We start from the raw sequence: 70234 nt of genomic DNA, 5'->3' as shown, positions 1-70234 counted from the left end.
CTTTTCCTTAAATAAAGTTAGTGCCTAATAAACCGCACCCTGTTACAGAGAGTGTTGTAATCGTTGAGAATAGAGTTCAACCCCAGACTGTGGAGACATTGGATTGATACTGATTCCAGAATCTCATCTCCATATCTCTCTGCGTTGAGATTACCTCCGTTGATGACCGTGGTGAAAAAGCCTTGTTTTTACAGTGAGGGAGTTGTCACCACACACCATCACACAGCCTCCACAAAAAGCTGTTAGCCTGTCAGTGAAACAGTCAGCTTAGCATTCTCTGCATTTTTTCCATACTTTGACCCTATGATCTAACTTCCATAGACAGAATCTGGACTCATCGCTGGACATAACATTCCTCCGTATGTTCAGTGTAAAGGTATCTGATGGTGAATGGCACTGATGGCAGACCTCTTGACAGCCCTATGAGACTGGAGATTGACATGGAACTTGGCCTTTAGTTTGGAGATGGTGCTAGGGCTCATTCAAATTTTTCTGCAACGTGGTTTTGCTAAACAGCTTGAAGTTCTCCAGTATCACAGACGCTATCCAGATCAGTCAAGTATTGCATGCTTGGAGCAGGCACCAACAGATTGTTGTAGCTGGGTCTATGCTAATCACCTGTTAATCAAGCACCAGATTATCAGCACCTGGGTTACCAGCAGCTCAAAACATGAGTAAATAACAGAATGAGTTGGTCGGCACTGACAGAGAACATTTGGCATGTTTTTAGTGTGCACAACCCACAAATGCATTTTCCTTACAAATGTGGCACCGTTTAAAGGGAAATAAAATGGCTTTCCAACAGTACGAGTTTTATGGTATGCGCCAATGAAATAATCATTCAAACACAAATTTACTTACTTTTGTTTATTCAAGTTTCTTTGCTACCTAATTTAAGGTATGGTTAACAATGTGTTTATATATACTGTTTCGTTGTTCATTATTATTCTAATTATTATTGTTGTTCTTGTTGTTGTTTGAAACAAACTATTAGTTACTCTTCTTTTAAGCCAACTTTTTTCTGATTGGCTGCTCACTCCCAGAGTTGTATGGTTAACCATATTAGAGATCTGTATCTGGAGGTCGCACAGGATCTTACCATGGTCATTCTCGACCACCCTAGGGGGCATCTCCCATTTTGTCCTCGGGACTTCCAGGCCATACGTGGCACAGATCTTCCATTATACAATCCTGGCAATTTGGTTTTGGCATTTCATACATGCCATGTACACTGACTTCATTTAATTGCCCATGTTTAATCACCGCTGTAACAGTATATCACAGAATACTGAAAAGCATAATAGGTCACCTTTAAAAAAACTATACTCAAAATGCTGCAATCATAAAGGAACTGTTTTTTTATTTTTTGTTTGTTTTTTTGCTTCATCTATTAATGTGATGGGTGTTTTTATTTACCCAAATACATATCTGATGTTTGGGTGTAATATTTGATGTCTAGTTCTAGTTGAAAAACAGTTTGGAAATGAAACCTCAAGGTGCAATGTACTCTATGAACATTATCTGAAAGTCATTGTAAAGCTTTCAATCAAGAGGAAGCTGTTCAAGGAAATTGTTGTGCTTTGTCACCCGTTTTATCTCTGCAGATCTCCCATGAAGGAATGGGAGATCTTTTTCTTACTATGTTATTGGTACAGCTACTGTTTTATATCAATATTTTAACAATACGAGCTGAGCTTCCAGATAAATGTAATGTGTTATTAAGATTAGTTTAAATTCAGGTTTTTATTTATTGAAAGCTGGTATTTGTCTGTATGTGCTAATCAAGATGAGAATTTGCTAATTAGTGAGCCAACACCACACACCACAATACACATGTGCCAAAGTTATTTTGACAATATAATCTGATAAATGTAGCTATGTGATTGACTGGCATGATTGACATGAACCTAAACCAGAATTGTCAAATTAGTTTTATATCATGGGTCACGTATAGGATACTTTGATCTTATGGGCCGGACTAGTGAAAATAAATAGTAGTGATGTACATACTTCATTAGAATATACTTTAATACACTTTAATATTTCATATATTTTATTAAAATAGCAGCCAATCACCATTATTGATACTATCAGGAAAGTGCACATATTATTTAAACAATACACTTTTAAACAGTCTTGTAATATTATTTGGTAACACTGTTATTTGTTGTATGCAGAATTACTGCTTTGATTGGTGCTGTTTCTCTTGGTTTTATTGGTTTTTAAAGCATTTAGTTATGTTGGAAAAAATGGTTTGTGTTAAAATACATCAGCTACGACTGAGATGTGGCAGGCAGCTGTTCATTTCAAACAGCAATTGTTCCATAACTTTAATGTCTTTATTGTTGTCCACGTGATACTGAAAGTTTTCTCTTTTTAAACAGAACTATTTTTCCTACATCTAATCTGAGAGAATGGATTGTATTCACAAAGATAAGACGTGTTGTGGACTTACTCATTCGAAAATGACAATTAGCACTTATTTTTATTGTTGATTGTCCTCATAGGTGGACAAAAGAATGCTAAAGTCCTAAAGATGATTACAGTAACCTCACATATCAGCTCTGAAGGTGTTATTTTGTGATCAGTGATGTATTACACTATTACTCCACCCCCACTGCCTTTTGATTTTTGTGAAAAAGCAATAAGTATTTAAGTCCACCAAATTCTTCCATAGCTGTTTTCACGTGCACCGTAGCCCTTAAGTTTTCTCAGTATTACCTTGCAGAGTTGTGTGTGAGAATGAAAAAAATGCACATGCCCAACTTACTGGATTTTATTTTATTTATTTAAAGTTAACCTGATGGCCGATGTGAAAATAATGTAGGTAATAGTGTTATGTGTTCTGCCTGTTATGCAGTTTTATGGAAAAAGGCCAGAGAGGGATGAGGAGGAGTCTGTCTGAGGGATGATGCAGAGGCTGACAAAGCAGCATCTTTGCCCTGAGCAGACAAACTGTGTGCATGAGTTACACACATAACCCATGTTAAAATGGGTTATGTGTGTAAAATATCCATCCATTGATCCATCCATCCATCTTCTCCCACTCAGGGTCCTGGTCACAGGGGCAGCAGTCTGCACAGACACCAAGACTTCTTTCTCCCCAGCCATCTCATTCATCTTTTTCAGAGGGAACACCAAGCCAGTTGAGAAATGTAATCCCAACGTCCCGACTCTGCCCTGAGGCTTCCTCCTAGTAGGACATGCTCAAAACACTTCAGCTAGGAGGCACCTGGGAGGCATCCAGGTCAGATGCTGTAACTGGCTCCTTTTGATGAGGAGAAGCAACTCTACTCTGAAACCCCATTGAAGGACCAAGCTCCTCACCCTGTCCCTAAGGGGGAGTCAAGACATCTGTTGGATTTTTTTTTTTTTAACTGTTGATTTATCAGTCAATCTTTGTTGTTATGTCCCTATGATCACAATCTCTGGGTAACTTAAGACTTTAACAATCTAATGGGTGCTGAAATTAAAACTAAAAACTAAAGCTGGAGTCTCTGTCATGACAGCCTAAACACGAAAAACATCACACATTCACACATTTCTCTTGACTCACTAGTGTAATGGTTGGATATCTTATACAGTTTTATTTTAAACAGGAAAATTGTTGTTGTTGTTGTTGTTGTTGTTGTTGTTGTTGTAACAACTAATGAGCTCTAGATGAAGAATAAAAAGCACAGCTTGATGTTATCTTATTTAACCACAACCTAAAGCAAATACACTACTGTTAGTCTGAGGACATGAATCTGACTCAGCTACATCTTTGGGTTCACCAGCACTGGACTCAAGAAGGCTGCAAAGAAACGTCCTCCTGAGATGGTAAATCAACTGGTTCTTTTCTACTGGAACACTCAAAGCTTTTTATACTACATGTTTCATTCACCTATACTCAAACAAGTGCTTTCTAACATTCACACCCATTCATCCTCCGATGGACAAATCAGAGAGCAACTTGGGGTTGAATATCATGCCCAAGGATATTTTGACACACTTCTTACATGTTTGCATCACAGCATGTGGCATTTGTAATTCAAAGCAGCTGAATGAAAATTAAATGCTTTTCCCATGCATTAAATTTGAAGGTAAAAGAAGGTGCTGGGTGAAATTAGCCTTACCACTAGTTGCACTTGCAGTCCATTGACCTGTCTCTTTAAGAAAGAACTGAAACTAAAAACTGACAGAGAAATTGGAAAAGGTGTCCACAGAAGAGACAGACGAGTCAATGAAAGGCATGGATGTTGCATTTAAATATAGTCCTATTGTATCATTTTACTGTTAAGATGTACTGACACAAATTTGATCCCGATCCTTTTCTCAGATTCTGTTCAATAATCCAAACACCAAAAGGTTTGCAAAAAACCCCCACATAAAATAACATTTAATATAACTTCTTTTGACTTTTAATACCAATTATGTTCAATATTTCATTCTAAAGTTTTATCTTCAGATCTTTTCAGTCCTGTGTTCTTTAGTTAAATAGTACGTAAAACAGGGACAGAGAAGAAGACAGAGGGAGGGGAAAAAAAGAAAAAACTGACCCAGAACCTCTGGGCATGTCACGAAGCCATTAAAATTAATTTGAGACTCAAATACGTCTCCAAGCCCATCATTTAACTCTCATTGCCATTTATGTTCTTTTCAATTACATGAAGGAGTTTTAAACTGTTATTAATCTAGAACCTCTTCTCCTAAAAGTTTTTTTTTCTCTCTTTCAGTGAGAGGAAAGCTCCCCCAGAAGATTTCACCCTCAGAGGGCCAGTACCAAAGATAGTGAGGGTGTTTTTAAGCGTGTACCTCCCATCTGATCTGATCTAGCAGGTTTGCAGTGGTGAAATTGATCCCAGTGGTAGATGCGCTGACAGGCCTGAGGAGCCAGTGTTCAAATGAATTAAGAAAAGGAGAAGAAGATGGCGAAAGGCTTTCTGTTGTTCGTCCTCTAAATAATACAGCGCAATGATAGCCAGCAAACAAAAGCATTTGTGCTGTGAAGGAGCGATACTGGGGATAGGATAGAGGCAGAGGAATGCTTGAATTACAGACGAGAATGGAAACATCTTTTTTTATACGTTTTGTTGTCTGTTAAACATTAATGAGAGAGGATGGCGACAGCGTTCCAGTGTCTGACCATCCAAAAGAAAAGCTAGTGAAAAGACTGGAAGCCACTAGGGTGCGTTCCCAAATGGCCACTTTTTTAATATTTGCAGCATAAAATATATATATTTTTATACTTAATTTTATAGCTTGAGGGTGAACAAAATAAATGAAAGGCGAGCGATTGTATCCAAATTCCCTAAAGGTGATTAAACTTAAATGTGTAAAGTCTCGGCAGGGAGATTTAGCCCTAAATAATTAACAATGCCGTATTATATTGCTATAAGAATAATTCTGCCTCAAAAATGCTGCATGTGTTTTATAACATTCATGCATCTTAAAAATAATTGAAGGGCCTGTGCGCTACTTAATATTTCATCCCCCTCTGCCTTTTTCCAAATTTTCACAGGCTGAACGATGGCTTTTGCACCCCCAAAAAAGGATATGAATTTTTCAGGCTTTTTAAATAATTAAGCTCAAAGTGTTTGGGGGGGCAGCAAAGCCCTGATAAACTAATCTGAGATGGAGGAGCAGGAATAAGGTCTGAGAGGGACATTAGAAATTTATTATTTTATCAGCAGCTATTTATTATTAACATAGAGAGATCCCATTAGCATTCATAGACAAAGGGACTCCTGGGAGGATGCCCTGTGGATTTCAAGGTGAAAAGTTTAAGGAGGGGAAAGTGTCTGCTCCAGCCCCTGATCTGCATATTAGCCAACATCTTTCAGTCAGTGAAGTCAGCAGGATTTCTCTTGGTGGATTTTGTGAGTGGATGGCAGATTTAAGATGTGGAAATGAATCGTTCTGACTTCACAAAGTCAGCTACTGAATACTTGATGGTAGAAACTCAGAAGAAGTAAAGAAACAGGGCACAGAGCCCTTTCAGATCACTGCCATCACAGTGTGTACAGATGTTTTTGTTACTATGATGATAAACCTTAAAGACTGTAGTGAATTTACACCACCACTACCAACAGGTCTCCATTTTTCTTGTTAACATTTTAGCATGTATGTATGCCAGTGTTGGGACTAACGCGTTATTAAGTAACGCGTTACAGTAACTACGTTATTATTGTGGTAAGAGCACAGTAACTAGTTATTATGCCAAAACCGGGAACGCGTTACTCGTTACTGGGATTTAGATAGGCTCGTTATTCGTTACTTCCTGTGGTGGCTATCGCGGAGCTTCCACAGATTCAATAACATTAGCAAGTGGTGGAGGCCAGCAGGTGGATGAAGGAAAAGGGAGGCAAGAGGAGAGACCCGAAGCAGCCGCCGGTCCGAGAGTGTCAGTTGAACTGAACTTCAGGTAAGAAGTTATGACCTGCAGTCCATCTGGGTCAGATATAAACCAAGTTTAGGTGGAGTTTATTTTTGTTATGCTGAATTTTTCGTACTGCGTGCTAGCTAGCATGACGGAGTTTCTATACAGCTGGGCGGGTGCTATGTTACTGATGTTGAACTTTATTTTGTTCATAAGGTTAATTATTACAGTTGCCAGCTGTCCTGTAAAAAACGGAATCGTCTCGTATTCAGAGAAAATATTACGCGTTTCGTATTGAGGTGAAAAGGAACAGTTTGTCCCGGACTTCAGCTACAATGAAAAAGACACAAAGCTGGAGTTATTCTGTGTTTACGCTGCACAGCTGCCTCTTCTTCTCTCATCCTCTCACCCTCCCTCTCCTGTTTCTACTTCAATCATGAAACTGATCAATGATCAGCTGATCGGCTTTTCTCTCTTGTTTGTTTATCGCCCACTTTGCGCCAGAAAGAGGAAACCAGCGGATGTCGCGCTAAACAACAGCAGCACGTTTAAGCTTGATCAGCTGTTGTTAGAATTTATTTAATATTAATTTCTAGTATCAGCTGATGTTTGCTGGAGCCACAGCTGTAAACCTGCTGGTCATGATATCGGTTTGGTTATCTGGTGAGAGGGAAACATGAAGATGAAACCAGGAGATGTCCTTACTGGATCATCAGAGCTGTGATGGAGAAACAGGTTTACCTTTTAGGTCACATGAATGAGTTGAAGGGAAGTTATGAACTGTTTCTGAGAGACAAATAACACCAGGATCCTTTTTTAGGTAGCTGACAGCTGGTAACTGTGCAGGGGCGGGTCTAGCAAAGTGTTGCCAGGGGTCCATGTAGGGCATTAAAAGGGAGAGGGGGGCACAAGGAAATACTTTCTTATTCTCATTTAAAATGTCTCACTTTTAAAAAAATAATTATCTGAGTCTTACAACAAACGACTGATAGATTGATACATATATACCATCAGAACAGTGTACATCACTGTCACAGCAGTGTTTGTTTTCATTCAAAGGCTTTATGATTTTTCCTATAATGGTGGGCCGGCCTCTAGTCAAAATGCCCAGGACGATTTTTTTGTCCCAGTCCAGCTCTGTATGCAGCTCATCTGCAGTCTGGTGTTACCTACATCTTCCTATTCAGAAGGCAGAATTTCCGAGTTCTGAGTACAATCGAAAGCACCACGACTGCAGTTTTTGTGTTGGATGTAAAAAGCAGGCTAGGATAAAATCAGGCGTGGGATTTCTCTCGTGGAAATGTGCACATTATTTTTTCCTTTCTATTGGTAGGTGGCACAGTGCACTTGTGGCAAGTAAGCAAGCTAGAAGACTGGCAATCTTGCTGGGTATCCAGTTACGGAAGCAACACATTAACAAGAGAATTCTGAGTTAAACCAAAGTTACTTTCCCTAGTAACTAGTTACTCTGAAAGTAACGAGTAACTTGAAGTAACTGAGTTACTTTTGATAGAAGTAACTAGTAATGTAACTAAGTTACTAATTTAAAGTAACTTAGCCAACACTGATGTATGCTAACGTTCAGAGTAGATCTAGAAGACACATTTCACCTTCTCTTAATCCTGTTACACCCAACATTGATTGCAGTTCAACTGGGGTTGCAATACAGGCCCTCAAGGTATGAATGGAGTCAAATGACTAAAATTATTATTTACACCTGCATCTAGACGAAAAACCCCTTTCTTTGTCTTTTGCACATATATTATTAATAATATATGCAAATTTCTGATAAAATAACAATTATGTCCTTCAGTTTTTTTCTTACAGGGAAACTGATTTTGCGCATTGCATTAAGCATTTAAGACAGAACACACTAACATGATGGTTCAGATACAATAACTAGATGTTGGAAGCCTGATTGTTTATAATGTTTTGTACAGTCACTATGCATTGTACTTGTATGACTACGCATCTGACAAAAAAAGAACCTTGGATCTGATTAAATCAAAATACTCATTTTATTGAATACACCTGTTCAACTCCTGGTTAACACAAATATCTGTCAGCCAATCAATCAGCCAGGAAAGGTGATTTAAGTGACTTTGAATATGACGTGGTTGTTGGTGCAAGATGAGCTGGTTTGAGTGTGGGCCATTGTGGCTCAAGAGTTGGCAGTTCGCCTTGTAACCAGAAAGTTGCTGGTTCAAGCCCCGGCTCTGACAGTCTCGGTCGTTGTGTCTTTGGGCACTTCACCCGTTGCCTACTGGTGGTGGTCAGAGGGCCCGGTGGCGCTGGTGTCCAGCAGCCTTGCTTCTGTCAGTGCACCCCAGGGTAGCTGTGGCTGCAATGCTTGCCATCACCAGTGTGTGTGGATGACTGAATGTAAAATGTTTTGGGGCTATATAAATACAGGCCATTTACCATTGAAGAAACTACTACTACTGATCTAGGATCAAACCTTTAGGAAGGGCTCAGCCTTTAATCATAATATGCATATATTGTCTTGCTATTAATATTAATGGAATATGCTGCTTGCAAACACATTCAGTCCCTTTCACCTTTGCAAACCTAAATTCAACTGGGTACACATTAAAATGTTGCAAATATTCAAAAGCAATCTAATTAGTTGACCTACAGTAGTGTATAAGAATGTTTCAGAATAAATAATGACAGTTTTCAATATAGCATTAATTTATTAATTTAATTAAAAAATACACACACATACATTGCCACTCCATCTGGACAAAATGCAAACTAGTAATAGAATTTCTTTCACATTAAAGTTTTCTAACACATATAAATCCTCCCTTTAATGTACAGAATTAACTCGGCATATCAGATATGCAGATATGGGGTGAAGAATAGATTTGTGGTCTGTCACTTCAACATAATGGAAACTATCCTGTTCAAGTCAATGTATAATGAAATGGATCCTGTTAAATGGTACCGTTCATATCAATTCATATGTTTGGTTTAGAGTGTGAAAATATTACATCTTTATAATTTTGTTGACTTTTATTCCACTCGTACCTGTTTCTTTTTGCTCTCTCTCCTTTTGCTGTCATCCAGCTCTCTTCTAACCTTTTCGATCCTCCTCTTTCAAGCTTTGTGCTGAAACCAAAAAGTAAATGTAACAGTGAAACAAAATTTACCACCCAATAAAAGGCTCATTTATAATCACTTCACTAAAAATATTCTTACTGAACTAGACTGCTGCTGGCCACTGACAGGTAACATCACTCTGACTTAATCTCTAGAGCTCTGCTGTAATATAAACAAAAACTGAAGCTCAATTCGAGCAGAACAGGAAGCTAACAAAGTACACCTGCTCCTTGGTTTGCAACTAGTGATATACCAACAGACTTATAACTTAGAAAGCTTAATTAGCTAATAATCTCTAACAATCTGGCCTACATTACATTTTTGGTGCTATTTATAGAATAAATATATATAACCAAGACTGGACTTATTTTCATTGTAACCTGTTTCCAGTGGACAAGTTGGGAAAAGATAATATTAGAAGACAATGTTATTTTTCAGGATGCTATATATCTAATTTTGGGATGATTGAGCACTCACCAATGTCCACTGGGATTTTTCCATACAGCCACCTCTATGGTTGACAGACAATGTTTGGTAAAAGAGGAAATATCCAGTAAGTTCTCTGGGATCTTGTTGATACCAGTCATTACAACCAAAGTATCCAGAACAGTATCTGTGAATGCACTACACATCAAAGCTTGACGCAGCAGAAGACTAAATCATCCGTTCTTAAACTTAGAATTTACAAAACGGATTCAATATGACTTGAGATGAGTGGCAGAGCTCATAAACTCAACAGGAAAATCTTTACAGGAGAGAGGTGAAGAAGAAAGCGCAGGAAGAGCGGAGTGGGTGGTGACGAGCGTCAGGGGTGACTTGTGAGATAAGGATAGCAGCAAGTGTGAAAGGGAAGGTTTACAAGATGGTAGTCAGACCTGTTATGATGTATGGTTCAGAGATGGTGGCAGTGACAAAAAGACAGGAGGTGGAGCTGAAGATGCTAAGATTTTTGTTTGTACTAATCAGAATGAACATGATTAGAGAGGAGTATATTAGTGGTACCACTCAGTTCAAGCTGAAGAAGAAGGTGATAATATTGGCAGCGATGGCAAAAAGTACAATCTTCACTTACACAGAAATATATATACTGTGTGAAAAATACTCAAGTACTTATTCAGTGAATCAATTTCCTATTCCCGACATTTTAGTTGAATGGCTTTGCCTCCCTAAACATACAAATGAGCACAGTTAGGTGTTAAAATTGGATTTGTCAGATGGAATCCAAAGTTTAGCTGCAGTGGGTCAGGCAGGTAAAAAAAAAACAAATAGAAATAACTCACAATCATTTCTATTTTGAGCTCCAGCAGCGTTTCTTTGTGTGCAGGTTGTCATCAGCTGACGTGTGCTGCTACCATTCTGAGATTTACTGCTCTTTTGTGGATTTAGCCAACTGAATTTAACAATCTATAAGCTGGCAATACATGAGCTATATCATGACTGCTTTCCAAACCCTAGTATAAAGCTAGTGCAAAGGTGGAATTCAGTGAGTGACTCTAACCAACATCATCAGCTTACATTCAAATTATATGTCTGCTACTCCTAATGTAAGCTAACATTGATTATGAATACCACATCTTCTCTGTACTAGACCAGCATAATGCAACCAAAGTACAAAGTACAATGCAGTCCAAACCAACCTGTTTGGCCTGCACTAAACTGCCTAGTATATTCATGCAACCTATGAATAACACAGAGTCCAAATACTTCGATTTGTTTTGCAAAACATTTCACAATATGAAAAAAAAACCCTTCAGCAACACATCATGTGTAGATATACGTTCAAAAACCTTTAAAATCAATGAGGACATGTAAGCTTTAAATTCCTAGTTTATCAAATGTTACTGAAGGGTGTTTACCTTTAAAAATAATTTCCTCTTTTCTTCTCCTCTTCTGTCTTTCTTTATATTTAGAAACCTCGGATTCTTTTTTCTCCCTGGGAAACAACAGCAGCCATAACTTTAGCTAGCAGACATGATGTGTGACAAACTGCACACATTGTGTTTGTGTAGTGTGTTTGCTGAAATTTGCTGATCAATTAGACATTTTGCATTTGAAATTACCTTTCAACTTTAAAAATGTTACTCCCTGTATGCTTGCACTTCTTCTGTAGTGCTATTTAAGTGCTTCTCTGACTATTAGACATAAACTACTGCAAGTATAAAAATACAATTATTTGCTAAGATGTTTACCTTAATAAAGTGGTATTAACAATTATCTCTTAATCAATGTTATGTTTACAGGGTTTTTCTGTTGTATTTTGTTTGTTTGGGGGGGGGGGGGGGGGGGGTGGTGATATTTGGCTGGCTTTGCAATAAATTTGCCACAATGTTAACTTTTAAACTTATATTTTCATTTTGTGAGCTACTGTGGTGGTATTTGGATACTGGAACTCATGGCTTCCTGGCTTCTATAGAATCCTACTAGAGCCCTGTGTGGTCAATTAAGCAAATTCACACTCGTAGAAAAGCCTCTGGCGTCTTGTCACAATGTGCAAAGACCAAGTAAAGTCAAGTATAACCAGACAGAGGGGTCTTTAAAAAAAAATATACAAAATCTGTGTGTCTGCTTAATGTGTGTGAGAGAGAGATGGATGGAGAAGTCTTCCCATCCTTTTGAAAATCCTATAAGAGACCAGCTGAGAAAGAAATCCAGCTCAGCTTAAACCGGTCCACATATGCCAACACACACACACACACACACACACACACACACACACACACACACACACACACACACACACACACACACACGCACCATACACATGGATGGCCTCTATGAAAATATCCTACAGTCAATCAGGATCTGCAAATTTCATGAGCTGTAGCGGTCCTTCTCCTGAATATCTTAGCAGGTTGTCAAAACAATCAAAGAGCTCTGAGCTCTGAATCAGAAAATCAGCTATTCCAGACTGAAACCGTCTCGTCTCTTCTATCACCAAGCCAATCTGTTCTTATCTCACACCCTCACAGCTGCTGTCCTTATACTGTAACCTTGCTGTGTGCCCAGTCCGAAAAATCTCATTACACTTGAAATTTGAGGGGAAAATGTAGCACCATAGGATTACCTCTTATCATCTGCTACTTGGAGGGAAATCGAAAAAGAAGGGAAGAGAGAGAGAGAGAGTCTACAGCCATGCTAAGTTTTCTGCAAAACTCAAAACATACCTCTGTGCTGAATGCAAATGTTAGTATTAGTGGGGCTGGAATTAAAAATTACTACTATTATGAATTCAGTAACGCAAAACCGAATGCTGAAAAGCATTTAACTTTTGTTATAACCACTAAGCGAGACTCAGCTTATTCAAGGGGAAACTGCAAAGCTGAAAGATTAAACCAAGGCAGAAGTACTGTGAAAAGCTGCAGTTCCTCTGGGTGCCACTTGAGGCTGCTTCAAAAGTCAGTCAAACCCAGTAGAGCGTCATATTAAAATGCAGTCTATAGTTCAAAAACGGAAGCTCAAAATCCTGTGCGGGATGCTATAACGGCTATGTCTGTTTTTAGATAAAACACGGTGAGGAGGTCCAGCTCCTGGTCATTATTGACCAATTTAAAGAACACAAAGTGACTATCTGGAGAAACCACAGCCAGGCCTCAAACCACTGCCTATGCAACAGAGACACAAATTTTGTTATTTAAAAAAAAAAATAATAATAATAGCAGGTCATCTTGTAGATGCTGAGCAATCATTGAGCATGAGCTTAAAGGAAATGGTAACTATGACAACATATATGTCCTTCATTGGAGGAAAATATCCAGAACATTTTATAAAAATAAATAAATAATGAATTCTAATTCTGAGAAGATATCGAGAAACACTGAATGATTTTCTTAAGCTCTTCTGGGCCTGTTCCCAGAAAGACTTAATTTTCTGAATAATTATTTTCAAGGAAAAACAATCTGCAGATAGTAGCAGTGTTGAGTGACCTGGACCTGAAGGCAAGGAGAACTTAGCCTTCGGGGTTTTAAAATATATTTTATATTTCAGTTTAGTTAGGGTTAGAAAATGACAACAGCTCAGGTTAAAAAAACAACAACAACTTTTTAACATAATTAATCACGTCTTACAGAACCTGTCTGATAGAAAGAATTTAAGGCAAACTTCTCCCATGTGCTGCCTGGAGTGGTGTAGCTCCTCTGTGACCAAATACTCATCTCCTCTTTCACCCCGAAATAACCCATTAATATTCCAAATTAATGCAAATAACCTTAAATGATGAATAATTGCCCCCATATCAAAATTCAATTACTGTTAAACACTGACGAACTGCTGATTGAAAACTATGAATAATTTCTTTGACAGAGTAAGTCTCACACAAATGTGTCTCTCTTGTTAAGAAGGACGGAGTGGTAAAATGTGATAACGAAGGTGAGATTTCATAATAAAAGCACAGTGTAGGTCTTTCTTTTTAAAATACATTATCTTCAGCTGCTGCAAAAATGAAATGCGTTTGTTCCATTTCATTTGTTCATGCGTTTGAGAAATGCCTGGAAAATATGTGAAGTGTGTGGAAGCTGATTTATACAGAAAGCAGTCTGAAATTACAACTTAAAGGATGTTCATAGAATCAGTGGCATTAATAAGTGTTGACATGATCTTGATTAGAAATGTAAGCTCTTTGTATACTCACTATATAAGGTATACTTGTTCAGCTCCTTGTTAATGCAAATATTAATGACTCAATCATATGAAAGCAACACATTCAGGTATGCAACCATGGTCAAGTTCTAATCAAACAGCAGAATGAGGAAGAATGGTGATTTAAGTGACTCTGAACACAGCATGGCTGATCCACTGGCACAATCTGCAGCAAATGAGTGATGTTATCATGTCAACATGGACCAACATCAGATGGCCACCTCTAAAAATAAAAAGCGTATTAGAGTAAAAGAGTATTAGCAAGATGTGCCAAATAAAGTGTCAGTAATATTCAAGTGCTGTGGATACAAATTAGATGTTATTGCTATGAAATTAAATGAAAAATGCTATAAGGTGTTATAGGTGCATAAAGGCTAAAGTCGGTCGTTTTAACACCTCTGAAATATATCAAAGGGAAATCACAAGAATTCTTTTGCACATGTGAGTGTAACCTTTACCAATATAGTACTTCCACTATTAAGGTTTAGACTAAAAACCATTTACAGTATAATACAAAATACAATAAATGTTTTTTATATACTGAATAGGATTTTTGTTAGTGATTTAACAGAAATAAAATGATTTAAGCATATACCACTGAACTAAACTCAATAGTAAAAAATCTTGTGACAAAATAATACCACAAATGCTAAATACAGTCATATTACCAATACCTGTTAGTTTAATGTTTCAACACAGCTAAAAACTGAGTGCAAAAGATTAATTATAAATTTTTAGTATAAAAAGAAAAGTTAAACACTGTATTTAGAGTGTGTTATGCAAAATTCTCATGTTGCAATGAGGTAGAATCAGCTATTTACACAATGCATAAAACCTGGCTTATTGCAACTGTTAGTGTTTTTATGTCCTTCTGTCTAACAAAAAACTACTAAATAAATAAATCCAATATATGTAAATCTAGATTTCAGCAAATTAATTTAGCTCCATGATTATAAATATTGTATAATTTTGTATTGACGATATAAAGATAAAGATGTCCTTTTCAGATAAATTGTTTTACAAGAGGACATATTTCTGTGATTTTTAAGCTAACATTTACAGAATATTAAGATTGTGATTTATGTTCCTTTAAATATGATAGTCTAATTGTTTTAAAAGGTTTAATATAACGAGTTACCCAGTATCCTCCTGTTCTCTCCATTAGCATGGATGACACATTAGATAAACAAGGCTGTACTTGAGGACAGAGTGGCTGCTTCATGCCTCTGCACACCTCGCTGGACTGATTTCCTTTCACATACTTTTTGGCACAGTGATCATAAAAAACACAAGTTTCAGCTTTTACACTTCCCAACCATTAAATTCATCCAGTTTGCTGCAAACTGGCTGTTCTTTAGCTGCATGGTAAAATGTAGGGCGTTTTGCATGAACTTAAAAGTCAGTATCACTAAATGAATGTATTTCTCTTTTCCCCACATTTCCAACTCACTCCCCCTCTGGACTGAAATCTGACAACATGGTGGTATTATTCATCTCTCTGTGCGCTGCACTTTCATGGAAACACCCGATGTAAGTGTTCACTCTGTGGGTGTATGTCATGTTTTTGCATCAACAAGAAGAATGTCCTCTGGGGGACATTACTCACCAAGCAGAGTGGCTACAAGGCCAAAGGGTCAATCCACCACACACATGATGCAACAGCGCCATCTCCAGGCATGGCATCTGCAGAACATCACTATCAGTCCATTCGTGGAATTTAGCAACGGGTATAATAAACGTCTCCTTGCCAGTGTACTGTTTGTTCTCACCATGCATCTCAAAACGATTGTTTGACTGTTCATAACCAGGACAGCTCGGCAGTTGGTACTGTGGACTAAGTAAGAAGTAAGAAGGTTCTGGTTTGACTCCAGGAGCCAGCTGGGGCCTTCCTGTGTAGAGTTTGCATGTTCACCCTCTTCCCTGCATGCTTTCTCGAGCTTCCTCTTACAGTCCAAAGACGTGCACATAGGTGTTAATGGGACTGTGAATGGCTGTCTCCCTATGTCGGGGATAAGTTCACCTGGAGTTGGGTAAGTGGAAAAAGTAGATGGATGTTCATGTCCACTTGGTAGAGCCAAAGCAATATTTTTTTAGAGTGAATATGTAGACTGGTTAGTATCTGTATATATTTGTGGGTGGTTACATGATACAGATCATACTTTATTGGTCACTCCATCTTTGAAGTATTTCAAATTAGTGTATTAGTGTTACATGATATTATAATAAAAGTCTGTTTTTATTGCAGCCTTTTAATCAATAAATGTATAGTACAGATATAGATTCTGAATTTTGACAGTGTGTATAAAAGTGACACTTATCTTCAGATGTTTTACAGTAACCATCATACAACAATACATCAATGTGTTGCTTTTTTCTAATTAAAAAAATAGTAATTAATCTTTGTTATAAAAGGTGGTGGCCACGGCTTTTGCAGTTTGAAGCCAGAAATGAGGAGACACTTAAACAGAGAGAAGACATTTAAACAGGTGAATTTAGACATTATTGATTATGTGACACTAAGCGGACTTTACTAGGACACAACTAGAAAACACTCAACACTAAACTCAAAACACCAGAGTCTTCGGCTTTTCCCAAGGGAACTCCTTCCTGCCAAAATGACCGTAGCAGGCAGTGGCCTGGTAAATTGGCTTCTTCAGTCCCAGCTCTCTGTAAAAGCGAAGTGCTACACTGTTAATAAAAGAATCTCTTATCTTTATCAGATGCAACTAGGACAAACTGCACATACTTCACAATCACTCCAGGCCTCAGATCAAAGTTCTTCTGTACGATCTGCAGCAGCTCGTCTTCGTCTCTGTTAGATGTGCCGTAGTGAAACACTGAGATGGAGAGTGGATGGCTCACACCAATAGCATAGGAGATCTTAAGAGCATGGCAGAGTGGACACCAATTATCACACGTTAGACACAAAAACAGTGATGCGAATAAAGAGTGAAATACTTTCTTTACACGTTGATCCCCTTAATGCCATTCGATTGTCACCTGAACGAGAGCTCGCCTGCACAGTCCAGCCTTGACAAGTGACTTGGCTACCCAACGTGCTGCATAAGCTCCAGACCGATCTACTTTGGAATAGTCCTTTCCAGAGAAAGCCCCTCCTCCGTGCCCACCCCATCCTCCGTAGGTATCCACTATGATTTTACGTCCTGTGAGTCCCGCATCTCCCTGTTGATGTATAAAAAATGTCAAAGGCATATCATTCATGCCCTCACATCGGATGAAAATCACAATTTACTACAGGCTTTAGTCATTCCTAACCTGTGGACCCCCAAAAAGGAATTTCCCACTCGGCAGCAGATGGTAGATGGTGTTATCATCCAGGTACTTGGCAGGAATGACAGCCTTCACCACCTTCTCCATTAGGTTGCATCTGATCTCCTCCAGGGTGATGTCAGGACTGTGCTGTACTGAGATCACCACAGTGTGGACACGCAGGGGCTCCATGGCTCCCATGTTGTCTCGATACTCCACGGTGACCTACAGAAGAGAAACCAAAAAGCAGAGAGGGTATAGTTTCATCCATAATATTAAAGGAAAAACACAAAAAAGATGAAGTGTGCAAGATTTTCCTTGTGAAAAAGCTTACCTGTGATTTGGAGTCTGGCTGTATCCAAGGACACTCTCCATTCCGCGACAGCTCCTTCATCCTGTAGTTTAGTTTATGAGCCAGAAGCAGGGTCAACGGCATGCACTCCTCAGTCTCATCCGTGGCATAGCCAAACATCAAGCCCTTAAGGGTGAAAGGCCAGTTACATAACGGTTTGTATTTAAATCTTTAATTGCAAATATTTACAAATTATGTCTCTGAAAAATATGAAGTGTTTTGCAAATAAGTTGTTGCTTGGTTTGCCACTTGAATATCTCAACAAATAAGCTTACACAGTCATTCCAAGTAAATGAAACCCTGTAGTGAAGGTAATGCCTTGACCCCCTTTTCCCATATTTTTTATTTAGTGCTAAAAATCAAGTTTTTCAAACAGTCCTTCGGTGAATACACCATTTAAAAATTCTAAAGGGAGGCGAGGGAGTAGCGCCAATCATCAGTTTATTCACGATTTCTGAAAAACTGGAAATTCCTTGTGGTTACATGATATACACACACACACACACACACATTAATCTTTTATGAATATTATAGCAAAAAAATGTAAATAATAATTTACTTGGGAAGAAATAGTTCTACTTCATTAAAGAGATCAGAGACAGTAAGAGTTACACAAAAATATGTATGAAAGTTGTGACGTCGTTTCTTATGGGTAGTTTTCAGTATTTGAATGTCAAAAGAGTTAAAATCAGAATTATGACTTTTTTCAATATTTTCATCTTTAAATTACAAAATTGTTGATTTATGAATTTCCTATGCCTTTGCTGCTGAACCAAAAACATAAAAAAAGGATTAATGTGTTTATTATTGGCCTCCTAATCCTAGCCCCAACTCCAAAATACTTATTCAAACATGGTGGCTGAAAATCAAATACTGAACTTGGTCCCCTGCACCGATATCCTCCTGATCCCTGCCTTCGAACACACAGTCTGAGATCTCCGCACACTGCGGCTCCAGAGCCACTAGTACATTGCAGGTCTTGTAGTCAAAGCCTGCACATCACAGTTGAAAAAATATCAGCAACACTCTTTGACTCTGACTTTCTGTAAAACCACGTAATCAAAAGAATACCAATTTCATCCATAGTTTACCTTTTGAGGAGTCATCATAGCCAATCTTCTTAACGGTGTTTCGCACGACTGTCTGGAGGTCTACCGTGGCTTTGGATGTTACTTCTCCAACTAGTAAAATCATGCCAGTCTTTGCCACACATTCTGTAAAAAATTGAAACGAATACTGTGAGCGAGTCTCAGGAAGAGAGGAAGAAGATGGTTTGTTATCTGAAACTGCATTTATTTCGTCATCCAAGAGGAACCCAGAAGAAAAATGCTGACCTGAACTTTGATCTAAAAGGCAAACACTGTTTAATTATTAGTTACCAAATTAGCCTACCTTTGCAGCTACATTCAAAACTAATTGAACTTTATTCACTCTAAAGATCTGTTAGTACTATTAGTTCTGACACACCACGATCCATGCTCCATACTCCACCAACAACTCTCATCGTTCACATAACAATAGCAGATGATTTGGAATTTCTGTGTTGAATTCCTGACGGAAATCTTACTAAGTAGTGAAAACGTTATCACGCCAATCTAATAAAACTGGAAACTTACCACAGGCCACTTTAGAGTCAGGGTCTTGACTTAGGTACGCATCGAGCACAGCATCACTAATCTGATCACACATTTTATCTGTGAACACAAAATCAGTATGTAAAAAATTCTAATTGGGCAACAATAAAGTAAAGTGAAATAAAATAAATACATTCTGCAGATTTGTATTCAATTTGAATCCTGATATGTTGTAGAAGGATAATAATATATAAAATATGATAACAATGTTTATTTTTACTTTTTTTTTTTTTTTTTTTTTTTATTTCGCCTGTCCCATTTGGTTCTTTAGCCATCAGAATTGTTGTCTGAAGACCAACAAGGATACCCAATGGATTTACTTTGCCAAATGGATCATCGTGGCATTGCCGTATTGGTCCATTTGGTCGATCTTTGTTTTTATTATTTATTATATTTTATTTTCAGATGTTACAGACGGGACAGACATGAGTGAGAGATAGGAAAGGGAGAAAGAAAGAGGAAGGAAAGGAAAAACAGAAGGGGAGAGGGACAGTGAGAAAGGGGGGGAGAAAAAAAATAAAAATCTCCTGGATCACCTGTTGAGAGAAGAATAGAAAACAAGCAAAAAAAGACAAAAAAAACCCAAAACAAAGCAACATACTAAACACAACACCATCGCATTAATCTAGCTAAGTGTAAACAGCAGTAAATACTAAATATTCAATGTTGTTGTGCAGCACGCAGGACAGATGTGCTTCGAAGTAGCAGCCAAGAAAGGTGTAATTTGGGTCTACGAGCAGTGAACACCCGTGTGCATACAATGTTTATTTTTACTAAGCGATGTATTAAAGAAGTGTGGGTCAAAATTCCTCCACAATGATGAAAAATTAAGTCATAGATTATTTCAAGTCACTACTAATAAAGGCGATTCTACAAGCTACTTAGTTTGCATCATAATTGTATACTTAATCATACCAAGAAAACCACTTAACATATTTTCTAAAATGCTGAACTTTTCCAATAAATATTTTTCTCCTCCCACCTTTTGAGATTATCATGCTTTCTTTTCAAAGATGTTTAAAGTATGTTTAGTATTGAAGCTTCAATCTTGTTTAAATATTAAAACTACTTTAAATAAATTTTTATGTCACATTTTTGGCAATTTGCATATTTAATTTCAATTTTGGTTTAAATTATATTTCACGCTCTAGTGTTAGTTATAAAAAACATCTTAATTATTTAAGGTTCTCATTTTATTTATATTTAAAAAAAATTGAATTTAGGATATAACATTTAATTATTCTGCCGCAAAAATAAATTTTTGAATATTTTAACATTCATATTCTCATTTAACGGAAATAACTGAAGTGTTAATTGACCATCATTATTTGCCCCCAATATCAGTTTTGAGTAAAATGATCTTCCATACACTTGTGTAGTTTGCTAACATCACGGCTGTGGTGAGTTACAAGGACAGACAATGTATGTGTGCATGTCCAGACATGTCCAAGTGTCTCTGATACATCCATGTGTGAATGTCTAGCTGGACATTGTTCGTTACACTGTGAGACATGAGTACAGCACTAGCCTACCGGAGTGTCCTTCTCCAACAGACTCCGACGTGAACAGGAAAGTCTTCCCGCTGCGGGTTCCGCTACCTTGGTTCATCTTCTGCTCGTCGACAGTCGCTGCAGAAAAGTTGAATTCAGCGGGTCAAAATGAAGCAAAGGGCAATCGTACCGATGTAGGTTTGCTTTATAAAGTGAAAGCTGCCTGTGATGTTCGCCGGCGCCGATTATATAAAGCAATGATTAACTCTGAAGGTTGAAGATAACTGTGATTTAGAAACTCCAGAAAGCAACTGATGAAACCTTTCATCAGTAGTCGTGCAGGAAAACACGATACATCAGCACACCGTAGAAGTAATTTCCGTTTCAGGATCTGCAAACAGCTGTAATGGCTGAAGAAGGAATGTTTGCAAGCTCGGGCAGCCTCAAGATGGCACTGTTGGGATGCATTTTCTTTTTTATATTGAACTTGTCACTCCCACTCCATGTATCTCACAGCTTTGGGCTAACAAATGAAGACTTTTCTAGAAAACACATTCCCAGCTTCTAAAATTATATGGAATATATTTAGACTGAGCCACTTAACAGGGCAGGGGCGGATCTACAGGTGCCCACCAGCTGAACCCACCCCCCACTTACAGTTTTATGTCCTTAAAAGTTACTTTAAAAAACTAACTGTTTTAACTTACCTACCTAAAAAATCGGGTTTGTTTTCTTAGAAGAGATTATATTAGAATAAATCGTTTTAAAGTGTTTTTGTGGATATTTTGTTGACTCCACTTGCATAAAGGGGATTTTTACTACTTCACTGAAGAGACATGTGCGACACTGCCTAGACCTCTTTGCCCCCAATGTAAAGTTTTCTAGAGCCACGTTTTCTAGATTAATTGTTCATCATGTAATAATAAAACTACAGACAAAACACTGGTTCTATAAAAGCATGCGCTCCAAAGAGAAATACACAGAGGCAATTTACTCAAATCTCTTACTGTGTGTAACTCAACTAATTATGAATACTTGCTTGCATTGTGATTGTAGCTGGATAAGCCTATTAAGACCATGGATACAACTTTTTTTAATGCTTCATATTAAAGAAAAGAAACATAATGTTTAGTGATGCAAAGACTTGTAATATTAGTTTCTTCTGTGATTTAGCTGTTCAGTATTCACTTTTTTAGCTTCTCCATCTGTCCACCAGATGCCATCAGACTTTGCTCCTCACCCAGTCACCTGATTCACTTATCTGCACTAACCCATGATCTGTAGCCACACCCATTCACACACCTGCTTCCCTTTACCCCTCAGTTTGCAGTCCTACCCATTACTTCATCTGGCAAGTAACCAACCTGCATCTGTCCTCTCCCTTTCAGCCTAAGGCTACCTTTTTTGTACCAGTGACTTCAAGCAAGCCAGCATTGATGCACACTTAAAGATTTGTCTTTATTATTTCCACTTCAGTAATCCACAGCTACTGTTAGTATTTGGCAAGCATTCTCCCTCTCAATGATCAGTTCCCACAACTCACACCCAGATCCTCTTTATTAGAGAAGTACATCCTGAGCTCAGTAAATAGAATTAATGGTTGAATGGCTTCAGTATTTATGTGTTACTAATGCTTTATTTTTCTTTGACTGCTACACAATCTTCAGTTATTCCTTGTCCTTTCAGCAGAAAAATGACACACAAATGAACACACATGCACACAAACACTACTGTGTTGCACTGTGGGGGAAGAAAGCTGAAACAGCCAAAAAAAAAAAAAAAAAAAAACTGTAAATGAAGCACAATTTGGTGTGAAAACAAGACATACAAAACCTACACACATAACATATCCAGGCCCCGCAGGCTAACCCACTGTGTTAATCTAACGGTTATATTGTTAAAATAATATTCAACTTGTATCCCATATTGCAGCTTTATTTCTGAATCACCGAAGACGATTTAAAAAGGCAAAGGCCATGCAAAAATGACCAGAAATAGATATGATACATTGATGAGACAGCTTACAGACACTGGTAAATAGTGCGTCTTGTGACCTGTTTTATATAACATATTTTCAAAAGTTTTCTAGTAATTACATAAAAAGGGGCTAACCTGCACTAAACCGACGCTTGAATATGTTAGAATGAAGCATAATTTCACAACAGAACTTTGAAACTGTCATGTGTGGGCTGCTACACTGGTGAAATAACAAACTGCACAACACAGGATGAGGAAATGAAGTGGAGCAGCCGAGTGAATACACCCCTTTATTGCCTTGCAAATATCCCTCTGCCGCAAACACTTTGCCCAGACATATCAGCTCAACACTGGCCTGCATTTACCACTCTGACAGCTGATGGTATGTAAACCACACAGAACTAAAACCAGTAGACACTTATTTACCAGCTTAACTTCAATCTTCTTTGTCTGTAATAACTAAACAGGGTGGCTGTTTTTGCTCTTATGTAGTGATCATATAGCGGCCTAGTTCCTCAAAAGCAGGAAATGAAAGTACTGCATGTTCATGTTCGACTAAATTTAGTTCTCTCTGGTGATGGCGACTTGTTCTGGTAAAACAGTGAGACTTTGATTGCGGCAACTGTTAGTTAATAAGTAACTGTGAAGAGGTGCAACCTTCAGGAAACGTTTGTCCAGCTTTTGCTGTATGACCCGAAACACAGATCTCTATGTTTGTTTATTAAATTAGTTGGACTGAACTCGTCTGAAGATTTCCTTTTTTTGTTCGAAGCTGGATTTTGCTGTTTTGACCAGGAAACAGTGTTGCTATGGTAAGTCGATGTTATTTTTAGACTATAACTTCATTTTTGCCTAATATACTGCTCTTCTATTGATGACTGAGGGTGACTTGATGTCAATCTTGACATTATTGAACAATCCCGTATCAAAATTTTGAAAGTAAAATTTACTTTGTGACAATGGTGCTCATCTGGCAGTGACACAGGCCTTGGTAAACTTACTGACACTTGACAGCACTTTTTCCTGTTAGCACAGTTGCAGGAAGTAAGGTTTGGTTCTTAGAAATAACTTATACAGGGACTGTAGCACCGCCATTTGCCCGGCAGACCTGTAGTGGCATACACATGGTAGTAAATGTTTGGATAAGGGACCAACAGCACTAAAAGTGAATCAATTTCCACCATTTTTCACAGGCTGACCAACATTCTCAGCCAACTCCCGCTGTTCCGGCCTCTAAGCTTGACCAAGTGCAAGGTCAGGTAAATGAGGTTAAAGTTATTCTGACAGACAACATCAACAAAGTGCTGGAGAGAGGCGACAGATTAGATGATCTGATTGGCAAGACGGATGACCTGCAGGCGTCTGTAAGTATCCGATCGTGGGCCTTTTAGGAAGAAGCTTGAATCCATTTTATCTTTTATCATATATGAAGATATTATGTTTAGCTGTGCTACAAAGCATATTTATGCTTTTTGTTCATAAAGTAAAGCTTTCAGATACTTTGAGTGATTTCATGATTTCTGGGGATAGTATGGTATGTTTGTAACTAGACGGGTTGAGATTTAAAAAGAAAATCCTGCTCCTGATACCAGAGGTGTGGACTCGAGTCACATGACTTGGACTCGAGTCAGACTCGAGTCATTAATTTTATGACTTTAGACTTGACTTGAAAAAATGTTCTAAGACTTGTGACTTGACTTGGACTTTTACACCAATGACTTGGGACTTGAATTGGACTTGAACCGGTTTACTTGAAAAGACTTGATATTTTACCCCAAATATAAAATTTAACATGCATATTATATAGAGATTGAAAATGTGACGTCATTCACGGGTAGAACCGCAAAGGATTCTGGGAACTCGTGGCAAGCGGTACTAGCGCACGCAGGCTTTCAATTAAAATCAGTTATACAGCGATAAAAAGAAACACAAAAATGTCAAGAAGCTGTTGTATTATTAACTGCAATAGCCGGTCGCATGACAGCCACGGGAAGCCGACGGGTAAAGAGATCGGTTGTTATCGGATTACGTCGTTGAAGAGAAATTGTTCGAGCCATGTTTCCGAAGTAACAAAGACGCGACGGGTGGCCTGGATTGCAGCCATTCAAAGATCAAATATAACGTCCCAGAACACTCCAGCTCACAGGTTAGTCTGCTCCGAGCATTTACACGAAGGTCAGTGTTTTTTAGTAGTTAATACGTCATTTTCATAACATAATTGGTGATATAGGTTACAAGCAAGTCTGGCGCTGAACAGAAATTGTGGCGCTATGCTCCTTTATTTATTGTGCATAAATAGTGAATTGTCCTGACACAATATTGCGTTTCGCTTATGTTATTATGGTACATTGACAAAAACATATACGTTTATTCACAGGATAAAACAGGTTTTTTGTATCACTAATTGCCCAGTACGATTACAGCATACAATATTGTTGTCACTGCTACATTTCTGTGATGAACCAGAAATTATTTCCACTACTAATTAATTACCGTTGAGCTCAAAGGTTATATTAATAAACGGTTAAGGAATGTGTATTTATGACGACGATTTGTGAGATTGGTAAACTTATGATACGTACGATGGTCTTTCGTTCTACACGGTGCATTTCAAGGTCCTGCACCCATCCGTCGGTAAACTGTACCTGGACTTGTTGCAGTGACCGGAAGTTACTAAACTTCATGAGTGTATGCACTCACTCCAAGAACCGTATGATTATTAATATGCATATAAATAAAGAAGCTATTTTGTGCAAAGATGTCAACTGTAAGAATGCTGTGCATAAACATTTACTCTGCTCCATGTATGATGATATAGTGACTGCTCTGTATAAAAGTGGCACACTGCTTGATAAACAATATAAGCATAAGAAACCTAACATCAGACCTGGCTGGAAAGAACATGTATCCATGTACCATGATGAAGCTCGCATAGCTTATAAATGTTGGGCCATGGCTGGAAGACCTAAACAAGGCCCAGAATTTGAACAGAAAAAATGTGCGAATGCCAGATATAAGTACGCTGTTCGCTTTATAACTAAAAATGAGCAAATGCTAAGAGCAGATTCTTTGGCCAGGAAAATGCTGTGTAATAATACGGCAGATTTTTGGAAAGAGGTGAAAGCTCTTAATAACTGTAAACCATCTCTACCATCAACTGTTGAAGGTGTTTCTGGGGCAGATAACATTGCAGCATTATGGAGACAGCATTACAGTGCGTTGTTTAACTGTATAAAAAGTGAACCATATGAGGACAATCTTGACATGAGTAATGACACGATAAGTGTAAGGACACATGAAGTATATGAAGCCATTCATAGGTTGTCTGATAATAAATCCTCTGGTTTGGATCACATCACTGCAGAACATTTAAAACATGCTAGTGTAAGGCTAGCTCCTCTTTTAGCACTCTGTTTCACTGGGTTTATGATTCATGGCATATTACCAGACTCAATGCTGTGTATTTTACTGGTACCAGTTATGAAGGACAAAGCTGCAAAAGTGAGCTGCTTGGATAATTACAGGCCAATTGCACTAGCCAGTATTTTATCTAAGGTGTTAGAAAGAATCTTGTTTGACAGAGTTAGTGTGTTCATCTCTTCTCTGGATAATCAGTTTGGCTTCAAAGCACGGCACTGACATGTGCATATATGCACTCAAGGAAATAGTCAGTTTGTACAGGGCTAAAAATTCATCTGTCCTCATGTCTTTCATTGATGCCTCTAAGGCTTTTGATCGAGTGAACCACAGAAAACTTTTTGATAAAATGAAGAGATGGGGAGTTCCTCAGTACATCGTGAGGATTCTCTCTTACTGGTACGCTCATCAGAACATGCAGGTTAAATGGGGAAGCAGTATTTCTGCCCCCTTTGGTGTCAGCAATGGTGTTAGACGGGGTGGGATTTTGTCTCCAATTTTATTTAATTTGTATGTTGATGATTTGTCCATACAACTGAGAGCCTGTAACACTGGGTGTATATTAGGTAAAGCACTGATAAATCATCTTATGTATGCAGATGACCTGGTTGTTTTTAGTCCAAGCAGTGCTGGGTTACAGGATCTTCTTAATGTCTGTACTGAATATGGTGTGCAATATGACATTGAGTACAATGCTGCTAAAAGTGCTGTTTTGATATGTAGAACCAAGCAGGATAAACAGCTAAATTTCCCTTTGTTTAAACTGGCACAAAAAACTCTTGAAGTTCATAAAAAGGTGAAATACCTCGGTCACTTTATTACTGAGCAAATGAATGATGATGATGACATATACAGACAACGGTGTAAGCTCTATGTGCAGGCAAATACTATTGCACGCAAATTCAGCTTTTGTTCACTTCCAGTTAAAGTGGCTTTGTTTAAAGCGTATTGCACACCGCTATATACTGCCCCCTTGTGGTCATCCTACAAACAATGTAGCATGCAGAAGCTGCATGTTGCATATAATGATGCGATGAGAATCCTTTGCAGGATACCTAGAAGTGGTAGTGCCAGCCAGATGTTTGTAGCTGTGGGTGTTTGGACTTTTAAAGCACTTTTAAGGAAGCTAATGTTCAATTTTAGAGAACGACTGGATGGTTCGAGTAACAGTATAATTTTAGCACTCACAGATCCGACAGTGAGTGGTTCCCGTTACTCATCCAGTCTCAGAAAGCACTGGTTAAAGTGTTTGTGTATTTATTGATTTATTTTAAGTAATTGTGTTTTATGTATATTATGGTTTTATGTTTTTACAAATGTTTTAGATACTTATTTATATACATATATATATTTAATGGTGTATACCTTGTGTTGGGGGGGGAGTGTTGTGTGTGTGTGTGTGTGTGTGTGTGTTTGGTTTTTTTTTTTTTTTTTTGTCTTGTTTTTATGGACATGAAGTCTGCCAATTAAGATTGAATTGAATTATAAAGATCCATTAGAGTGTTCATCATATCGTCCTATATCACTCTTAAATGTAGATTTAAAAATACTGTCAAAAACACTTGCTCTCAGGCTAGAGCAACATCTACCATTGTTAATTTCTCCAGATCAGACAGGTTTCGTGAAGGGTAGGCATGGTTTTTTCAACCTGCGCAGGTTTTTGAACATATTACACACCAAGTCAACTACAACCCCTGAAATTGCCTTATTACTCGATGCTGAGAAGGCATTTGACCGGGTGGAGTGGGATTATCTGTTTTATACTCTGCATAAATTTGGATTTGGCCCTAATTTCATTTCATGGATTCAGTTACTTTACTCCTCACCTATGGCACGTGTTAGAACAAATTCGTTATTCTCTTCTTATTTCCCACTTCTCCGTGGTGCGAGACAAGGTTGTCCCTTATCCCCTCTTCTTTTTGCATTATCAATTGAACCACTGGCGATTAAACTGCGAGCTGACAGTTGCATTAAGGGCATCTTCAGAGGTGACCAGGAGCACAAAATATCCTTATATGCTGACGACCTCCTGCTGTATATGTCAGAGCCTTTATGCTCTCTTCCCCGTGCTCTTGCCATTTTTGAATGTTTTGGTAATATTTCAGGTTACAAGTTAAATCTGCATAAAAGTGAACTTCTCTGTGTCAACTCTATAGCCAGAAAGATTTCATTTTCAGGTTTTCAATTTAGCGTTAAATCAGGGTATGTGACCTATCTGGGGGTTAAGGTTACCCACTCATACAAAGATCTTTATGAAAGAAACTTTGTCCCGCTGCTTAAAAATACTGAGACAGATCTTCAGAGGTGGAACAATTTACCACTGTCATTAATTGGCCGCGTCAATTCTATCAAAATGAACATACTTCCCAAGTTCCTTTACTTATTTCAATGTATCCCATGCTACTTACCCAATAAGTATTTTATAACACTGAATAAGCATATCTCTGCATTTATTTGGAATGGCAAAAGTCCACGAATTCGTAAAGATTTCATGCAGAGGACTAGGCCAATGGGTGGATTAGCCTTGCCAAACTTTCAGTCTTATTATTGGGCAGCAAATATTCGTAATATGCTGTACTGGATGAGTAATGTTACTACAGAGACTCCAGCTTGGCTCCAAATTGAGTCATCCAATTGTGGCAAAATTTGCCTATCAGCTTTGTTGAGTTCAGCTCTCCCATTAGAACTATACACCTATAAACGTAACCCTTTGTTGTATGACTCGCTCAGAATCTGGGTGCAATGTAGGAAAAGGTTGGGGTTACACTTAATGTCAATTAAAGCACCTATCTGCTCAAACCATATGTTCCCACCCTCCATGATGGACTCTGCCTTTAAAATATGGGAAAGTAATGGCCTTAGAAATATCAAAGACCTTTTTGTAGATGGGATTTTTGCCTCATTCACGCAGCTCCTGAAGCAGTTTAATGTTCCTCGGCAACATTTTTTCCGCTATTTACAAATTCGTCACTTTGTAAAGAGTCGATTTCCTTCATTTCCGGAACTACCTGAGGAAACTTCTTTGGATAAAATTATTAATATAAACGTTCATAAGAGAGGGGCGATTAAAGAAATCTATGCTATACTATTAGATCTTCAATCTCCTTCTCTCTTCATCCTTAAAGCACAGTGGGAGAAAGACCTTGGGATGACTATAACAGATGAGCTCTGGCAATCTTTTCTCCAGAGGGTACACTCTTCTTCGATATGTGCCAGGCATGGGCTCCTTCAATTTAAGGTCCTACACCGATTACATATCTCCAAGGAAAAGTTAGCCAAGTTCTATCCAGGAGCTGACCCTCTGTGTAACAGATGTAAAGCAGAAACAGGTTCGCTCCTTCATACCTTTTGGACATGCCCCAATCTTCATACCTATTGGGTGTCTATATTTAACACTCTGTCAGAGATGTATAACGTTAAATATGAGCCTTCTGCTCTAACGGCTATCTTTGGGGTGATACCTCAAGACATCACTTTGCCAAAATGCTATTCGAATTCTATTGCCTTTGCTTCACTTATCGCAAGGCGCCTTATACTTTTAAGATGGAAGCAGGAAGCTCCTCCCACACATGAACAGTGGCTTGCGGAGCTCATGAGGTTTTTACATTTAGAAAAGATGAGATATACACTGGCAGGTTCAACCACCAAATTTCTTAGGGCATGGCAGCCATTCTTGATGTACATGGAAACATTTAAAATGACCACCTTATCATGACCAGATACCATATCTCTATATCGCTATCATAGCTAACTGTACGCTGAATGTCCCTTATACATTTTATTTTTCTATTTGTTTGTTGTTGTTTGTTTGTTTTTTGTTGTTTTGTAGGGGTTTCTTTGGTTTGTTTGTTTGTTTGTTTTTTCCTTCTCTATTTCTGTTATCTTTTGGGGTATTGTAAATACTGAACAGCAAACTACTGTATGTTCAATGTTTTGTTGTTAACATGCTGCTGTGACTGAAAATAAAATTTATAAAGAAAAAAGAAAAAAGATTGAATTGAATTGAAATAAATATGCTAAGATGAGATAGCTGACTTCATCTAACTAGCAAATGTTGTCCAGGCTACGTTGGTGATACAGGTTTTTTTAATGTGTATGATATTTTTGTCATGCGATTTTAAAGCTGGTCCTACAACCGCATCCAAGAATAACATGCAGCGTATCTCAGAACTGTCGGTGAAAATTATTCTTGGAGCTAGGTTTAATTGAGCTGCATTTTAAAGAGGTGCAATTTCACAATTTGTGTATATTTTCTAAGTTCACTATTTTGTCATGTGTTGAGAAAAACACAGATTTTAAAATTACATGGTCTAATATTTACATTTAGCATAACTGCAACATTATTTTTTCGTTTTTTTTTTTAAAGACTCGAAAGGACTTGAAATTCAAAGTTTCAGACTTGTGACTTGACTCGGACTTTTACACCAGTGACTTGAGACTCGACTCTGACTTGCCTGACATTACTTGAGACTTGACTTGAGACTTGAGGATAAAGACTTGAGACTTACTTGAGACTTGCAAGACAATGACTTGGTCCCACCTCTGCCTGATACATATAGTCATAATAAAATGCCTTATTTGACACTAAAGCAGTTTCCTAACCTTTACAGTTTGTTGTCTGATTAGGGAAACGTCCCTAGCAGTTTCCAGTTCCCCTATAAACCTTTGTTTTCTTTTGCTTTCATTTACAGACCAAATTTGTAAAATAACCCACACATTGCTACCTGTTTCAGCTATTCAACTACATTTCTTTTTTACCGCTCACCCACTTTTAAATGTTTTATTGTTACTTTTAGCTAGGATGTTTAAACAGTTATACACTACTGCGGTCACCCCTTTAGTTTAGTATCTATTTCATCTCAATTATTTATATATGTATGGTAACTTGTTCTCACTAGATACTTAATATTTCAGTATTTCATGCACATTTACATCTTTGCAATACATGTAACCATCCTTGGGAAACAAAAACTCAGTTTGTTCTTCTAGTATTTTAGGGTCCCTGTTTTAATTATCCATTCATCATTCTTCATCACTTTGTAATCACTCAATCAGAAACCTTCGTGTTCATCTCTAAAGCTTGCAAATGGTTGATGCTTTATAGGGCTTCTGGAGATTGCTTGTCTTTAAACGACGCATGTGCTTCCTCAAATATCAGGGTTTAATTTGGCAGTTTTTTTTCTTTTCAGGCTGACTCATTCCAGAGAACATCCACAAGGGTGGCCAGAAAATACTGGTGGAAAAATGTTAAAATGATGATCCTAATCGGTGTGATTGTGCTGATCATCATCATCCTCATCATCCTTGCTGCCACAAAAGTTATATAAATTCCACGTTTACCTACTCAAGGCTGAAAGCTACAAACATGGCGCTTACCGGCATTTGAATTACTCTTGCAAGTGATCACTTCAGCTTAAGCAAAGACATGTAAATTTAAAGGGCTAATGATTGTTGATTATGTTATTTTGTGACAACATAATGTGAAAAAGAAATTGAGAGCAACAGAGATTGAAGTGATATGAAGTTAGCTGAAATACTTTAACACTCCAACAGTTTTACGTGTGTGACATAAAACCACTCTATTAATGGAACAGAAATTCAAATGTGTTTATTTTTATTTGTCGCATTTCTTCATGTCCAATACACTGTATATATATTGTATGTTTATGACTGTCAAACTCTGTAATAACATATTTAATATATGATTGATGAATATGATAAAGATAATGAATTGTAATAACACATTTTGTATCTTTGCTACCACATTACTGAATATGTGAGTGATTTGTTCCAACCAATGTTACAGTTCAGTCATGGAATATATGAAGCAGTTCACAAGTTAGCATTTGGACATAAGTACAAAAAACGAAGGGATGAGGAAAGCAAACTGATCAAACATTGCAGCAATCCAAATAAATGCATAACAATGAAATACTCAGTAGGTATAGGAGAAAATGTACTGTAGGTCTCGGTGTTCTTCAATTACTGTCTTACAACTAGCTAAGTAATCTTTGCTGGATGCCATCATCTCTCTGGCCAACGCTCCAACAGCGCACGGTAGACTTTCATCACGCTGAAACCTATGAAAAACAAACAACAATAAATCAGCTATAGACAAACAAAGAGGGTAAGATTGCAAAACAATAGGAATCCCCTGTGTTTATAATGTCCAATGTAATAAAAAAAACTATAAGAAAAAAACCAAACTGATTATTTTAACATATTACATAAAAAGTTAGAAAGTTAAGCTAGAGATCTTGAAGTGCATTAAATTGAAGAAGTCAAAGCCAAAATACTAAATGGAAGAAATGTTCAGATTGGTCAAAAATACACATTAAAGAAAGCATTACATGCAAATTTTCTGGAGATGTAGTGACACTTTGATTCTTCTCATTTTACCAAAGGTTATAAGAGGAAAATTTGTTACAGGAAAATTAACAAAAGGAGGAGCCTTTTCCATCGCTGTGAGTAACACAAAACAGAACAATACATGTACACAAATTAAAGCACTTTATCCCCCAGCACAGTAGAGTCCAAATACGAACCAGGTTTTAGCTCATGGACTACTGGCTACAAGAGCTAAATAAAGAAACAAGCATTTTAATTAAGATTAGGGATGCATATATTAACATTAGGAACTGGAAAGTCCAGAGAAAGCTGTATGTATCCTTTAAAAAACAAAGTTATTTTTTCAGATTTATAATTATTACTTGTGGGGGAGTAAGGGCCTGTAAAAAATGACAATTACATATGTATATTTTACGTTTTACATTACAAACAATTGCAAAGAAATTAAAAAATTGAAAGAAAGATGACAAAGCTGGACGTGTCCCATATTGTTTAGTTTAGAAATGCTGATACAGGATGTTGGAAGACCATACCAAATGGCAGCATTCGAGAGCGTATGCTTCTCATACCCGGTCCGCATTGAGCGGGCCCTGAGAGTATCTGGGAGTCAGCTCATGGCCTGCAAGGAAGCTCCGCTGGCAGGTACAAACAAGGTATGTCAGAGTTAGGAGACAACATACTTCCTTCTGTTTCCTTGCACATCCTTAACTTTGGCATCCATTTACTGTAGTAGCAGTACATTACCTGTTAACTTTACAGTTTAAAAAAAAAAAGAGAAGATGCAAAAGAGGCAGCAGAAGCCGGCTGTTAAAATAATCGCCACAAGAGCGTAGCCTCTATGTTACCACTACTGTAAAGCACTTCAGGGTGCTGAGAAAAAGAAATTTATGGAGGAAATTATGCATAATGTTACCAAACATCAAAGTAAATATAAAACTACTTTAAGTTTAAAAGCAAAAAAGTATATATGTACTATTACATACCTATTTCAAGAGGAGGGTTTCCCCTATTAATACGGCTTGTAACTGTTCGTGTGACCACCACGTCGTGGCGACTTGCCATAACCACCAGATTGATCTGCACATGTGAACAAAGTGGAAATTTCACACGTTTGTATTGTTTCAAAAGTAGAAAAAAAACTGGCCGTAAAACTATACTCACTGTTGTAGTCACCATAGCCATAATAGTTGTTGTAACCAGAGTAATCATAGCCACCATATCCTCCATAGCCTTGATTACTGTAACCATAGTTGCCATAATTTCCATAGCCTTGATTCCAGTAGTTGCCATAACCCTGGTTCCAATTTTGATTTGGGCCTGAAACAAAAAACAGACACCAAGTTGACATAAACTGACCTGTGTTTCAAACTAAAAATGAAACTGTCAAACCTCATCTTCTATTATTAAATCAGACTGTTAGATTGAGAGCAGACTTAACTGCTAATTTTGTGATTTACATCCCAGAAATGTAAAACAGTTAAGAATTTTGTATGTGTGTGTTTTTAGTTTGTTTGTTTTTTAATCACTGTTTTACCATCACATTTACATAACAAGCCTAGCAGAGGAGAAAGCTTTGTTTTCTTTAAGAACAGAAAACACTTTTTTGCACAGTTTGTACAAGTAAGCTTTATAAATATCTTTACCTGCAAGAAGTTATGCAAAACAGTCTACACTCACCACCTCTTCCCCGAGACCTAGATGAATATCCTCCTCTGCCACCCCAATACTGCTGCTGTTGGTACTGCTCCTTAGACATCGCCACTTTTATTTCACACTATAAGAAATTACCAGATTAAGTCAAATTAAGGTCCCATAATTCACCACAAATTCACACAAGTCTTCCATGTTCGTACACATTTTATATGTATATATATACATAAATCTCTCTCTCTCCATATATATCTATCTATATATCTATCTATATATCTATCTATATATATATATATATATATATATATATATATATATATACACATACATATGCCCCACAGCTGGATACTGGAATGCCTAGAATTGTACAAGATCAATGGGACCCTAAGAGCCTTCATCAGGAACTCAATGGGGATGTGGCGTACAACACTAGAGGCCAACTCCAAGCCCATAGCACAAGTTACCATCAAGTGCGGGATCTACCAAGGAGATGCTCTGTCCCCACTGCTGTTCTGCATAGGCCTGAACCCCCTCAGTGAGATCATTAACAAGACTGGCTACGGATACCGACTACGGAACGGAGCAGTTGTCAGCCACCTCCTGTACATGGACGACATCAAGCTGTATGCCAAGAGTGAACGAGACATCGATTCACTGATCCACACTACCAGGCTATACAGCAATGACATTGGAATGTCGTTCGGACTGGAGAAGTGTAGTCGGATGGTAACAAAGAGAGGGAAGGTAGTCAGAACTGAGGGGATTGAACTACCAGAAGGCAACATTGCAGACATAGAGGACAGTTACAAGTACCTGGGGATCCCGCAGGCAAATGGGAACCATGAAGAGGCCGCTAGAAAGGCTGCAACCACCAAGTACCTGCAGAGGGTCAGGCAAGTCCTGAGGAGTCAGCTGAATGGTAAGAACAAGATCCGGGCCATCAACACATACGCCCTGCCCGTGATCAGGTACCCTGCTGGGGTAATAAGCTAGCCAAAGGAGGAGATAGAAGCCACTGACATAAAGACAAGAAAGCTCCTGACCATGCATGGAGGGTTTCACCCCAAGTCCAGCACCCTGAGGCTGTACGCTAAGCGGAAGGAAGGGGGCCGGGGACTGGTGAGTGTCAGCACCACAGTCCAGGATGAGACAAGGAACATCCAAGAATACATTGGGAAGATGGCCCCAACTGACCGAGTGCTCAGTGAATACCTCAGGCAGCAGAAACCCAAGAAAGAGGAGGGAGACGAGGAACCATCATGGAAGGACAGGCCCCTGCACGGTATGTACCACCGGCAGATAGAGGAGGTGGCTGATATCCAGAAATCCTACCAGTGGCTGGACAAAGCTGGACTGAAAGACAGCACAGAGGCACTAATCATGGCAGCACAAGAACAAGCTCTGAGTACAAGATCCATAGAGGCTGGGGTCTATCACACCAGGCAAGACCCCAGGTGCAGGCTGTGTAAAGATGCCCCAGAGACTATCCAGCACATAACAGCAGGGTGCAAGATGCTAGCAGGCAAGGCATACATGGAACGCCATAACCAAGTGGCCGGCATAGTGTACAGGAACATCTGTGCCGAGTATAACCTAGAAGTCCCGAGGTCAAAATGGGAGATGCCCCCAAGGGTGGTGGAGAATGACCGAGCTAAGATCCTGTGGGACTTCCAGATACAGACGGACAAAATGGTGGTGGCTAACCAACCGGACATAGTGGTGGTAGACAAACAGAAGAAGACGGCCGTAGTGATCGATGTAGCGGTTCCCAATGACAGCAATATCAGGAAGAAGGAACACGAGAAGCTGGAGAAATACCAAGGGCTCAGAGAAGAGTTCGAGAGGATGTGGAGGGTGAAGGTAACGGTGGTCCCCGTGGTAATCGGAGCACTAGGTGCGGTGACTCCCAAGCTAGGCGAGTGGCTCCAGCAGATCCCGGGAACAACATCGGAGATCTCTGTCCAGAAGAGCGCAGTCCTGGGAACAGCTAAGATACTGCGCAGGACCCTCAAGCTCCCAGGCCTCTGGTAGAGGACCCGAGCTTGAAGGATAAACCGCCCGCAGGGGCGTGCTGGGTGTTATATATATATATATATATATATATATATATATATATATATATATATATACATACATACCTCTTGCAGGTATGTATACACACACACACATTTCAATTTCAGTGTCTGTAGCTTTAAATTAAATTAGGATTGGTTGTGCATCCGCCCCTTTAAAGAAGGGTCTGTGAGTGACAGTTAGAAGCAGCCAATAGGAGCAGCCCAGCTCATTTACACTATACTGCTGTCAAACAGACCAGAATGAGACACACTGTAGCTTCCAACTTTCTCCCTGCACACCACTCTTACTTTAAAATACAGCCAAATTGTCTGCACGATCTTTGTTTTTTCACATATATAAATGCAAAGTTTGTCCAACAAAGTGCTGCAGTTACAAAAATCTAAATTTCATTGGTGGGGAGCAGCCTCTTGGTAAACAGGTCTCCGTTAGTAATGGACCACATTAAAGTCAATGTTTCAAAGTAGTTCTCTTGTCTTACAACAGAATCCAAAAAATATACCCATGAGTGCACAGTTATTGTAAATTTGAATGAGTACAGAGATTAGAAAAGAAGCAAACAGATGTAAATGCTAACAGAAAGCCAGATGAGTTTAAGTGCACTGAAGCATATAAAGTAACACCCACACAGTACTTTTTAAAAGGTTACTAATCTGTCTGTAATAATTCCACAAAGTCACTATCCTCAGCATTTCTTTTTCCCCAGAGCTTTGACACGCTTTGACTGTGTATACAAAGCTAACAATTATGTTAGCCACATTATCTACATTTGAAAAGAACAGGGCTGCTTTAGTTGCTGTCACGTCGCTGCTGTGTGGCTCTGGTGTTTAACACCTTAGTTTGATTCATAATTATCATGTTAAAACACCAAAGTCACATAAACGAACCTTTTGATGCAGCAGTAAAGCAACAGGTTGATCAGCTATAAAATTTATAAGTGGAGTCTGGCTGCTTTGATAAGACAATGAGAGTGGCCTCAGTTCAGGTAAACTAACGGGGTTTTTTAAAATTAATGTATTAATGTTTCATTTATTTATTTGTAATAGAGACAGAACGGTAGGGAGAGACTGAGTGAGAGAAGACATACAGCTTTTCAACATATGCATGGCAGACTTTTTTCTACATATAAAAAGGGGGGAAATTCTGAAAAATAAAAACACATAATATAGGACCTAAAAGAAAAGGACTGTACCTTGCTTAATCCAATATTGTGGTACTTTTTTTCCATAATCTTCTTTACTGGCTCCTCCTCCTTGAATGTGATGAAACAGAAGCCTCTCCTTTTGTTTGTTTTGTTCTCCATGGGAAGCTCAACGGACTCCACCTGTTCACATTAAGACATAATTTAATGGGCAAATAGGAGCCCTGCAGAGCCACACAGAACAAGTGGGGAAAAAGATCAAACAAAATCTAATTTTCACAAGTCACTCACCTCTCCGAAGGCACCAAAATACTCTCTGACTTTCTCTTCAGGAGTGTCAGGAGAGAGACCACCAACAAAGATCTTCTTTACTGGCTCCTTGCTCTTCATGGCCTTGGCTTTTTTGGGGTCAATCACCTTCCCATTAAGTTTATGTTCTTTCTGTGAGGCAACCTGTAAAGCAATATAGACCATTGACAAAAATGTACATACGTGAATATTTCATCTTTCATTTTGATTTAGCGGAACGGATGTTTGATTGTTTGGGCATCATTGAGCTCAAACTTTATAGGTTGTATTCATAAACCGCGCAGTAGTATAGTTACATTCATTCTAATTTAAATCCAAATTGCCAAAAAAGGCCAAATATTAAAATTTTCTGCTAATCATTAAATAAAACTGAAAAAAAAAAGCCACCCACACAGACATGAAACTGCACAATCACAGCAAGTTCATGTCTGTTAGAAAAGCAAATTTACTGGTAATTAAAAAAAAAAACCACACACATCCCCTTATGTGAACAGGATAATACCTTATCAACACTTTCAGGTTCTTTGAAGAGCACAAACCCAAAACCCCTTGACCGTCCAGTCATGGGGTCCAGCTTTAACGTGCAGTCTACCACTTCCCCAAACTTTGAAAAGTAATCTTTCAGGTCCTTCTTAGTCGTGTCCCAGCTGAGGCCTCCAACAAACATCTTCCTGTTGACAAATCACACAAAAATAAGCAGGTGGTGTCTATGTGTTGAGACTGCTTTATAAGATCTCTACAGTGGGGCAAAAAAGTATTTAGTCAGCCACCGATTGTGCAAGTTCCCCCACTTAAAATGATGACAGAGGTCAGTAATTTGCACCAGAGGTACACTTCAACTGTGAGAGACAGAATGTGAAAAAAAAAATCCATGAATCCACATGGTAGGATTTGTAAAGAATTTATTCGTAAATCAGGGTGGAAAATAAGTATTTGGTCAATAACAAAAATACAACTCAATACTTTGTAACATAACCTTTGTTGGCAATAACAGAGGTCAAACGTTTACTATAGGTCTTTACCAGGTTTGCACACACAGTAGCTGGTATTTTGGCCCATTCCTCCATGCAGATCTTCTCGAGAGCAGTGATGTTTTGGGGCTGTCGCCAAGCAACACAGACTTTCAACTCCCGCCACAGATTTTCTATGGGGTTGAGGTCTGGAGACTGGCTAGGCCACTCCAGGACTTTCAAATGCTTCTTACGGAGCCACTCCTTTGTTGCCCGGGCGGTGTGTTTTGGATCATTGTCATGTTGGAAGACCCAGCCTCATTTCATCTTCAAAGTTCTCACTGATGGAAGGAGGTTTTGGCTCAAAATCTCACGATACATGGCCCCATTCATTCTGTCCTTAACACGGATCAGTCGTCCTGTCCCCTTGGCAGAAAAACAGCCCCATAGCATGATGTTTCCACCCCCATGCTTCACAGTAGGTATGGTGTTCTTGGGATGCAACTCAGTATTCTTCTTCCTCCAAACACGACGAGTTGAGTTTATACCAAAAAGTTCTACTTTGGTTTCATCTGACCACATGACATTCTCCCAATCCTCTGCTGTATCATCCATGTGCTCTCTGGCAAACTTCAGACGGGCCTGGACATGCACTGGCTTCAGCAGCGGAACACGTCTGGCACTGCGGGATTTGATTCCCTGCCGTTGTAGTGTGTTACTGATGGTGACCTTTGTTACTTTGGTCCCAGCTCTCTGCAGGTCATTCACCAGGTCCCCCCGTGTGGTTCTGGGATCTTTGCTCACCGTTCTCATGATCATTTTGACCCCACGGGATGAGATCTTGCGTGGAGCCCCAGATCGAGGGAGATTATCAGTGGTCTTGTATGTCTTCCATTTTCTGATGATTGCTCCCACAGTTGATTTTTTCACACCAAGCTGCTTGCCTATTGTAGATTCACTCTTCCCAGTCTGGTGCAGGTCTACAATACTTTTCCTGGTGTCCTTCCAAAGCTCTTTGGTCTTGGCCATGGCGGAGTTTGGAGTCTGACTGTTTGAGGCTGTGGACAGGTGTCTTTTATACAGATGATGAGTTCAAACAGGTGCCATTCATACAGGTAACGAGTGGGGGACAGAAAAGCTTCTTACAGAAGACGTTACAGGTCTGTGAGAGCCAGAGATTTTCCTTGTTTGAGGTGACCAAATACTTATTTTCCACCCTAATTTACGAATAAATTCTTTACAAATCCTACCATGTGAATTCATGGATTTTTTTTCACATTCTGTCTCTCACAGTTGAAGTGTACCTCTGGTGCAAATTACTGACCTCTGTCATCATTTTAAGTGGGGGAACTTGCACAATCGGTGGCTGACTAAGTACTTTTTTGCCCCACTGTATGCAAGCTTCTTTAAACAGCTGGGCTGCTCAAAGGTCCCCTCATTTGCTACAAGTAATCTATGTAACTTGCTTAGTAAGTAATTTATCATCAATTTACATCCAGACAATACAATATCAAACACAGCAGATTCTCCATTCATTAGGTGACTAATGAGGACCTGATTTAATCTTTTATGTGCAATCAAAATGTGAACACATACAAGGGTTTTTCTTAGCTCAAAATGGGCCTTCACATATAAATATGTTTTGTCCATATTAAAATAGGGCAAAGAATCTGTTCCCTTTCTTAACAGAAGCCTGTTAACATCTTTCTGTTGTTTATGACCATTTGATAAAGAGAAATGTATTTATTCTTGAGTAAATTCAACTATAATCATGAAACGTGGGGTAATTGTTTTGTTATTTTAAAGTGATGGTGATTTTTAAATGGTGTAAGTCCAAAACCCCTTTCTATATCAGAATCAATCACTTTATTGCAAGGAAAACCATGCATATAAATCCACCAGTGAAGTACTGTAGACCTGCAACCAACCAGTGCAGTGTTATTATCAAGAAAGATGGTTTTGTTTACAACTGCAGTGATAAAATGTTAAGATATTCCCTAAATTGAACCTGTTCTAATTCTTTTTAATTAAGGGATTCAGTGACCAGGTTGATATAAAAGGACTGTGACTCACAGCTGATGGCGATATATATATTTTGTAAGTCTTGTGACTTTATTTTGGGTTTTATTTCCCACCTTTCCTAAAAAGGGAAACAAAAATCCTGCACTGTAATGTATGCTCTTCATACAATTTTGGAACCATTAGCTCCACTTTTGATTGATATTGCCAACACTTAAACATTTGCTAATTATTAGCCAATATCAATGATTGGTAATCTAATGCAATCTTCTTCTTTTTAGTGCTCCCATTGGACGTCGCTAAAACGGATAATTTGCCTATACTTCACCCTATTCTTTGCATCATTTTCTGTCACACCACAGGACAATAACAAACCAATACTCTGTATATGCATCCATACTTTGTGAAGGTTCTCAGTCATCCGGGTCATCGTAGTCAAAGGAGCTTGCAAAGAAAAGCATCTGGACTTCTTTAAGTTACTTGAAGACGTTTCACCTCTCATCCGAGAAGCTTCTTCAGTTCTAAGGTCAAATGGTGGAGAGTCCCAGATATAAACCTAGTGGGAGTAACCCCCCACAGAGGGACAAAAGGACCCCCTGATGATCCTCTAATCGCCTGAGCCAAGGTGTGAAACTGGGTGTGGGTCCCAATCAGCCAGAGTTTCGGGTGAGTTCATTGTGAAACCTGGCCCCACCTTATGCGAGGTCTGGGCATTCCTCGCTGCACTGTACAGCGGTTGTTGTTGCGTCTGTCTGAACATTGTCATCCCCTATGTAGCCGGTGTATCAGAAAAACTCAGGAGAGTTTTCTCCAAGCATGACATCCCGGTGCATTTCAGACCCAGCAACACGCTCAGACAGAAACTGGTTCACCCGAAAGACAAAACGCCAAAACACAAACTTAACAATGTGGTGTATGCTGTACAGTGCAGCGAGGAATGCCCAGACCTCTACATTGGAGAGACCAAACAGCCACTTCACAAGCGCATGGCACAACACAGAAGAGCCACCTCCACAGGACAAGACTCAGCAGTCCATCTGCATCTTAAGGATAAAGGACATTCTTTCGAGGATGCCAATGTTCACATTTTGGACAGAGAGGACAGATGGTTTGAAAGAGGAGTGAAAGAAGCCATCTATGTCCACTGTGAGCGACCATCTTTGAACAGAGGCGGGGGTTTACGACACCAACTCTCTGCCATCTATAATCCAGTTTTGAGATCCCTTCCCAGACGCCTTAACGCCCACTCACATCCTGGGCCATCTGACCTCAGGAATTCGCATAAGGTGGGGCCAGGTTTCACAATGAACTCACCCGAAACTCTGGCTGATTGGGACCCACACCCAGTTTCACACCTTGGCTCAGGCGATTAGAGGATCATCAGGGGGTCCTTTTGTCCCTCTGTGGGGGGTTACTCCCACTAGATTTATATCTGGGACTCTCCACCATTTGACCTTAGAACTGAAGAAGCTTCACGGATGAGAGGTGAAACGTCTTCAAGCAACTTAAAGAAGTCAAGACGCTTTTCTTTGCAAGCTCCTTTGACATCCATACTTTGATTTTCTGAACAACAGGCAAAGCTGTTTTTCTAAACAGAAAACTGAAAATAATAACAAACATTCAAAAGTAAATGATATTTGAAAATATCACTTACTTTAGTCTAACATTTCCTTTTAAAACCCAAACTTTTAAAATAGCAAACCGGTAACACTCAAACACCTCGGAAATCGTTCTAGTGTAATGTTTAGTTTATGAATGCTTGTTAAAATAATCACCCCTCCTAATGAATAAAGTAGTACCCAACAATAACAATGCCAGGTCCTGCAAAAATCCGGTCCTGCAGCTACAGCATCTTTTCGATTATCAACAGTGAACCTGAGTCTATCCACCCTTCACCATCACCATACCCTTCATCCTCCTCGTTTTTACTGGCGTCGATCCTTGATCCTTCGGCCTCGCCCCCCATAAGGCCACAGTCCCCCGCTGCTGACATCGGGTCGTCACTGTTCGCCTCTCCATCCTCCTCCATTCTCATCATGTTCGGGTCGTCGCTTAATTCATAATCATCCGACATGTTTCGGGTTTTTCTGGAACAAGACTTAAACTAAAGCTTCACCCCTAAAGGGCTCTGAACTCAAAGCTACGTCAGATATCTCTGCTGGAGCTAAGCTAACTGTCTGGCTTCTGTCAGCTAACTGATGACAGGCTAGTCGCTGGCTAATATTTTGATATCATATGCTGTTAAATAAAATGTCCGTCGCTAGTTAGAACAAGCTAACTGGTTGGGTTACGTGAATCCAATGTGGGGTTAGTATGAATTTGGAGAAAACAACGCTCGGTATGAAAAAAAATTAGGTTGAAGTTACGATAATATTGAGAGGTGACTTATGAGCGTCGCTTTGTTTTCGTCGCCGTCATCTTCTTCTTCGTCGGTTAAAAACGGCTGTCAAACCGACGTGAAAGCTAGACCGCGCCCCCTTCTTTATGTAACAAATAGTACATTTTGGGCTTAATTCCCTCTTTTTTGTAGAGCCGTTTGCAAAAATACAGATGAAAAAAAGGAAATAATTGAGGCAAAAAGTAAGGAACAGAGCAAACCAAAAAGCAGAATTATGTAAAAGACATTTTTCAGTTAGTAATTTATACTCTGAACAAATTTTTGGTCAATAATACACCAAAGACAAAAAGTAGATTCATCATGATTGATGAATCAAATAACCAACCCACCCATCAGCATGTTAAAGAATATCATAAGATGCAGAATCTAACAGTCCTAAAATTGATTAATTAATTAATGTCATGACTGCAGTACTGTGCAAAAGTCTCACCCCTCATTTATTTATATTTTTCTTCCAAGGAGCCAGACTTTTGTCATTCTTTAAGTAATCTTGAGCAAAACTTGAAGGTTTTCTGAAGACGCATATTTCTGCTGCTTGTTAAAATCACTTACCTATTGGGACAAACCAGTGTTATGTTGACACAAGCTACTTATCAAAGCACCAATTTTAAATTGCACCTTTAAGGGTTTTTTGTTTTCCTTTCTTTTTTGTGGTTTAGCCATTTGTAATCCTTACTGTTCAATTTGGAAGCACTTTTTAAAAACAGTTTGGACTGAAGAAGAAGTAGTCAGGCTTCTGGGGGAGACAAGGCATTTATTAGAAGTCCATTTCCTGAATAATACCAACAATGTTTCACACAAAGTCTGGCAATGTTTCAGTATTTTCACTTCCCAAGATCAACATTACAAATGAACAACAAGTATGGCACATTTAAATAGACACCATCACCTGTGAGGGGGATTAATTAAGACATTCAAACATTCTAAAACGAGACAGTTCACTCACTGCACAGGACTTCATACGTCTGCGACACATTTGTTTGGGTAGAGAGGAAGGAAAATGGTACATGAACATTTACAAAATGGTTAAGAAATACAGTTCACGCATATACATTTGGAGAGTGGCAGTCAAATACAGTTCATCTAAAAGGTAAAAAGCTAGTCTCACATGTCATGTGCAGTTTCCTTCAGGCTTGTAAATGTAAAGCAACAGCTTCCCATTCAATCAAATGGTCCAATGACATTGAAGTCCCATTTGTGTTCCTATAATGCTTGGTGCATCCGTTTCTATTGATGAGAAAAGCATCCTGAAAGAACTGGATAGTGAGCCACCTTTAAAGACTGGAATTTCATAATCAGCCCCATTGATTGCCAGCAGTCCCAGCAGCATCGCCAGTCCCTCGTCACCCATCAATGTGGAAGAAAAACCCCCCCAAAACAATAAAACACTAGAATTGCAAAAAAGGTGGGGGCAAAATAAGAGGAGAGGTCATCACGAAGTCATCTGTCTACGCACTTTGTTAAGCATGTCCTGTAAGCTGAAGTTGGCTAAAGGAGGTAATGAGGTTATAATGGCCCCTCTCCTCATCTGTCAGCTCCATGTTTCCAGGCCTGACCACCACCACAACATTAATGCCGGCTTCTTCTGCAGCTTTGGCCTCTGCAATGACAAATGCAGTCACGTTAAAAAAAAAAGTACACAGTTTTTTGCCCTTAACAGAATATTATTATCAAGACGTGACAATAAACAGAAGTGGCCAATAGGAGTCTCTTTGAAGACGGGTGTCAGACGGATTCAAAACCTCAACACAAAACGACTACTTTGAACATTTCAGTGTTTCACAAAGCCTCACTTTGCCGATCACTGCCTTCGTCCCACCGATCTATTCATCCTGGTAGTCTTTATGTTATCTTACTAGCAGACAAACACCAGACCAAACGGAGAATATTATCATTGCTAACATACTTACCCCGGGTGACGTCTGTCAGGAATGTGATTTCCTCAGGCTGACAGCCAATCCTCTCTGCAATTCTCTCATAGCTCTTTGCGTCCACTTTAGCCCCTATACTGGTGTCAAAGTGACCGTCAAATAACTGAAAAGAAAAAAAAAATCAAACCATCAGATTAGACAATATCAATAACAAAAACAACAAGAGCTTACAATTTGTTTTAGCCATTAACAGCTCCTCCAATACAAAAATGTTACCTTCTTATAAAAAAATAATAAACAAAATTAAATAAAATAAAAATAGAAACTATGTGTAAGCAAAGGTTGTGTTTGCACTAAAGTAGGAAAGGGGAACAAACTTCTAGAAGATCTCCTTCAACAGAGTATCCAAATAGAAGTTTCTGTGCCTCCACGCTTCCAGAAGAGTAGATGTAGACTTTCAGGCCACGTGCTCTCCATGTTCTGATAGATGGAACTACATCCTGATAGACCCTGATTTTAAAAAGGGATGGGGGAAAAAAAGCAGCTTATTATTATGTTTTTATGGGGTGGCGGTGGCGGGTTATCTCTACTTCTGACAAACAAACCAAATTATGACCCAAACCCGAGTAAAAGCGTATATGAATTTCAAAAGTGAGGAAAATGATCAGTGTACTTACTCGCCTTTGATTCTCCCAGATGCATAAGCTGACCTCCACATGTGACCCTGAAACTGTTTGAGCGCTGTGGACTTCCTGTCTGCTGCCATCTGCCACAGAACATTTTCTACTACTTCCCTAATGGCCTTCTCCTCATCTGTGTGAACTGTCTGGTCCACAGTGTGCACAGGACACGCCCGGTTCTGTTTCATGTCCTCTTCAATCTGCCGTGACAGTCAGCCTTTTTGTTAAAAGAGCACTAAGGGATGTTCCCTGGTTTACTTGGTGGATTAAAACAGGTATGTCAATATTCATTAAAAAAAAAAAAAAAAAAAAAAAAGGCAAGCAATTCAGAAAATAAAGGATAGAAGCTGAATATGTAAGAATTCTTCAGTACCCAAATAAAGGTTTTCCCTCCTTTGTTCACTAGCTGCTGATAAATAACAAACTGCATTCCTGCCAGGCTGAGTAACAGCCTGGATTTCATTCTTCCAGTAGGGAATCACACTTAAAAACATGTTTGCTAGCTACCTGTTTCTTTAGTAGATGAACATCTTGTTTGCACTCGTCTTCTTCCCAGTGAGTGGACAGGTAATCCTCAAGATGCTCTTTGATGTACGGAAAAAGGATATCCTATAAATGAAAATATGGACACGTGACAGCAAAAATAAATAAATAAAACATAAAACCCACACTAGAGCCTGAGTGATTTGTCAGCAGATCGAGATCACCTATCTGCCAATCCGTATTTATAGCAGCGAATAAATTTTAATTTTAATAACAGAAACTACAGAAGAGATGGGAGAAACATCCTTCAACCAGAGTTGATGTCCATAGTTTGTCCACCAGGGGGCCTTACAAAGACTTACAAACAAACAACAACCAGCTGATCCGAGCAGTCAGGCAGCATACATGAGTAAATAAATAACAACATACAACAAACGTTAGAGAAATGTGATTGTTTCCCGTGTTGGAAAGCCGATGAACTTGAAAATGGGATTGTTAAATCACCATGTTGTTCTTAGAGATCTTATGCTTAGGCTCTAATTCAGTCTCTCTAGTTGGAAAATACCAACAGAACAATGTTTATTGATTCCTGTTTTAAAAGCCTTTTCCTTCATTTATGGTACAGCTGTTGTGTCTGTTTGCACAGACATTTGCCTACCCAGAGAAGAGTTTTTTTTAACCTACGCAAATGTGGTTCAATGTAGCTCTTGAAAAACCCAACAGTGTGTAGCTCAATGTTGATGAGCATTGTGAATGGTGACTTCACATGTCCATGTCTATTTCTAACGCACTTCCGTATTCTAAGACACAAAGCAAAGAGGCTTCCATGAAAGTAAAAACATTACATGAAACTGCTAATTACAACACTTCTTGTGTGACATGAACGCAGCGTTAGGTGTGTTCGTTGTCAAACGGTATTTCTGGTTATATAAAGCAAATATAGACATTTGTAGAAGCAAATTAATAAAATTGCATTATATTCAGGAGATAGAGAGACCCTGTGAAGTTTTGTTGGTTTAGATGTGTGCTACCGGTGACAGGCAGCTGTTAGCATAGCCGCACAACCGTGCAGACTTCGTTTGCATTTCACGCTGCTTACCTTCACAAATGTAATCGGTGTGGTGGTGCCTTCAATGTCGAGCAGCAGGGCACTACTGCAGGCAGGAATAGAAACAGTGGCCATTTTTACTGGGTGAGTCTGCAACGGCTCTTGTTAGCTGACGTTAGCTTACTAATTAGCAGCACCGCGGCGGAAGAACCAGGCTGGACCCGGTCCTCGCTGTTTTTACAAGACTAACAGATCAAGCAGACTACAGATTATGCACGCGCTAACAAATATATCTGGTGGTAAGCCACTAACTAGCAATCACTTCACAGCTAACAAACAGGGCAGTAATATGCACACATGGCCAGCTCCGTCAGTTCAGACTCCACGCCAGTAGGCGGCGGTACCTTAATAATGAACAACAAGTAAAACAACAATAAGAATTTGTTTATTTGTTTAAAACGTTATTTAAAATCGATATTCCAACACTCAGTTTACTTGTCTGTGCCATTTTATTAAATGAAAGCATGTTTTGCATTTGGTATTATTTATTGGTTAACATTTATGTCAGTATAAAGAAATGTGCGAAGACAACAGGGGACTATTTTATATGAAAGTGTTTTATTTGTCCTACAACAGCAATACTGAAACTATGCCAGAGCAACACTGTAATGCAGAGGTAGTAGTATAAGGTACACCTGTTAACTGATCATTAACACAAATATCTAATTAGCCAAGTAAGTAAACTAAAATTTTATTTGTATAGCCCCTTTCAAGATAAAAAATTACAGGGCTATAAAAGGGCTATCTTAAATAAACCAAACATGAGTGAACAAAGGTGAATAAGTCTGCACAGAGCTGATGAGCTGATTTTAAGTCTCTATGAAACTTTTCAACTCATATACACTTTCACCAGTCTTATAACTAAATACTGTGATGGTGGTCTTGAGTTTGACATGTAATGAATCAGCTATTATTGTAATGTTTTAATGTAGTTAGTACTGTAAAACTAAAATAGGACTTGTTGTACATTTTCTATTTTATAGCCACAAGTTTGGTTAGTATGTTATTACAACACATCTCTTTTTTGAAAAGCATCTCCAAACTTAAAGGCTGGACAGGAACAATTCAATTTATTGGTGACACTTACATAGTGCAAGTAAAATTCCATCACCATTAAATGTTTAGAAGTATTCATCTTCAAGATCATGATGAAGGGTCAGAGTGTATCTTTACACTTTCTGTGAGGATATTTTAAGTAATAAGTAATATATGATGTAGTGTCTTTTTGTTTTGTTTCAATTTCACTAACATGAATGTGGAAGTGTAAAGAGTGTGCAGCACAAGAGACTACAAGATCTCAGTTATTGAAGCACTGCAGGTTAAACCACGGCCACTTTGGCCACAGACACCCTTATCCATGCACATGTTTAAACTTTCCATGCACCTTTAAAGCTTGAAATGCACTCCAAAGTTACCTATGTAGATCACATGTTGATCAGACATTGCAGAGATCAGTAGATTCCTGGCAGGGTGATTAAAGACAAGCTTTTCATTGCTGATTTCAAAAGAAGGTGGCCAGCTCTCTTTTCTGAGCGTGAGATATTGTTATCATTATATTGTCTTGATTACTCCATTAAAAAAATAAATAAATAAAAAATTGTAAAGTGTTCAAATTTTTCATGAATATTCACCCAGAGCTGGAAATTGCAATTTTCAAATTGGATCTGCAGTTAAGAAAGCGCACCACTCCCACTTCTGATTATTTCACATTGTTTTAACTAAAATGAATCAGAAAATAAAAATGCATTTCATGGATTTCATTGTTGTTATTATTTTCCTACATCATATTGTTGTGGTCCACCAAATACTTTTTTTCACATTTTACTGTAATTCTTAAATGTTTGCAGGTGGAAGCAGAGTTTGCCTGCATCACCACTGTCCTACATCCAAATTCATGCAGCAGCTAGAATTCTGTGCGGGTTATTTTTGGGTGCTATAACTTTTGGTGTTTCTTCCTGTTATTCTTTTTATAATAACCTTTTCTCACAAGATTTTGTTTACAAAGTAAGTAGATTTGGAAAAATCTCCCTAAACCTAAGATTTAAACTGTTTAAAGTGATACTTTCAGCTGCAGAAACTATTAAAAGTTTTGGGTATTGTGGACTTTTCAGTGATTACTTTTTGTGTTTCTTCCTGTAGTTGTTTTTTTTACTAGTGTTGTTTACTGCATAATACAACAATAATCTTACACATCGCCCTCTTCTTTGCGGCAGTAAGATGCCATTTAAATTAAAAGAGCTTGTGTACTGAAGGTGCTAATTGTTTATCTCAGTGACGACCCAGAAACCCTCATAAAGGAGAACATGATAAGTTTAGTGGCCTCTGCTTTCCACAAATTTGCTTTGTGGAAGCAAAGAGAATGTTTTTGCAGGTTTGTGTTCTGGCTAAAGATTAATTTCTTTTTATTTTGAGAACAACCATTAGGGAATGCACCAGGTCCAGAACCCACAGACAAACTTGAAAATGTTGGGCTAATCATTGAAAGTGTTGAAGTGCTCCATGACCTTGGTAACATTGCAATTCCAGTTGCCATTTTGTTTGGCCTCATTTACTCACTGGTCTTGAGCTACAGTTGAGCTACTTGAGTTCAGACAAGAAATTGCAAGAAAAAAGAGGAGCACTGAAAGACTGTTAAGTGTAACTTTGAAATGGAACTGGAGAACACTTGGAACAAGGGTTTTTGTCCGCAACCATCAACAGAACTGGAATGTTTTTGATCCAGACATTGAGCTACTAATGGTCTTTGGAAACTATGTCTGAATATGTTTTAGCAGCTTTCAAATTGTTCATATGAGGTTTTTGTTTTATGTCAGTCAGGGAAGGGGGAAAAATAAAAATGGCGTCATGTCTGGGTGAGTTGCAGTGCTTCTCCAGCAGCTCTAGGTATCCTCCCCCATGTGGAGCCATATTAGCCCAACTATTCTCCACACCTGTTGGCAATTCAGCTGACGGTATTTAAGACCAGCGCTCTCAGTGAGTCTTCACCAGAATGTCTGCTAACATTAGCTAGTGCTGGGCCTTCAATTTGTGTACTTGTCGTTATTCATTCTTGTTGCGTTAACTTATCGTTTCTTGTGTCAAAGTACCTCTCAGACCATTCACTCATCTGTGCAGTTCCTCACCTACCTTTTCATTGCTGGTCACTCCGTCATTCAGATAACCTGCTCCACCTGCCTGCCCCCCCTGCTGTCACCTCTGGTCTTGGAACACTGTGGAACTCTGAACTCTCTGGATCACAGCCAAACGGACACTCACCCCGAACCCGCTGGCAGTTTCCCCCCCACGCTTCCTCCGACCTGCTCACAAGTAAGGCAGAAACTTGTTTCCACCTGTTTACTTGTCTTACCTCCTCCTAAATACAGTTAAATAACTTAATAGAACTAAATTCATGTTTTTATGCATTAATTAACACATTTAAGCATTTTTTTTTAGGAGGGGGTACTTTAATTAGGTCATTGCAGAGTGTACAGCCTGTAAGGGTTTTATAAAGAATGAGTTCTGCTGTGGGCCTCTCATTGCCTGTTTGTGGAAATAACAAATGATGAACTAAAGCCATGTCTTGACATTTTAAATTCTTAATTTATCTGATTATGTCATGATTAACATGGATGACATTTTTATTTCTCATAGCTGAGCTGGTGAGTCCAGTCAGTCTACGTCAGATGGTCGTCACAAATTTGAGGAACCAGCCTTTAAGCAGCAGCCATTTGGACTCTATAAACAATCAAATCCTCTCCCTTTACCATGACCTGGTTACGGGGTCCAAGGAGTTTCCTCATATTGCAGTCAGGGGATTGTTTCACTCAGAGCAGATGACGACAACTTTTACTGCTGTGCTGAAAAGTCAGAGGGAGAACACCACTCCATCTCCTTCTACAAGCTCACCAGCTGGTATGATGGTGCTGCCTGCAGGGTGCCACTTACATTCTCAGATCCTGACTCCTGTACTTCCAGACAAGGTGGATATTTATGCACTGAATACAGACCGGAGGAACTGTGTCCACACCTTGGTGACGGCCTCATCGTCACTAGAGTAATCTCTGCTCTTGATCGCACAGAAGACAGTGAGATGACAAACCACTGGAGAGTCACGGACTACAGCTCAGAGGCAGAGTTATCATGTTGGAGTTCTGCCAGTTTCTAAAGACGTTTAGACAGGGTGCGAAGAGAGAGGCTACAGAGGACGAGAGCAGGAGCCCCACTCCACCAAGGAAACCGAAGCCTTCCCTGGAGAACTTATTTTCTCAAGACTCTTTAAGTTTTAAGACTTTGGCATTGATTCCATCAACTGCGTTGGACATATGGCAGGGCTGTGACTGGATGTTGAACCAGGGACATCTATTGTAGAGCCAACTGTAAATCGGTGCAAAATGAAGTAAGGATCCATAAAGACAGTGCCAAGTGGATCGGCAAGAATCAAGAAAGTGGTGAGGAATAAGTAATGTTTAATGTTGTCTCTAAAATGTCCCAAAATGTTAGAAAACATCTTTAAATTTTAACTTTTATTGTCTAGTAACTTGTGTCTTACAGTAACATAAGTGCTACATAGGGGCTTTAGCTGTCTAGCTCAAATTTCTCTCTACGATGTAGGGTTTGGATTTTCTCTCCTAAACTGATCGTCTGGCAGTCTCCGCCGGTCGATCTGCCTGAGTGTATGTTTTTCTGTTTTGTTTTGGCTCCCCTGCCTTCTCCTGTATGTGTGTTTTCCAGTGTGCCAGTTTATGGGCGTCATCAGGCCAGAAGGTCTTTCCCACGCTGAAGCCAGCCACACCTGTCTTCCATCTAGATTCCAGGTGCTGCTGATCACTTTCGCAAAGTGGTTACTAAACTGTTTGACTGAGCTTGAGTCAACGCTGGATCGTTCAGTTATCGAGTTAGTTATTTGGGTCCTGTTCTCACCACGCACCTTGACATAAATAATAAACACTTTGGTTTAGAAACTGCATTTTGTCTTTAGTTGTGTTATCATTGTCTAATATTTAAATTTGTTCAATGATCTGAAACACTTTTTTTACACCAATGTATGGACGTAGAAGTTCTGTTCAAAAACCATCAACAGAATCATTCCAACAATGTGAACCTGAAGCTGTCACTGCAACTCTACTAATGCCCAGTTTGTAACAACAGACATGATGCCTCATGCTACAAAACAGCCCTAAGAGATGCAGTTAAATGTGGCCTCAAAGTCCAAAAAACCGCACACATATCATACAGTTGGGCAAACTTGTCGACACTGTTCTTCAGAGGATAAAGTGCTGGTGCCGTGTTCCACCACCAGACTTCCAAACTATGTTGCAGAGATGTGCAAACCAGGAAAGCACAAGAGCCTTAAGGCCATTTTCAGAACTTTTTTAAATTGTAATTCTAAGAATCGTTTGGCACATGGTGTTTTGGAAATGTAAATAATGATCAAATGATAACTACAACAGCGGCATTAATAATAATGTTACTAAGAGTTATAGACCTTAATTTCTTCTAAATCTGTGTGTAGAACACCAACAGATTCATTAAAATATACATGAATCACTGACTTGTGAGACTGTTTCAGTTTCTTTAGTTATATCTCCTCCTGTTTTCTTGCTTTAATGATGCAGGCTTACACTATCATCACTTTCTCCACTTCACCTTGAGGTAAACTTGCTTCTTTGCAAAGAGTAGTAGAAGCATGGCACTATATGGATGATTCAGAGTCTCTAACAAACACAGTGGCATGAACAAAATTTGCACAGGTTTTCTGTAATTCTGTGTGCGCTTGTGTTTTTTGCTCAGGATAACAACGTTTCCATACACATACTGAACGAGGCCCAATGTTTGTTTGGGTTTTTTTTGGGGTTTTTTGTGTTTTTTTTCACAGAAAAACTGGATCTACGTAGTTCTGCCTGTATTTTCTTCACATGGCTACACTGCTACAATTACACAATTTTAATGGTTTAACCAGCTATAGTGGGAATAGTGCCATCCACCTTGGAAGATGATGGCCAATTCAAAGTTTTTATATTTTGTGTTTATTGGTTGTTGGAATGTTCAGAGAATCCCCTGACCACATTATTGAGGCTTACAGATACAGTGACATCTGTATGTACACAGCTGTGCTACAGTGCAGTTATGTGGAGCCTCAGCAAAGATGAATACTGTCAGAAACATCAGTTTTATTACTTCACTGAATTTTTTTATTTATGTATTTCATATAACTGAAAATGAATAGGAAACCTATAAAAGATGATAAAACACATTAACACACAGAGTGCATAATAACACAAATAATCATACTGGCAGTGATTGCTAGTACCAAGTCAATTAAAATCCACCAAGAATGCAGTGTTTAAGGTTTTGTTTTGTTCATTACACTCTCAGGTGACGTGCTTTTCAAACATTACCTTTAAACTGTTTAATGTAGTGGCCATTCCATCCACTCACCTTTTATCTTCAATATTTTTGAGATGTTGGTGTTTGAGACATTGCAGATTTCTGGCATTTTGTGTAAATTTAAGCATTTCACAATTTGATTACAGTATTTCTAATAAACAAAAAGAGTGTGAAACTGAAGTTAGACTTGTGTGTGGAAATGAACCACCTCATGTTGCGTAGCTCTCTGGATTTTACACTTACTGGACTGCATACTTATTTAGTATATACAGTACAATAAATCAAAATTTGCATGTTTTTTACATAACTGAAACATTTAATTTAAAGAAAATATGTATATTTATATGAAACGTGTGTACTTACTGCATTTGATGTATTACACCCATATATAATGCGTATTACAGAATGTAACGTGTAATTTTGCCACCCCATTTGATTTCACCCTCATGCCACCCTAAGAAAATTTCTCTAGATCCGCCCCTGAAAGAGAGCTGTAACTGAGTAATAAGTATGTACTTGTAAATGCAACATCAGACCTTATACATTAGCCTGTGTACAGCTCACTGAGCAGCTACATAGGCCCTTCAGAGGTTTCTGAGTGATGGAAGGGATACCCTGGTCTGTCTGTGCACAGAATACTGAAGCTGCTGTGACGAAACTCGATGGCAAAAGTGCTGATGAAGATGAGCAACATCATGACGAGTGCCCACTGGCATTGACTTGCATGCATATGAAGGCGTTGAGACATCAGGGAGAAGTCTGTGTCGATGGAGTTAAGGGTTCAGAGAGTGAAGGTGTGAGCACATGAAAAATGAACATCACATTATATTGTTACAGTTCTCTACCAGAATTATGTGCTATTCATCTGCTGAGCTGGGTAGAAAATAAACTCCATCCAAACTAAGAGCAGAGAGACGGTCTGAAAGTATTTTTATAGCTCCTTATTAGGTAGAGAATCAGATAAAGAGATCAGATAAAGAGATCAGTAATAGATCATAATCATAATCAGATCATAATCAGATCAATTTGATAAAAAAACATAAAAGGTTTAAAGACCAAAGCCAAGAGAAAATACAAAATCTATCAAATTAAAACATTAAATTTTAGAATATATGTAGCCTATATCAGGAAATTCTAAAGATGAAGCATTAACAATACAAACCCAAATAAACTGTCATTTCAAATAAACAGAGTGCCCCCCCTTCTTATTTTTTTGCATATGTGTCACACTTACATGTTTCCGGGCATCAAACAAATATCAGATAAAGTATGTATTATATATTATGGTGATATCACTTCTCTTTAGTCTGGAGAGCGCAGTGTCCATGAGACTCAAATTTCGATTCCCCTGACCACAGAACAGTGGACAGGGCCTCAGTCCATTTTAAAGTCTGCAGGGTTTCCGGATCATTCTCACTTATGGCTTCTTCTTTGCACGACAGAGCTTTTACCTGCATTTATGGATGGCATGGCTTTGTCCACAGACAATAACAAACTTCCTGAAAGTGTTTCTGAGGCCATGCATGCGATTATCAATGCAGAATCATGGCTGTTTTTTATGCAGTGCTGCTTAAAGGCATAAAGAGCATGGGTATCCAGTACTGAATTTCAGCCTTTCCTCTTATGCACAGACATTTCTCTATTTTCTTCAAATCTTTAAATAATACATATGTTGATGATGAGATCAAAGTCTTTGCAACTTTGTGTTTAGATATATTATTCTGAAAATACTCCACAACTTTAGACAGTTTTTTCCACAGACTGCTGAACCTCTGCCAGTTTTTACTTCCAAGAATCTCTGCCTCTTACAGTATACCCAGTCATGTTACTGACCTGTTGCCAGTTCACTGTATTAGTTGCAAAAGTTCCTGGAGCTGCTTCTTTTTAGTACCTCTTACTTTTCCAGCCTCTTGTTGCCCTTTTTTTGGGACCTGTCGCTGCCATTAAATGTCAAAATGAGCTTAAACACTTGTTATGTTTCTGTGTTCTTCTGTAAATAGAATATGGGTTTCTGAGATTTGCAAATCATTGCATACTGTTTTCATTTACCTTTTACACAAAAGGTGCAAAACTCTGTGGGACCTGGAGTTGTAATTCGTTCTTGAATGCCAGTAAGGGAGCGTTTTTGCTCTTTTGCATTTCATGTGAAAAATGGGCATCTCACTCAAATGAGTGTATTCTTCTCTTTATACCAAGTAAAAGGATACAAAGTATCATGCAAAGAGTGATGGATCCAGACAACAGGAATCGAGCGATGGCAGCCATCTTCCCCTCATTCTTCAGGTTAACTCTCAGGGTGATATAGGACTGCAGCCAGCAGAACAAGGTTCCAAGTCCAAACACCAATACGGCGCCAACATTGTGAATGTTTGTCTCAGTGAATACCTAACACAAAAACCAGTCAGTCAGTAAACCCAGACTTCAGTTATTAAGTTGGAAAATTAACCACCAGATGACGTGGTGTATGTATGAGCATGTGTATGTTTGTGTGTAACTACCTGAAAATTCCCTACAATGGTCATTCCAAAGGAGCTAATAGAAAAAACCACCAAACTAGAAATGTTCAGCCAAGGTTTGTCAATTTTGCCCTTCAGCTGCAGGTATCTGAAAACGGCAATAAAAAACCCTGAAAACAGGAGAAGAACCATTACGGATCTAAAAACAAACCTCTCAGCACACAGCGAGTAGTTTAAAAACAAGATTTATTTTTCTTTCTTTTTTTTAAATGAGCTGAAAGATGTTCTGAATCAATGAAAACAGCAAACTAATGTACTGTCTATGTATCCAAAGCTTGATATACGTTTTTTCTTATGAGCTCCATCGCTGTCTTTTAATGAAAGCTCTAGAGCAATGTTTCCATTACCTACAAATGCTGCTATGTTCATGACTTCACTGAAGACACAGCTGGCTGGAGGAAAGTTGCCTGCAATACTGAGACAGGAAGCAGGAGAAAAATCATATTTGCTATTCTTAAATTAAACGTTTTTTATTGTTAATATGATATGAAACGGAGAGCACAGCACACACCTCATGTAGGGGGGATAAAGGGAGCCATTTCTTCTCCTAAAACAAATGAACAGCATGAATCCACAGATACATCAAAAGAAATACCTGCAGTATATAAAATATATGAATTCAAACCTGTATTGTGAACCCAGCGGCGTTATGTTCTTATTGTAAACAGCTATGAAGTACCTGTTTAAAGGCAGCAACACAGAAAGAAACATAATGAATAAAACATTCTGTAACAAAAGTGGAAGCAATACTGAGGTGTGTGTGTTTGTTTGTTTTTTTAACTACTCTGGTTTGAAATATTTCGATCATGACCTGCTCGTCTACATACATACTTTCATGTAACGCCAGCGTTCATAGTCTCTTATCATCTGGTTTTCATCTTCATTTCCCATTTTTGTTCCCTTTCTTGTAGTCTTTCACTGGTAACCTACTGGTAAACATAACCCACCCTCCCTAGCAGGTTGGGTGTGCACACGTGTGTCATTCTGTCTGGGAACATGATCGCTCAAAACGTTTTGAATGAATCCTGATAAAACTTTGTAGGTGTAGGGTGGGGTGATGGTAACAATCCAATGAAATTTGACTTACATCCACCGAGAATTATTGGTTGGAAAGTGACAAAAAGCCTTATAACTTCAAAACTATGACTCTTATACGTGTGGTGTCTATTGTCAACATATAGAAAATTTGCCTTTCGTTCAAGTTGAAACCAAAATGCATTTTTATTGCACTACAAACTTCTTCAAGTCCATTTAAAAAGAACAAAGAAAACCAAAATACAAAGCGGTTCTGTTAAAAGTAAATACTCCTCAGAGAGTGAGCTGCCTTGGTGCAGGTTTGGGCTGTCGGAGTGCTTCTTGTTAGTTTCTGATTTGTGTGTCACATGTTTTTCTTATCATTTTTAATCTCTCTTTGGTTAATCTTATTCGTCCCTAATATTTGACTTCCTGTTGCTCATTTTACACATTTCTTTCTAGTCGTTATGTCTCTGTGTTGATATTGTGTTTTTTTTAGTTGCTTATCAGACATAGATATTTGTGTCAGTGCTGTTTTGTGTTGCAAGTGATCCTTTTTGGTGTCTTCATGGTTTTCTTTTATTGGGTATCTGTATAGTATAAGTGCCTTGAGGCGACTGTTGTTGTGATTTGGCGCTATATAAATAAAATTGAATTTCATTGAATTGAATTGAATAGTACAGAGTGTACACAGATAATAACCAGTTAATCTGGTTATCTTTGTTGCTTTTTTGGCTCTTTTTAACTGTTCATATACCTCTCTGAGTGTATATATGAGGTTAATGTGTTCCTAAAAAGAACAAAACTTACACCATCAACAGTCCAGCAGCAGTACAAACAGAGTAGATGGGAGGCAGAAGAGCCCACAGGCTGAAATTCACCATCTTGCCCTCTCTCAATCCACAGATGAAGATGCTGTGTTAGTCTGCATGATAACATGTATTTGTTTAATATATTTGAAGTGTAAAGGAGATGGAGATTAATAGACAAATCGTTCAGGTGGAGACAATAGCAGGGTCCAGAAGGGATACAGCAGGAAATACTTTCAAGAACTACTTCTGAGTTACCTCTTGCATTAATTTTGCGTTTTCTTACTTTAGCTTGTATTACCTGAAAGCGGAAGAAGCAGCTAAATTACAGATCCAGCCTGGCTACACAATGCTTTTGTATTAGATTTCCTGAAATGACTTTTTTTGCTAACTCCATTAAGAATCTACAGCTGGACCCATGTGACCTACCGACCGGAGGTATGTTTATTATTATGTTATGATGGGGTGACACAGGAGGGACAAGGAAAACCGTTAACAGGACGCGTGGGAAATCATGATATGCTGTCATAAATACATATAGCTGTTAAGCTTTTGTGCACTACAAATGCACCCTTTAAAGCGACATATTAGCAAATTTAGCTCCAAACAACATTTAAAAAAATGCGATGTTATATTTTTCACAGCATTTACAAATGTTTAACATCAAAATAAATCTTAAATTTACATAGTAGATCTAAACCTTAAATGTGTGTGACATGTGAGCGAGCGCTGGAAGGAGCACAGTTAGATTTCACGAATCCCTGACCCATCCACACACGACTGTTGGGGGGGGGGGGTTAGGTCATCTTTTTTTGGAAAATCTTATGAGGACAATAACAAGTTATTTGGAATCAGACTTTCAGACACAGTACCGTAACTTAAGTCCGTAGGATCTCATTTTAATTTCCTTGTAGCAAATGTGCAACTTGTGACCAGGGTTGTTTGAGACATGTAAAGTATACTTTTATATTCACGAGGAAGGCGATGAAGAAGTCATTTTAACTATTTCTAAATTCTTAAATCTCCCTTTTCCTTGCGACGTGTCTCTCAGTGGGAAGACAGAAGAAGAAACACTGTATACGTATTTTAGGACCATCAGGAAGCGAGTTGTGTAGTACTGTCAGATAGAGTTAGGACATCTGCACACAAACATTACAAGCAGATAGCAGGCTGTTCTGATCGGTTAGCGCATATCAAACTGTGGAGCATACCTGTCTCTGTGGCGGATAATCCCCGAAACAGCGCACCGAGGAGCGGACTTGAAGGTCCCGCAGGTATATCGTGTTCACAGTCCGCTGGCAGTCCCGGGACTGTCTGTGTGCCCGCAGAGCGCCCTGCTGTCGCATGGGGGCAGTGTGCAAAGTATGTGGTACAACCGGTCTGTGGGCGTCTGTGCTGTCGTCAGTGAGCCACAAGAGCCGCGAAGAAGGGCGTTACCTAGGCAAGCACAGACTGGTTGTACCACATCCACCGCCCTCTGGTGGATAGGAGTGCACATCAGCTGCATCTTTCTGCCATTATTAGTTTGTTTCATCATGTTGATTTTGGTCCAAGCGCTCACTTTATTTATTTTTTTGATAAGTTTAAATTGAATTACTAACTTCATGCTGTTTGGCACGGACTCCCGAATACTCACCAACCTCGAGAGCTTTCTGTCTGTCTGCATCACGGTCCAGGTTAGTCTATTATTTGGCTTCCATCTGTAGACTAACAGGCAGACTAAATGAACTGGGCAATCAACCTCCTCTGTTCTCTCGAAGGTGAGAGTTCTGTCGCTGTCTATGCATCTGGAAGGCCCCTTGGACCACCCTCCTCAGGACAAAGGACCTTGCTGACCATCATCAGACTCTAGCTCCCAGCTTCTTGGTAAAAAAAAATGCTCCAGTTAAGAGGGGGATACTGTCGTGGTCCTGCAGTCTCTGTGCTGCTCACTCTGTCCCTGCCTCCTCTTCATTTTCCTTCCAGCTTCCCCTGTGTGTGTGTGTGTGTGTGTGTGTGTGTGTGGTTAACCACACTTTCTGTTGCAGAGGTGGGTCCTTGCTCCGTTTCCTGCTTCTGCTGTCAGCACACCTGGCGATGACAAACTTACCTGTTGGAAATGATCTGAGCTACTTGCTATTTAAGCTGATGGAATTCCCTCATTCAACGCCTAATCGTTTATCATTTAAGTATTGCATGCTCTGGCTTTAAATGAATGTAAACAGTGTGTGAACAATAACGTGTTCTTTAGTACCCTGTTGGAGAGACGAGAGTTTTCTTATTGATTGTAATTGTGTCAGTTTGTACAGCTAAAATTTCACTCAGCAGTGTTTTTTTTTTATTTTTTATTTGAGCTCTTATTGTTTTTTTTGGACTGGATAAGCCTTTGATGAATAAATAAATAAAGTTTGGTGTATTATCATGAAAGTCTTTTGTACATTGTATGGAGGACATTTAAGAATGACCTGTGTTCTGCAGCTTGTCTTAAACTGTTTGAGATGATTTGAGCTTTGTGACGTGGCACCGGCAGTATAATGTAAAGATCAGTACACTGTGGGCATAAAGAAATGAATATTGTTAGTAACAATACTCAGCTAGGCTGTGATGTTTAAAAGATAGTCAGTTGGTAATAAGGGGCCCGAAGTGTTCCAAAAAACAACTGCATTAACAATAAGTTGCATGTGTAACAGTGCATTATATTTTAAACTCTGATTGTGTTATAAACACAAACACATATAAATGACCAGAATTTCTGCAGCCGTTTCACTAATGATCTTTCATTTCACAAACAAAATAAAAAACAATGCAAACTGTAAATAAATACTATTTATTGAAAATATTGCATGTCGTCAATCAAAAACAAAGACTTGTTTTCGTTTTATCAACAACATAAACGTGAGCTTGACCACTCAGACTTCAGCCCTCATCAAAATTGGAATGAAAATCAAGTACAAGTCTCCTTCCAGTTTCGTTTGAGGTCTGATTAATTAGCAGATAATTAATTCCAATGTCAGGGAAGGCGATTGCTAGCATTTGTTTACGCATGCATACTTAAAAACTCAATAAAAGCACAGCCTGTTTTTGAAAGGTCCATTGCACTCTGCTGAGCTTTATTATTACACTGAAAAACAAACAAACAAAAGAAGTAAAACATCAATGTCCTCAACACCTGGGATTACACTGCTCTGCACTGAAATATCCCACACACTTACTGTATCTTGGTCCAATGTGTTGTATGTAGTAACACTCGTGGTGAAAGTGAGTCAGTGAAAGCAGAAAAAAGGGTTTAAAGTTTAAACAAAAGTCATAGTAGATGCATTAAAAATAACTGGCATTTGATACGCACTGATTTTACTCCAAATACATGTGGCACGTAGTATTGCTTTAACCCTAACTGTCACTATAATGCCATGTTTTTAACAAATTCATGTTCTATCTGGTAAAATGAGTGATTATATCTGCAATCTTATTTGCAGGTCAACTGCAAAATGCATGCAAGTAATGATGCATTTGTATGTACAACTAAAGTGTTACTTTGTAGTTTTGAGAAAAATTTAGATATATTTATGAATTAAAGGTATATATGCATTAGTGTAGTGCACAAAAGTTCAAAGACTTTAAAGATGAACAGGCCGATACAGCTGCATAAATTTTGAGCCAACAGCATGCATCAGGAGTCTGCCACGATTCGCTGATTATCAACAGACAGGAATGCCCTTAAAATTCATTATCTTTATTTTGCTTTATCCACTTTTTATTCCTGATTCATATCTTTCACATTTGTGTATTAATTGTTGACTGATTTAAAAATAAATGCTTAGTGTCTGCTTGTCAGCCAGTCGATAGGTAGCCCCTTAACTGGCTCAGAATTTACTTTCACCACTGAGTGCAACTGACAGCATGGCTTCTGTTTGAGAAACGTGAATGGCACAAAGAAGAATTTAACAGTATTTTCATACATAATTCTTCATTGCTTGCATTGAACAAGCTTCCCGTTAAACTATTTTTTTAATACTCAGATCGACCCATGTCCGGCCTCTCTCCACCTGTGGTCCAGCACTCAAATGAGCTGCTGGCACTTTCAGCCTCATCAGATACCGAGTTTGTTGGCTTGCGTCAGCACCACCTTGAGTACAGGCATGAACGCTGAAGTCTCGCTGAAGTTGCTGTTGCTCACTATGTGGGTGTGGATGTTGAGGCCCTCTGTGTAGGATCGGGACTCTATGCTCCTGGCTATGTTGTGCAGTCCTCCTACAATGGCAGGGGAGAGCTGCACAGAGGAACAGCAGAGTTACGTCAGTAGAATGGCCAACTGTAGCAAATCAATGCAAAACACCAATTGGGAAACAGTCATTATAAGGCAGTTGATGGCATGAATTTTTGACTGAGACTACATTTTATAATATGTTTATTTCTTTATACATGAAACACCTCTTTTTAGAAGGAGCTTCTCATGTGAAAATCTGCTGAGTTGTTTAAACTCCGGAGGTCAAATTTCTTCATGTTTTGACTATTGGGCAAAACATCAGAATTTACTTTCACCACTAAGTGGTTCTCATTATCTTTCTAGTCTGCTTAGAGACAATGTGCACATTGTAAATTCACAGCATATCAAGGCACTTGCAGATGTGTGCATGGAGTATCACACTAACCTTATGATGACTAAATTTAAATACAGAAAATGATTTTAGGCTGTGAGAAATTTTTCACTATTTTCTTTACATTTTACAGATCAAACAACCATTTCACACTCTTGTTAAAGGCAAGATTCACTGTTGACCTCTGCAGTGGTGTGCTGGATACTCACTGTCTGCTCTCTGAGTTTGTCATAGAGTGCCTCCAAACGTTTGTTCGCGTCATCAAGCTTCCTCTTAGTTTGCTGTGAAAAGATCAAAGAACACTCAGTTACTCATCTAAGGGCTCACTTTGTTGAACTGCACTGTTAATTTCATTACATAGACTCACAGGGTCAGTAGCTACAGCCAAGCATTTCTGGATCAGCCCCTCGAATGTAGTCTTTAGGACGAGGTGCTCGTCAGGTATGGGTTTCTTCATGATCTTCTCAGCAGGGATGGACTGCAGAGGCTGAAGGGTAAAGTAAGAGGCGTGTCAACTAGTATTTACCAAAAATATAAAAATGTGAATCATTCATCATTAAAAGAATAAATTTCAAAAACTTATTCACAAAAATGATTTAATATGAAGGCAACAGGCAGAGTGTTACAGGCATCGCCCTAAAGAATGTAGCCTCATGGGCAGTGTAGTCCATGCTGCAGGGAGAATGGACTGCCATACCCGTTATGTGTCTGTGAGCGCGAGGAGGGAGAAAAAGAGTCGAAAAGTAAGAGATGTCACCCACCAGAAACGGGAGATAGAAGCATGTAAATATATAATATATGTATAGAAAGTTGACCCAGACAAGAAAGTAAAGCTAGTTTTCGGCTACGAGCCCGACACGGAGCCCGACGTATTAGCCAGAGGTCCCTTTACCTGTCTTATATACGCGCGGAAGATCGCTGAAAAAAGTGCAGCCTTACCTAATGTCCACCCTACTGTTACTCATTTTATATTAAGATTTAAAAATCTAGTTGCTATTGGTATGGCGAGTAACCTTCAGTAAAAGTAATAATTCACACAACAATAGTACATTCATGTAGTTGTAAAAAGCATGATAATATATTAAGTAATCCAAAGTATTCAGAATACGTTACTCTCATTGAGTAACGTAACGGAATACGTTACAAAATACATTTTGGGGCATGTATAATGTAATACAGTTGATTCTAAGGTATGTCTATTGGGGCAATGAAAATCTGGTAAGAAGCAGCAGTGCTAGACAATTAAAAACAAACACACAGATATATCATTTCCTCCAGACAACCATCTGCAGTATATCATATACAATCTATGGTTTAACATTTAGTTAAACCTGAGAGTTATTTACTTGGATCACATCTCCAGTGGGTGCTCCTGGTGCACCCTCCATGCTGGTCTTTGGCATTGCAGGGTTCATAGGTGGAGGGGAGAGCTGCTGCTGCTGCATGCCTGAGTAGGGGACCTGGACACCGGGTTGGCCCTGCATCATGGCCGAAGGAGCCCCAGAGGACATTGGCTGTGCCTGAGGGTCAGTGCCCAGCGGGGTCATTATGGGAGCAGTGATGGGGATAGGAGGGTTGTAGCTCTGTGGAACCTGCTGAATAGAAGTAAGCACAGTTTGTTTAAACTCTGTCATGGCTGTCTGTCTGTAACTTAAACACAGACATAGATGTAAACTTTACAGATGTGGAATTCCTTACTGTCCAGAAATCCATCTTCAATTCTCAAACTGTTCTAGTAGTTAGCTAGCCAAATGTTGTACCCACGCCATGTTTAAAGTATAATTATTTTGCAGTTGTTGCAGTTTTATAATTAGAACTGACAGCATCGGACATATTTTCATACTTTCACTGTTCTACTTGTGTAAATGCAAATACAGATCAGCACGTGTGAGCTTGTTCATCAGCAGCTAATGCTGCCTAAATGATATAAAAACTCTGCCTGTCTTATTTTGTTTTGGACAAAGCAAATTCAGCACACCAAAACATCAGTTTGTACTATTATCCATAATGAACTCTAAAGAAGCTTGGCATAAGCCAGAAAAGAGAGAGTTCAAAGGAAAAGTTGCCTCTTTTGAAATGTGTTGGCTTCATTCAAATGATTTCTTTGACAAAGACTCCTTTTCTGTTACTGACTTTACTTCAGTACTGGGTCTGTTGTCATAACAATAATTCTCCATACAAGGCCAGTCGTCATAGGTAAAATAAATAATGAATCTTATTATGTATTAACAGAAAATATAGAGCCAAACAATACAATGATAGCACATACTTCAAAATAGCTAATTGTCAAAGATCTTTTATGTGTTAAAACATATATATACACACACACACACACACACACACACACACACACACACACACACACACACACACACACATATATATATACATAACTTGAGTTACCTCAAAATGTTTCATATTACCATAAAAACTAAAACTGCCTCAGTTTTCAGCTTGCATTGCGTTTTTTCAATTTTCACTCTATATTTCAGATAATGGTACCTTTGTCCAGAGGAACAACGACAGGCAAAATGTTCACATTATTTAGGCAGAATCAGGTATAAACAGACCACAAAACGGCATTTCTCATCCAACAATTTCAATAACTACAAATAAATCAATTTACCTCCTCAAACTGCCTGTCGAACAGCAGCAACAGAGTAATATAAATGTGTCTTAATTCTAAAATGTGTCACTCAAACTCTGATTAATGAAACCTACCTTCTTTTTAGGGGCTCGGGTCAGGGCTGGAGGATCATTCCAGCCGTTCTGAGGCCCTATAATGGAAAACAAATCTGTCTCATGTTTTGAATTTTTATTACAAGTCCCCCTATTAGCATTTATAAGAAGTTTAAAAAATATAACCACATTAATTGGTTATTGATAACAGACTATGATATATCTCTAAGGAGCTATAAACATTTTTTTAGTTCTTTATTAATGCGCAGCATTTATCATTAATTCTTTTTTTCAGCAATGAAAACAATCACTTATCACTGCTTTACGGTGCCATTCCTTAAATGTTTAAACAGCTGCCACCTATTATGACATTGTTCAATAAAATTTAACTTTTATCATTTAAAAGTGACATTATTTTGTGTTACATACCATGAATTAAACTGCTTATAAATGCTAAACAGGTGCAAAAACACACTGTTAACCAAACTTTGATTTGTATAATCATTAGATTCTGTTATGTTTAAAAGAGTGAGTATTCACTGTGGTTTTCATTAATTATTGTGAATGTTAAAGATGATTGCATCGTATCAAAAAAAATGTTGTGCAAATTTCTTCCAGAATAGATGGATTTTATTACACGTGTGATTGTAAGCAGGTCACAATTATACCCGTGATTTTCTCATACTCTGTGGAGCCATGCAAACTGTAAAAAGTATGATTACCTGGCAGTGTCCATAACAACTCTGTCATCTGAGCATTTAGCATTTCTCTCAGCTTCAGTTGGAAATGTTTTCAGCCATAGGACAACACTGATTTTTACACAGTTTAAACTGTATGATTACTATTATCTATGGGGAAAAAAAGTAGTCTGGTTTGTTTACGTGTTCATAGTTGGTGAATTCTCCCAACAAATCAGAAAAGGACAGTCTCGATTATCACTGTCTTGCTGAAAACCTGTGACATTGTTGCTTTTTGCAGTCTTTTAGAGCAGGACACTATTGATTCACACTTGAACTGCTGTCTGAATAAAATATCATCTGGTTGTGCTATGTCACCGGAATAAGTATAGGCGTAATATTAGCTTAATGCAGAAAGCATATTCAATTTCCATTGTAGTACTATTTAATTGATTTTTGTGCATACCTTCCTGCCATATATACTAAGATGACACAGGTAAATAGAAGCAAATTGAAAATCATTGCTAAATATGAAACCTACCCATAATTGTATGGGACATGTAAGTATTGTAAGATTTACATTTACAACATAAACATCTGCCATTTAGGGTTTAAAGTTACTGTCTATGTGGATAATACATTCTGAGTGCTTTTATTGTGAGAAATGACCTTCAGACACCCAATATGTTCCCTTTTTGTAAACAGTAACAGAAAACATATTTACTATTGTATAACCAGTGCACCATTTAAATGCAAATTGCTTTGATAATTAAGATTTAATTTAATAGTGACCAGAAAAAGTCTGTTATTATTCACATTATAGCAGGTAAGATGTAATAACCTGCACTGCAGGTTAACACTAATGAAATGAATTCATTTAGTAACTAGATATGATATTAACTGTTAGTGTAGGTAAACAAAGGAAACTGGAATCCTACTAGTTTTAAAGGCTGAGAGAATTTGTAAGGAGCACAGTGACAGTGAGGGTGATTAGAGGCATGCAGACCTGTTCTCTGAGAGGCGGGGATCAGCTTGTTGTCTATCTTTGTACCTGAGACTCCACTCGGTGGAGGAGGCATGTACGACACAGGAGATCCTGGCCCGCCATGCTGGAAAGAAACTCCAGAGGACGGAGGAGTGGAGTAGGAAGAAGAGCTAGGAAAGAAAAGAGGCTGGGAAGGAGGAGAGGAGGACAGGCACTGGTTGATGGGAGGCTGTCCAGGATAGACTGAAGATATTGGCTGAGACTGGACGGGCTGTGTGTACTCAGAAAGAAAGCCAGGGGGCTGAGGAGGGGAGGATGGCTCTACTGAAGGAGGTGGATGAGGAGGAACAGAGGAGTACTGAAGAGGCTGAAAGAGAGGCATGCCACCAGCTCCATGCTGGTACTGGTTGACCTGGGGGTAAGCTGGGAGTCACACAGAGGATGTTCTGTTAGTGAAAAAACTGTTGCATGTTAAACCAAGTGCACCATGCAACAGGATGGTTACAGTGCAGAGCATGCTGAAGTACTCAATGTTTTGACAAAGAGATATACAAACTGAACATTCTCACTTCCTGTTAGTAACTAAGATTAAGTATGACAGCACAGAAGAGATCCGACATTAGCGTTAAACAGCAAAATACTTGTTAGTGTTTCAAAGAATACACAAATAGATTAACTGGTGGAATCCTGTCTCCTTTATACAACATTTAGATACTGTTGATTCATTTCCCCATACATTACTGCAGCCTGAAGGAGGAGCGCATGCTCCACCTAACCTCGTTCACAAGTACAGTGCTTCAACACCAGTTTTTTTTTCTTGTAAGTGCAGCTTTAAAATATGCCAAAAATGATCAAACCTGCACAGCTCAAACTTGTGTGTTCATTATGTTGGTCTGATTTGGTTCAATGAAATTAGCTCAGTGTGCATCATCAATGAATAATAGCTTCTGTAGCCAGAAATCACAGAAAGGAGACAATAAAAGCAACTTTTATATAATCATCACGTTTTGAAGTTTTCCTCATGGTTTCAGTAACCCAGAGATAACTGTCTGTACACTGATGATTACACTGCAGGCCGGAACTGCAGATAGATGACTCGGGGCTTATAAAGATAAATAGTAATTAGATTTCTAGTATCTGTAGTTGAAAACGGGTATTACATTGAGCCCATTTGATGAACTTTTATCAACAAATATAATTTCGTAGCCCATGATCATCTAACTGGATCATATTGTAGGAATATTCCTGTTTGTTAGGTCAAAAAAAAAAAAAACTTGAATAAAACTGTATCAAATGTGTTTGAAATGTGCAAGCTGGTAAACTGTTTCTTACTGAAACCACCAAATGAAGCACAAACTGTGCATTGTATTGTCAAGGGTATGTGTGTGTATTAATGTAGTAATACAGAAAAAAATATATATATACATATTGATAAATTTGGGCCTAATGTGCAAGACAAGGTTGTTCTACTAAAATGAAATCTATTTTTTTCGTAAGCCAATGCCCCTCATGATAGACAGCTAAGTTCTGGAAGTGAAAACACTTACGCTGGTACTGATGAGAATACATGTAGGCAGGAGGGGAGGAGACTGGAGGAGCTGCAGCCGTGCCTGAGGCTGGAATCCCGTACATCGGGTTTGAAGGCTCCACCTGAAAAAGCAGGGACAACAAATCTGAACTCTTCCTCCTCTGTCCACTGAGAATCAACACTGTGCTCTACAAAAGCAAGTTATGTAGTGATTATAATAAAGCTTAGTTTTGCTAGAGGGCAGAATAGTCTTATGTTAAAAGAACTTTCACAGATAAAAGTGATGCAATAACCGCACTTCAGTGAAGCTTAATTTGTGCAGAAGGGCATGCATTTTGTTTTAAACCATGAAGAGTAAGCTATAAATCATGCAGTGATTCACATTAATTATGAGGCGGCAGCAGAAACAGATTGAATGAAGCTTTTGAATGCACTGTAGCCACGGAAGTACTAACAGGAAGTTCAGTGATGGTAGCTAGCAATGAGGGTTGGAAGCCATGGGAAGGTTTGGGATGTGGACCTTTGGCCTGCTCAGTGAAGCTTTTTAAATTGCAAAAAGAAGTGTGTGTCAAGGTTGAATGGGCGGTAATGCTCAGTATACCTTCTGGTCAGAGGCGCTGCCTACTTGAAGAGGAGGAGGGACATTGGGGAGGGCTGTGGGAGTTTGGTTACTCCAGGAGGTGACAGTGGAGGCTGCCCTCATCTGAAGCACACAGAAACACACGGCACATACCAATGATGGCCGCAGCATGGGAGGGGAGCACACACCAAACAACGCCACAATGCACAAACATTGGACGGGTGGACATAAGAGAGGACTTTATACGAGCCAAGGTTCAAATTACAAGAACACAACATCCTGAAAGAAAGTTTAGACACAGTAACAAAATTGCCCAGATGCTGATAAAAGTACCCACAGCTTGTCATTTAAACCCTGGCAAGAATGGACTGGCAAATGATGAAATGACTACAACACATCAGGAAATTAAAATGAGCACTTTGTCAGGTAGTTAGTAAGTGTGGAGATGTCAAATTTAGAGGAAGAACAGGAAATAGACCAGTCTGCCCTCAGGTCTGATATAAACTTAAAGCAAGATTCAACATGAACACATCAAAGAACAGATTAATCCACACACATGAACTGGAATTGTAAATTAAGGCTAAGAGAGAGAGATCTTCTCATTTCCTAGATTTAAAGACAGACATTGTTGAATAAACAAAACTCCCAAGAAAAGAAACTATGTTAACTATATTCTATGAAATTGTATTATATTGTATGAAAATGGTTATACATCTGTTTTCATTAATGTGGGAAAATGTGGCGATCACTTACTTGCAGTATCTCTTTTTTAAATCCAATTTTTTATTACAGTGTAGTTAAGACTGTGTATGTTTATGCTGGATTTCAGAATCTTATTCTTGGGTAGTTTATACATTTGTATAAAAAATTTGTCAATAAAATCATAACAAATGCAAATCAGAGTAAATGATAGAGAGATAAGAACCAAGAAAATCAGATCTGTGTGTAAACACTGTTATGAGATGTAGTGGCAGCTCTGCGGAACATACTGGCTGGTAATACTGTGGCTGTGCTGGGGCGGAGGCGGATGTAGGCATGGGGACTGGTGCTGCTGGGGTGGGCTGAGGCACCATGGTGGGATGGACCTGGGTGTAAGGATGCCGAAGCTGAGCCCGAGGGGCAGGCAGCTGAGATGGAGCTCTCTGGGTTTGCACTGAAGCTCCAGGAGCCGACGCCTGCTGCCCAAGAGCCCGAGTGAGACGGTCACGAAGCTGCTGAATGGCAACCTGAATGGAGCA

General features: G+C 38.8%; 6 protein-coding genes and 1 pseudogene across 13 annotated transcripts in view; 2 read left to right on the top strand and 5 right to left on the bottom strand.

Moving 5' to 3' along the window:
* Positions 1 to 16659: 16659 nt before the first annotated feature.
* mat2al (methionine adenosyltransferase II, alpha-like) lies at positions 16660 to 21166 on the bottom strand. The gene is made up of 9 exons (XM_085358516.1): positions 20884 to 21166; positions 19334 to 19411; positions 18809 to 18931; positions 18597 to 18709; positions 17700 to 17843; positions 17372 to 17590; positions 17096 to 17278; positions 16842 to 16975; positions 16660 to 16762 (listed from the first exon to the last, which is right to left on the bottom strand). Exons 1-9 carry the CDS (start codon positions 20957 to 20959, stop codon positions 16660 to 16662), a joined length of 1173 nt encoding a protein of 390 aa, XP_085214642.1. The 5' UTR covers positions 20960 to 21166.
* Positions 21167 to 23131: 1965 nt separating this feature from the next.
* Positions 23132 to 31899, top strand: LOC146629342 (vesicle-associated membrane protein 8). Its single transcript, XM_085360018.1, has 4 exons — positions 23132 to 23200; positions 23591 to 23630; positions 24012 to 24182; positions 31425 to 31899. The coding sequence occupies exons 2-4, from the start codon at positions 23628 to 23630 to the stop codon at positions 31560 to 31562; spliced, it is 312 nt and encodes a 103-aa protein (XP_085216144.1). The 5' UTR covers positions 23132 to 23200; positions 23591 to 23627; the 3' UTR covers positions 31563 to 31899.
* Positions 31824 to 43142, bottom strand: hnrnpd (heterogeneous nuclear ribonucleoprotein D). Of its 3 annotated transcripts, XR_014906421.1 has the most exons (9): positions 42633 to 43142; positions 38259 to 38427; positions 37739 to 37900; positions 37499 to 37630; positions 34261 to 34357; positions 33745 to 33900; positions 33567 to 33660; positions 33117 to 33218; positions 31824 to 32315 (listed from the first exon to the last, which is right to left on the bottom strand). XR_014906421.1 is itself a non-coding variant. In XM_085360016.1 (8 exons), the coding sequence occupies exons 1-7, from the start codon at positions 42797 to 42799 to the stop codon at positions 33593 to 33595; spliced, it is 951 nt and encodes a 316-aa protein (XP_085216142.1). In that variant the 5' UTR covers positions 42800 to 43142; the 3' UTR covers positions 31824 to 32315; positions 33567 to 33592. The 3 variants fall into 3 exon arrangements, 2 of the variants coding, with proteins under 2 accessions (XP_085216142.1, XP_085216143.1); XM_085360016.1 differs by lacking the exon at positions 33117 to 33218; XM_085360017.1 differs by lacking the exon at positions 31824 to 32315 and having other exon boundaries at positions 32591 to 33218.
* Positions 43143 to 43865: 723 nt separating this feature from the next.
* Positions 43866 to 47567, bottom strand: enoph1 (enolase-phosphatase 1). The gene is made up of 6 exons (XM_085358515.1): positions 47257 to 47567; positions 46182 to 46283; positions 45672 to 45874; positions 45372 to 45504; positions 45034 to 45157; positions 43866 to 44723 (listed from the first exon to the last, which is right to left on the bottom strand). Exons 1-6 carry the CDS (start codon positions 47338 to 47340, stop codon positions 44584 to 44586), a joined length of 786 nt encoding a protein of 261 aa, XP_085214641.1. The 5' UTR covers positions 47341 to 47567; the 3' UTR covers positions 43866 to 44583.
* Positions 47568 to 50101: 2534 nt separating this feature from the next.
* Positions 50102 to 52028, top strand: LOC146629339 (uncharacterized; annotated as a pseudogene). Its single transcript, XR_014906325.1, has 4 exons — positions 50102 to 50117; positions 50422 to 50571; positions 50896 to 51692; positions 51976 to 52028. The product of XR_014906325.1 is annotated as an uncharacterized LOC146629339 (transcript).
* Positions 52029 to 53563: 1535 nt separating this feature from the next.
* tmem150c (transmembrane protein 150C) lies at positions 53564 to 59272 on the bottom strand. Its single transcript, XM_085358514.1, has 8 exons — positions 59182 to 59272; positions 57972 to 58086; positions 56773 to 56826; positions 56659 to 56694; positions 56495 to 56562; positions 56130 to 56257; positions 55839 to 56016; positions 53564 to 54390 (listed from the first exon to the last, which is right to left on the bottom strand). Exons 2-8 carry the CDS (start codon positions 58043 to 58045, stop codon positions 54203 to 54205), a joined length of 726 nt encoding a protein of 241 aa, XP_085214640.1. The 5' UTR covers positions 58046 to 58086; positions 59182 to 59272; the 3' UTR covers positions 53564 to 54202.
* Positions 59273 to 60850: 1578 nt separating this feature from the next.
* The window catches only part of sec31a (SEC31 homolog A, COPII coat complex component), a 24720-nt gene continuing 15336 nt past the window's right edge, over positions 60851 to 70234 (bottom strand). The window contains exons 20-28 of one of the 5 annotated variants that reach the window (XM_085360015.1): positions 69986 to 70222; positions 69018 to 69119; positions 68436 to 68538; positions 66910 to 67311; positions 65269 to 65324; positions 63894 to 64142; positions 62915 to 63034; positions 62757 to 62828; positions 60851 to 62219 (exon numbers count right to left, since the gene is read on the bottom strand). In XM_085360015.1, the coding sequence (XP_085216141.1) occupies positions 62040 to 62219; positions 62757 to 62828; positions 62915 to 63034; positions 63894 to 64142; positions 65269 to 65324; positions 66910 to 67311; positions 68436 to 68538; positions 69018 to 69119; positions 69986 to 70222 (1521 nt within the window). In that variant the 3' untranslated portion in view covers positions 60851 to 62039. The remainder of the gene's footprint in view (positions 62220 to 62756; positions 62829 to 62914; positions 63035 to 63893; positions 64143 to 65268; positions 65325 to 66909; positions 67312 to 68435; positions 68539 to 69017; positions 69120 to 69985; positions 70223 to 70234) is intronic. The other 4 variants (XM_085360011.1, XM_085360012.1, XM_085360014.1 and 1 more) reach the window with 4 other exon arrangements.

This window comes from Diplotaxodon limnothrissa, linkage group LG7, assembly GCF_057381915.1.
Source record: "Diplotaxodon limnothrissa isolate DT_005_m linkage group LG7, D_limnothrissa_male_GT1.1, whole genome shotgun sequence".
NCBI lineage: Eukaryota > Metazoa > Chordata > Actinopteri > Cichliformes > Cichlidae > Diplotaxodon > Diplotaxodon limnothrissa.
The sequence above is the reverse complement of the archived record's forward strand: the minus strand, read 5'-3'. Positions and strand labels throughout refer to the sequence as shown.

Excerpts from the sequence above, each read along its gene's own strand:
- tmem150c (XM_085358514.1), bottom strand. The coding sequence starts at position 58,045 with ATGGTGAATTTCAGCCTGTGGGCTCTTCTGCCTCCCATCTACTCTGTT. Across the intron at positions 56,827-57,971 it reads GCTGCTGGACTGTTGATGGT|GTACTTCATAGCTGTTTACA; the intron begins GTAAGTTTTGTT and ends GCCTTTAAACAG. Across the intron at positions 56,695-56,772 it reads CCGCTGGGTTCACAATACAG|GAGAAGAAATGGCTCCCTTT; the intron begins GTTTGAATTCAT and ends CATTTGTTTTAG.
- enoph1 (XM_085358515.1), bottom strand. The coding sequence starts at position 47,340 with ATGGCCACTGTTTCTATTCCTGCCTGCAGTAGTGCCCTGCTGCTCGAC. Across the intron at positions 45,505-45,671 it reads TCTGGGAGAATCAAAGGCGA|GGTCTATCAGGATGTAGTTC; the intron begins GTAAGTACACTG and ends TTTTAAAATCAG. Across the intron at positions 45,158-45,371 it reads TTGAAGGAGATCTTCTAGAA|TTATTTGACGGTCACTTTGA; the intron begins GTTTGTTCCCCT and ends TTTTCTTTTCAG.
- hnrnpd (XM_085360016.1), bottom strand. The coding sequence starts at position 42,799 with ATGTCGGATGATTATGAATTAAGCGACGACCCGAACATGATGAGAATG. Across the intron at positions 34,358-37,498 it reads ACAATATTGGATTAAGCAAG|TGTGAAATAAAAGTGGCGAT; the intron begins GTACAGTCCTTT and ends AATTTCTTATAG. Across the intron at positions 33,901-34,260 it reads TAGGTCTCGGGGAAGAGGTG|GCCCAAATCAAAATTGGAAC; the intron begins GTGAGTGTAGAC and ends TTTTTGTTTCAG.
- mat2al (XM_085358516.1), bottom strand. The coding sequence starts at position 20,959 with ATGAACCAAGGTAGCGGAACCCGCAGCGGGAAGACTTTCCTGTTCACG. Across the intron at positions 19,412-20,883 it reads TGTTGGAGAAGGACACTCCG|ATAAAATGTGTGATCAGATT; the intron begins GTAGGCTAGTGC and ends TTGTGTTCACAG. Across the intron at positions 18,710-18,808 it reads CTATGATGACTCCTCAAAAG|GCTTTGACTACAAGACCTGC; the intron begins GTAAACTATGGA and ends TGTGATGTGCAG.
- LOC146629342 (XM_085360018.1), top strand. Across the intron at positions 24,183-31,424 it reads CGGATGACCTGCAGGCGTCT|GCTGACTCATTCCAGAGAAC; the intron begins GTAAGTATCCGA and ends TTTTCTTTTCAG.